Consider the following 72,089-nt stretch of genomic DNA (forward strand, 5'->3'; position numbering starts at 1 on the left):
AAGGAACAACTTATACAGGTACGATGAAAGTTGAGCGGGGCATACCTCGTAAAAATGGCAGAAATCCACCACCAGGAGAGGGAGAGGGAGCATGTATCCAACAAAAAAGGGTAGGCATAGAACATGCAGTACCCTGGGCGGTCAAAATGGACTATGTCGTCCCCTACTGCCGGCAGTATTTTGATGTAGTGAGTGTAAGCACGTGATTTTTGCCCTATATGAGAAATACTCCCAAAAAATGCAAAATAAAATGATTTTCCTTGGTGTGCAATTTTGAGTACTTTTGTGATATTTTTAGATAATTATTTGTATTTGTCTGTGTTTGCTTATTTGTTAAATTAATAAAAAATACAAAAATATGTCGCATTTTGCATGTAGGATTTAATTCTACAATTGTTAGTAATTAAATTAGTTTTACAAAAATTAAAAATTACAAAAATAGGCATCTTTTGCATTTTTAGCATTTAATGTCCAAATGAACAATTTTATGCTTAATTATTACTTAATTGCGCGTTAATTGTTATTGGGAGTTAATTTGCGATTTTATAACTTAATTTAGTTCTTAATAATAATTTAAGTATTTTTATAATTTAGTTTTAGAAAATAAAAGAAGAAAAGATAACAAAAATACAAATAAAAATCGGATTGGGCCACTTCTTCAATTTTCAACCCCAGGCCCAAACAATTGTCCACGACCAAGTCCACTTCACACAGGTCGACCCGGTCCGCCCCATTAACCCATTAACCCAACACCCCCCTTCATTCAAAAAACAAAACAAAAGAAAAAAACAAAAAGAACAAAAAACCCTAAAAACCAAACTACCATCAGCCTCCCCCCTCCATCTTCTTCTTCCCCAAAAACTCTAACACCCCAACGTCCATGGCTGCTACCATTCACCAGCCCCGTCAACCACCAACTCCCCCTTGCGTCGTCATTATCCCGTCGACCACTGCCCAAACCACCACAAAAACACCACCTCCTTCCTCCAGTACCACCCGCGAACCCTACTGCCCAAACTGCTAGCCCATCGACTTCTTCCTCCGTGAAACCCATCACTACTGTCGCAACCATTCCTCCATTGAAGTCGATGACCACAGCTGTTGCTGCTGCGTCGTCACTGCTCAAACGACCCTCCACAGCTGCTCAGTCCCGTCCAAATGACCACCGGAGCCCCGACGAGCAGCAGTTGTTGCTGCTGCGTCGTCACTGTTCCATCACCTTCTTCCACCGTTACACCCAGTCACTGCCATGGCCAAGCTCATCGTCGACCAGCTGCTCATGTTGCTGTGTCTTCTCCTTCAACGTCCTTAAGCCGAACAGATCCATCGAGCTGCTGCTACTGTTTCTCTTCCTCACGCGAGCACCAAACATGCTCCCCAGCTGCTTCTGCCTTCCACTTCATCGTCCAGTTTGCTATTGCGTCATCAACGTGTTCGTCGTCGTTTGGTTGAGCTTTGGTCGAGGGTCGCCGAAACAGTCCGTATGTATGATTGTTCGATTCCGGTTAGTAGATTTTCGAGTTTTATTCTGTCCGCATTTTGTTTTGATATTTTCGAATCTAAAATCGGCGAATGTTTGTTTTGTTCATGTTTATGTTTAGATATTTGGATTTTGGTTTTGTTCATGTTCATGTGTTGTTTGTTAAATTAATTTTTCAGATTTCAAATGAAAGATTAATTAGTTATTTTTCATGTTTATTTCATGTTTGTATTGTTGTTTAAGTGAATATTTGTTAGTTTAATGTTTGTTAGATCCAAATTGAAATTTAATTGGTTATTTCTTCAATTTGTTTCATGTTGTTATGTATTTTCCAGAAATTAGTAATGTTGTTTGAACCATGTGAATCCGTCATGTTTTGTTGCTTAAAAATAGATTTAATTCATGTTCATCTTTGTTTGAAGTTCATGTTTAAATCCAGTGATTTAATGTGAGTTTGTGTTTGTTTTTGATTTGTTAATTTAATTTGAATCATGCATATTGTTGTTTGTATTATTGTCTCTTTGTTCATCCATTAATGGTCTAAATTAACCAGGATTGGTTCCCGATATGGTTGATTTATTTCCATTAATTTGGAGTTTGTGTTGTTCATCATGTTCATGTAAATTGTTGTTGAAGATTGTTGAGAAATTGGTCATCTTGACTATATTTTGGTTGAGTTATGATTAATTGATTGTTTAGAGCAGAGGGGTAATTTGGTAAATTGCATTGCATTCGGGGGTAGATTTGTAATTGCAATAAGGTCGGAGGGGTAGTTTGGTAATTGAACATTATTTTGATTCTTTATGTTAAGCATGGGGGACAAATATAATGGGGTGGGGTTTTTGAGGTATTTGTTTAATATAATGGGGGACAAGACAAAACATAATGGGGAGGAATCTTGTACTTTTTTAATATAGGCATGGGGGACATATTGTAATGGGTTGGGAATGTGGTATTTATTTAATGTAGGCATGGGGGACAAAATTTAAAATAAAGAAGACATATAATAGTGGGCCAAAGCATGCCATTGGGGGAATAATTTTGGGGTTGGGAATGGAAGACTTGTCTTGCTATATATAGAGTCATTCTTGACTTGAAATGGGGAGGATTTTTTGAGAGAGAGTTTTTAGAACTTGAATATTATTGAGAGGATTTTTGGGGAGAGAGTTTTAATACGTGAGGTAGAACATAAAACATTTTTCTACATTTTGAGAGCGGACATACTTGAAATATTTTGAGAGTAAAAGAGAAATGCAATTTGAATTTTCACTCGAATAATTTCCGTTTGCTTTTCTCGAGTGTTATTCAAAATCCGAAACTACTGCCTCTTGCATCTGTTCTCTCTTCTGCTTCGATTGTGATTGTACTTTTGCACTGCTGAGTTTTCAATCTGTTACTGGGTCATTCTACTAGTTGTTACTGGTTTTGCGGTGTTGCTGAACCTGCTGTTGCCGCGTTATTACTGTTGCTGACTCCTACTTCTTTTGTTCTTGTACTGCTGTTTCCAGGTACACATTTGTACACTCTTGGCTTGAAGCGAAAAATGAAATATTAATCAGGCTCCTGTTCCTGTTGAATTCTTTTGTTTGGATCTGTGTTTGAATATTAATTTTCCTCTCTTTGTATAAAAATGTAGTCGATTAATTAATGAGTAATGAGGCTGCATATGTATGATTTCTTCATCTAATAATGCTAGTTTAAATTACTTGAAGAATAGTTAATCGGCTTTGATATTATTGTGTATCCCTCTCATGTTCCAGCATTAGTAAATAATAGAATATAAAAATGAAAGCAGTTTTTCTTTGTACAAACTCGATCGCAATTTTCCAATCGCATTAGCCGTAAACTAATAACTAATAAGTTACGTTTTCAGCATGTAAATAATTAAGAGATTTTCTTTTATTTTAGAGACGAACTTAATAGAAAATATAGTCACTATAGGTTTATCCTTTAAAATAAAAATGAGACGAGCCTCGCCAAATAAATCACAAACCGCCGGGGCCCTCAATAAAATACATAACCATTGACTAGACTTTGGATTTGGCCGTTTAATGAACCTTCACGGCCTCTTCCTAAAATAACAATACGTTAGACTCTTTAGGACGCGCCTTAATAAATCTTACCTTCTTAAACTCGGGTGCACATTTATGTGACCCAAATCCAATTCTCAACGGAGTCGAAATGTGTTTCTAATCACGGGTACATTGATTGTGACGTGGTTCGAGATGCGTGTCCATGACGTTGCAAATTCATTTTAAAAAAAATAAGAATGAGATGAGCCTCGCCAAATAAAAATACAAATTGCGGGGCCCTCAGTAAATATTTGCTTTAAAAATTGTTTAGACTTCGGGATGGACCGTTTAGTAAAATTCCACGGTCCTACCCAAAATAAATACGCTAGTCGCTTTAGGCGCGCCTTTAATAATTTAATTTCCTTAAACTCGGGTGCACATTGATGTGACCCAAATCCAAATCTCAACGGAGTCAAAGTGTGTCGACGACCACGGGTACATTGATTGTAACGCGGTTCGAGATACATTTTCACAACGTTGCAATTCTTGATAAAAACAGTAAATGATAAAAGCGGTAAAAAGATAAAATTTGCACATAAGTTCATATTTGTATAAAATCAGATAATCAAGCCGAATATAACAGTTGAGCGACCGTGCTAGAACCACAGAACTCGGGAATGCCTAACACCTTCTCCCGGGTTAACAGAATTCCTTATCCGGATTTCTGGTACGCAGACTGTAATATGGAGTCATTTTTTTCCTCGATTCGGGATTAAAATTGGTGACTTGGGACACACTAAATCTCCCAAGTGGCGACTCTGAAATAATTAAACCAATCCCGTTTCGATTGTCCTTTAATTGGAAAAAACTCCCTTGTCCCCTCGCGGGGCGGAAAAAGGAGGTGTGACAGCTCTGGCGACTCTGCTGGGGATGTAAAACCCAGAACCACTGGTTCAGGGTTAGAAATTCGAGCTTAAAATAACAGTTATAGTTGGCTTTATCTGATTTTTACATGTTTGAGCCTAAGGTGCTAAATGTTGCTTTTACCGCTTTGATATTGTTTGGACTGTATATATAAACTGTGCCGAAACCCTTCTCTTCTTACCTCCGGGGAGAAGCTCGCTGGTTGAGACTCCCTATTCTGTTAGTGTCAATACCTGAAAATAAGAAAGAGGCCGGACAAGTTACAAAGCCGGACGATCCCGCGGGTCCCCGGTACGTAGCCCCCTCCTCGACTCGAGTTGTCCGCTTGGGTACACAGTCTAAAACAAATACCCAGGTTATGAACCTAGAATAACTCAACTTCATGCCGGATCCCTAGTAGGAACGTTTGTTTGCATCACGTGCATTTGACTTTGGAGGCTCAACACATGGGTTGGGTCTGTCTAGGACAAGTGTACCAAAAATGGAAATGACCATCCTGATGCATCTTACTTGCTACTACTTGCGCATTTATTTGATTTAGACTTGTGTGTTGACTGTCTTGTGAATATCAGGAATAATATTTTGAAATGCGAAAAAAAGGAAATAGCGGTTAGAGAATTGATTGCTTATTTTTGAATAAAACCAAATGCCCGAATACTGTCAAAACTCTGCCGGAATTTTAAGAAAATGAGAAAAAAAAATATTTAGTTTGTTTTATTAAAAGGAAAAATATATAAAGAAAATATCATCATTGTTCTGTTTTGTTTTTCAAAAAAAAAAATGAAAAGAAAATGTTTTTTTATTTGTTTATGAAAATGCAAAAATAAAAATAATAAAAGAGTCTTTTTTTATTTGTCACAAATATATATGTATATATATAAATCCAAAAAGTTTTTTTTTAATTTCCAAAAAATATATATATGTCTTTATTTGTTGCAAAAATATTTGTCTTGCCAAAAAGTCTAGAAAAGTTTTTAGACCCCCAATTTTCAAAACAAAAAAAAATCCAAAAATATTTTCCCATTATGGACTTCTTTAGAAAGTCTTTCTAATTTTTTTTATTTTTTATTTTTAAAAAAATAATAATAAAAAAAATCCGAAAATATTTTGATTCTTCTTTCAAAATTGAAAAGAAAATTCAAAAAAAAAAACATTTTTAGAAGCATTTCTTTTATTAAAAAGTAAAATTCCAAAAATATTTTCTTTTTCTTTAGAATAAGAAAAAAAAACGAAAATTCAGAAAAATATATCTTCCTTTCACTTTTGAAATTCTCAAAGTTTAAATCAAAAGAAAAGGAATTTTTACATGTCTTTCTTTCAATAAGAAATCAATCAAAAAAAAATACTTCCTTTCTTCTTTTAAAGTAGTTCTTTCGCAAATTAAAAAAAAAAGGTTAGTTCATCTACTTATTCTTGACTGTCCGAACTACGCGGGTTTGATTCTCACCGGATGTGAGATACGTAGGCAACCCTTATCGGGTCCAACCCCACCTTTTGCTAAAAGCAAAAAAAAATAGTAATAATAAAAAAAAAGATATGTCAAAATTTCAATTTTGTCATAAAGAAGTTTTGTCAAAAACTTTGTCAAAAACGCCGGAAGGCTGACTTTGCGTAAACAGCCACCTTTGGGTCATTTTTAAGACTTGGTCCAGACGTCCAGTTGACCCCCACAGCCTAAAAATCTTTGTCCCCGAGACGTTGAAAGGCCGTGTTTGCAATATTGACTTTTCTAATTTGAAAAATGATAAAAAAGAGTTATAAATAAGTCAGGTGATGCTGTTTTGTCATAAATAGCCGAATGTTCCCGAAAGGGACGCCGGAAGGCTGACTTTTCATAAACATCCACCTTTCGGGTCATGTTTAGGATTTTTGGTTTAGTTGACCCACATCAGCCTTAAAAATCTTCGTCCCCGAGGCGCTGAAGGACCGTGTTTGCAACACCAGGTTTTTTGTAATTTTGAAAAAAAAAATAAAGAGTCAGCGGTCAGGTGAATACCGTTTGAATTTTGTCATAATAAGCCGAGCCAGCTTCGGCAGAGTCTTAAACCGTTCTTGCCGAAATAGCCTAAGAGTATCTTTCAGTTGTCGAAAGGTTGTTTTCGTAAAAGAACGGACAAGTTTGTAAAGTGTCATAAACTAATCCTCCCCGGCCTCAAAATTCATGTGAGAATTGGAAAGGGCCACATTTGCAAAAATAACCATTTGGTTAAAATTAGCAAACGGAGGAAGGAAGTTGGCCATTTGTTTTGAAGTTTATAAATCTTTTGACTAGAATATGCGGGTTGTTTGATTCTCAAGTTTGTGGGTCATCTTTAAATCCTTGAAACCCAGTTTGTTTTGAATTTTTAAAAAAAAATGTGTTTAGTATTGTTTATCTTTTATTGGTCCGAACTACGCAAGGTCTGATTCATGCGGGGACATGATACGTAGGCAATCTCCATAAGATTCGACCACCACTAAAAAAATAAAATAAATAATAATAATAATAATAAAAAGAATAAATAAATAAAGGAAAGTGTGGGAAATTTTCGGAGGGGCACAATTGTATCTCTGATATATGATTGTCTGTCAAATGCCCTAACACTAACGTTGATGGCTTCCCTTTGCTGTGTTCATATATAGAAAAGTGGTTGGTTGTGGTAGCTCTTCCCTGCAAAGCAAAATCAAAGGACAATGGCTCAGAACTGCAGAACCGAGTGGGTCGGTATCGATGACCGACAACAATTGGTCGAACGGAATAACGGGTTGGTAGAGGAAGTGAAAATGCTGAGACAACATGTGGCAGATATGTATCAGGCATGGATAACTGGAAAAGCACCACCCCCTCCACCGCCAAGCCTCTTGAACTCTGTCATTTCCCAAGCACCCAACACCATAACGGAAGATCCCCCATACTCTCCATCCCAACCCACTTATGGCAGCTTTCCCAGCTACCCGAGTAGCTCCATCACTCCTCAATGCTTCTCCGCTCCCCAACACCACTTCTTTCCCCGCCATACTTCACTTTCCAGGCACCCGGCTCCACAAAATGCCTACCCACCTACACAAGCCTACCAAAAGCCACCTGGATCAGGTTTCCGGCCCTGTCAACATGCAAGAATGAAGAGGCTGCTGAAACGAGGAAAGGCTCTCACCCCCATCGGGGTATCTTATGCCAGTCTGTTTGAAAGGCTAAGGCATGCTGGCTCGATTGAACCACTCCCCGCATGTACTCCAAATCCACTTGCAAGGAGCTTTGATCCGGCAGCGCGATGCGCCTACCACTCCAATGTCATAGGGCACAACATTGAGAGCTGTCATAGTTGGAGAAGGGAAGTAGAGAAAATGATCCGAGAAGGGCGGGTTGTGATTAATAACAGTGACATGGAGCACTCGAACCCCCTCGAGAACTTGCCGACGGAGGTTGATGAGATTGAAGCTGGTAATGGTCTCGGCAGTATTGATGCAAAGCTCAGTGGCTAAAATGCCAATTTTGATAAAGTGGGAGGACGTTTCGTTCCTTGGTCAGCAAGAGAGAAGCTTGTGGTGGCTCATTTTGTTGTCATTTCTGTTGTTCGGATTATTAGGGTTATAAGTCGGATGTTGTCTTGTCCAGTTTGTTTTAGGATTTTGTTCTGGATTGTTTTGTTTGTTTTGTTATTTAAACCATTTCACCGGTAGTCTAATACAAAATCCGGTCTTTTATTATTTCCAGTCATCTTTTTGTTTAGTCCTTTTATCATTTTTGTTCAATGCCGAATTCTAGGGACATGACATGCGCACCCAGTTTGGGCCTAGTCTTAAAAGTTAATCATAAAACCCTGGGAAGGTGATCAAAGCATTTAAAGGAAATAAGAACGGTTTGAGATTATTTGGAGCCCGAGTCATGTGGAACTGGGGCAAGTTAAACACAAAGAAAACCGTTAAAGAAAGATTCGCCTAAATTGGCATGAGGGTCGTTCATAATAATGAGAATGAGAGTGTCGCCCAACGGTGCTTTAGAAGTGACAAATGAACAAACATATGTTGAATATAATTGTCAAGTCCAGCACCATCGGAAGAGACTATAAATCTATTGTTTAATTGTGTTGTTTGCACTTGGCATGTTTTGAAGACTGGAATGACGAAGGCATTTTGTTCTGCTACCCAAACACTTTATCCTTCGTTAACCCCTTTTGAGCCTTATTTATTTTCCTTTCATACCCCTCGTTCGGAATTAGTAGTAACGAATAGAATACGCAAGCGCGACAGGTAAACAAAAGAAAAAAAAGAGAAAGAAAAGAAAACAACAAAACGAAAAAAAAAAGAAAATGGTAACAAAAAAAAGTCAAATGAAAAAGAGGAATTGGGAACTACGTTTGACATGATTCTTCAAAGAGGATACGTAGGCGCTTCACGGCTCGGTCATAGTTTTGAAAAATAAAAAAAAATTCAATTAAGATATCCCCAAGCAAGAAACTGGGGCAGAGGTTGCGTTCGTTGTAAATAAATCTGGTTCCGAAAGTTGTAATTAATAACCCAGAATCGATGCACTTTTGAGCCTTTAATACCCTTTCTTTCTAGCCCTATCCAAAACCCACATTACGGTCCAAAGAAAGACCTTCTGATCAGTCTTCAAAAGATGCCAAGTCAGACAAATGAAGAGTCTTACCGGCGAACATAACATTCTGTTCCACAGCAGAAAGGACTCTAATCTCCAACAGAAAGAGTCATACCAGAAACACTCCAAAATCCCCAGCTGGAGAGAGATATAAAACGAGAGAGTCTTATTGGTGAAAAACTTCATAGGCACCATAAGGCGATGAAAGATGAGAGAGGAACAAAAAATGAGAGAGACTTGATAGCGAAAACCCTTCGGGCACTACAAGTCGAATAAGATTAAGAATCCGATGGGGAATCGCCAATTGAAGATCTTGAAAGATGATTGACGGTAAAGGATAGGCCACATGCACATGTCATGGCCATTAGAGTCGGTATCTGCATTTGATAGGTATTATTTATAGTTTCTTTTGTTAAAGAGTCGTGTTTCCCTTGGTCTTTTTATTCTGTTCCTTTTTTATCTTTTTCCTTTCATAGAAAAATCCCCAATAGAGTCTGTCTGGTCAGAACAAGTGTGAATTGACTTCAAAATATGCCATCAGCTTTCTAATTATGCCAGATGAGATCTGACTAGTGCACCCAAATGGTATAGTCGTCAAGGAACAAGCGCGAGGCCAGTGTAAAAAAGATATCCCCAAAAGGGAGTTGACAAAAAGATTGACAAGTGTCAAGAGGGATACCATCGCCTTTACCAAAAGTTATAAACCTCAAGGCCAAGGCCCATAAACAAAGCAAGGAAAGTAGTGTGCATGATTTGGGGAAATTCATGCTAGACTAAAAGGTCGGGGAAATGCCAGTTTCCGAGCTATGCCACGAAAGAAGAGGGATATCCCCAGCAGGAAGGGATTATCCCCAGCACATAATATCATCCCCAACAAGTTGTGGAGCACAGAGCAAGGAAGAGAGAAAGGGAAAGCCATCCCAGTAGGAGTATCACAACCAACCACCGCGTTTTAAACTAACAAAATTTTGTTTGATTTGAAAGCAGGTAACGGAAATGGCATTGATGCCAGAACTGCATGCCACAAGGGATATTATCAAACTGGGGCAGAAAATTTTCCTTCCATTTAGAAAAATTTTCTGGAAGTCAGGTACCCCCAGCTGATAACATTTTATCCCCCAGCAGGTAAGTAAATAATCCCCAGCAAGTGTTGAGGTAAGACATTTTCAAGCCTTAAGGATATTTTGGGTTCATCCGCCCTCGAATAGGATATTTTGGGTTCGTCCGCCCTCGAACAGGATATTTTGGGTTCATCCGCCCTCGAACAGGATATTTTGGGTTCATCCGCCCTCGAACAGGATATTTTGGGTTCATCCGCCCTCGAACAGGATATTTTGGGTTCATCCGCCCTCGAATAGGATATTTTGGGTTCATCCGCCCTCGAATAGGATATTTTGGGTTCATCCGCCCTCGAATAGGATATTTTGGGTTCATCCGCACTCGAATAGGATATTTTGGGTTCATCCGCCCTCGAATAGGATATTTTGGGTTCATCCGCCCTCGAATAGGATATTTTGGGTTCATCCGCCCTCGAATAGGATATTTTGGGTTCATCCGCCCTCGAATAGGATATTTTGGGTTCATCCGCCCTCGAATAGGATATTTTGGGTTCATCCGCCCTCGAATAGGATTCTATTTTTAAAGTTATTGTCCATGCCAGGCGCCCACCTGTATAACGAGAGGAATACTTTCAGTCTTTAAATTTCTTACCAGGCGCTCACCTGTATAACGAGAGGAATACATTTCAGTCTTTAAATTTCTTGACAGGCGCCAACTGTATAACGAGAGGAATACTTTCAGTCTTTAAATTTCTTACCAGGCGCCCACCTGTATAACGAGAGGAATACATTTCAGTCTTTAAATTTCTTGACAGGCGCCCACCTGAATAACGAGAGGAATACTTTTGTCTGTGCATTTCATATTTTAGGCGCCCACCTGTATAACAAGGGAATACATTTTGTGTCTTTACCATTAGGCGCCCACCTGTATAACAAGGGAATACATTCCACGTCTTTACCCATAGGAGATGCATTTCCTCCTAAGTTTGTTTTAGTTTCATCCATAGGAGATGCATTTCCTCCTAAGTTTGTTTTAGTTGCACTCATAGGAGATGCATTTCCTCCTAAGTTTGTTTTAGTTTCACCCATAGGAGATGCATTTCCTCCTAAGTTGGTTTTAGTTTCACCCATAGGAGATGCATTTCCTCCTAAGTTTGTTTCAGTTCTACCGATAGGAGACGCACTTCCTAAGTTCAGTTCTACCCATAGGAGACGCACTTTCTAAGTTCAGTTTTTACCACAGGAGACGCACTTCCTAAAAAGTTTCACCAATAGGAGACGCACATCCTAAGTTTATTTCACCCAATAGGAGACTCACTTCCTAAAAAGTTTCACCAATAGGAGACGCACATCTTAAGTTAGTTTCACCAAGAGGAGACGCACTTCCTAAAAAAAAAGTTTCACCAATAGGAGACGCACTTCCTAAGGAGATGCACATCCTAAGATAAGTTATTTCACCAGTACGAGACGCACTTCCTAAGAATAGTTTCACCAATAGGAGACGCACTTCCTAAGTAAGTTTTACCCATAGGAGACGCACTTCCTAAGTTTATTGTACCCACAGGAGACGCACTTCCTAAGTTTATTGTACCCAATAGGAGACGTACTTCCTTAAAGTTTATTTTTATCCATAGGAGATGCATTTCCTCCTAAGTTTGGTTTAGTGTTACCAGTAGGAGATGCATTTCCTCCTAAGTTTAGTTTTACCCATAGGAGATGCATTTCCTCCTAAGTTTAGTTTTACCCATAGGAGAGGCATTTCCTCCTAAGTTAGTATTGAAGTTGGGAGCCCGCCCATATAACAGAGGCATATATTTCAGTTTTTACTTTCAAGTGTTGAAATTGGGAGCCCGCCCAGATAACAGAGGCATACATTCAGTCTTTATGTTTCAAGCGTTGAAGTTGGGAGCCCGCCCAGATAATAGAGGCATACATTTCAGTCTTTAATTTTCAAGTGTTGAAGTTTGGAGCCCGCCCATACAACAGAGGCATACATTTCAAGATCAAGTCAGAAGACAATAAAACAGAGGGTTACAACAAGAATCCCCAGCAGGAAACAATAAAATCCCCAGCACCGGGAAACAGAAGGTTGCAACAAGAGATCCCAGCACAAATTCAGGCGCCTGAGTCAAAAGGAAGAAAAGAGGCGTCTTGAAAGAAGCAGCTGGTGAACATTAAATCATGCCCAACATAACAAGTCTGATGAAGAAAGTCGTACCCACCAGAGGAACCGCCAAAAAGCTTAATGAAGAAAGCCATGTCCCCAGCGGACCGAGCAAAATGATATTCAGAAAAGCAAATGGCCAGTATCATTCCAAGTTCAAGGAAGAAAAGCACCGGAAGAAGCACAAGCCGACAAGAAAGCAAGGCAACAAGAACAAATTTCAATCTAGCCTAGCTTCTTGTTTTATTTTAAGCACGGTGTAATAAGGAGATCAGTAAGCAGTGATAACAGCATGCAACAACAGTAACATTGCAGTCCCACGGTAGTCCCAGCTACCAAAACTTCCCGAACTACATTAACCTGATTCCCCTTTAGCCAGGGATATGTAGGAAACCTTTGAAGCAAAGGTTCGGTTAAATCTTTTTCAAAAAATGCTTCACACGGAGTACTCGGATGGGCAAAAATCGCTCGCTTTATCTTTGCACGAAAACCCTTCGTGTCTCCGGGCAAAGAGGGCAGCTGTAAGCACGTGATTTTTGTCCTACATGAGAAATACTCCCAAAAAATGCAAAATAAAATGATTTTCCTTGGTGTGCAATTTTGAGTACTTTTGTGATATTTTTAGATAATTATTTGTATTTGTCTGTGTTTGCTTATTTGTTAAATTAATAAAAAATACAAAAATATGTCGCATTTTGCATGTAGGATTTAATTCTACAATTGTTAGTAATTAAATTAGTTTTACAAAAATTAAAAATTACAAAAATAGGCATCTTTTGCATTTTTAGCATTTAATGTCCAAATGAACAATTTTATGCTTAATTATTACTTAATTGCGCGTTAATTGTTATTGGGAGTTAATTTGCGATTTTATAACTTAATTTAGTTCTTAATAATAATTTAAGTATTTTTATAATTTAGTTTTAGAAAATAAAAGAAGAAAAGATAACAAAAATACAAATAAAAATCGGATTGGGCCACTTCTTCAATTTTCAACCCCAGGCCCAAACAATTGTCCACGACCCAGTCCACTTCACACGGGTCGACCCGGTCTGCCCCATTAACCCATTAACCCAACACTCCCCTTCATTAAAAAACAAAACAAAAGAAAAAACAAAAAGAACAAAAAACCCTAAAAACCAAACTACCATCCGCCTCCCCCCTCCATCTTCTTCTTCCCCAAAAACTCAAACACCCCAACGTCCATGGCTGCTGCCATTCACCAGCCCCGTCAACCACCAACTCCCCCTTGCGTCGTCACTATCCCGTCGACCACTGCCCAAACCACCACAAAAACACCACCTCCTTCCTCCAGTACCACCCGCGAACCCTACTGCCCAAACTGCTAGCCCATCGACTTCTTCCTCCGTGAAACCCATCACTACTGTCGCAACCATTCCTCCATTGAAGCCGACGACCACAGCTGTTGCTGCTGCGTCGTCACTGCTCAAACGACCCTCCACAGCTGCTCAGTCCCGTCCAAATGACCACCGGAGCCCCGACGAGCAGCAGTTGTTGCTGCTGCGTCGTCACTGTTCCATCACCTTCTTCCACCGTTACACCCAGTCACTGCCATGGCCAAGCTCATCGTCGACCAGCTGCTCATGTTGCTGTGTCTTCTCCTTCGACGTCCTTAAGCCGAACAGATCCATCGAGCCTGCTGCTACTGTTTCTCTTCCTCACGCGAGCACCAAACATGCCCCCCAGCTGCTTCTGCCTTCCACTTCATCGTCCAGTTTGCTATTGCGTCATCAACGTGTTCGTCGTCGTTTGGTTGAGCTTTGGTCGAGGGTCGCCGAAACAGTCCGTATGTATGATTGTTCGATTCGGTTAGTAGATTTTCGAGTTTTATTCTGTCCGCATTTTGTTTTGATATTTTCGAATCTAAAATCGGCGAATGTTTGTTTTGTTCATGTTTATGTTTAGATATTTGGATTTTGGTTTTGTTCATGTTCATGTGTTGTTTGTTAAATTAATTTTTCAGATTTCAAATGAAAGATTAATTAGTTATTTTTCATGTTTATTTCATGTTTGTATTGTTGTTTAAGTGAATATTTGTTAGTTTAATGTTTGTTAGATCCAAATTGAAATTTAATTGGTTATTTCTTCAATTTGTTTCATGTTGTTATGTATTTTCCAGAAATTAGTAATGTTGTTTGAACCATGTGAATCCGTCATGTTTTGTTGCTTAAAAATAGATTTAATTCATGTTCATCTTTGTTTGAAGTTCATGTTTAAATCCAGTGATTTAATGTGAGTTTGTGTTTGTTTTTGATTTGTTAATTTAATTTGAATCATGCATATTGTTGTTTGTATTATTGTCTCTTTGTTCATCCATTAATGGTCTAAATTAACCAGGATTGGTTCCCGATATGGTTGATTTATTTCCATTAATTTGGAGTTTGTGTTGTTCATCATGTTCATGTAAATTGTTGTTGAAGATTGTTGAGAAATTGGTCATCTTGACTATATTTTGGTTGAGTTATGATTAATTGATTGTTTAGAGCAGAGGGGTAATTTGGTAAATTGCATTGCATTCGGGGGTAGATTTGTAATTGCAATAAGGTCGGAGGGGTAGTTTGGTAATTGAACATTATTTTGATTCTTTATGTTAAGCATGGGGGACAAATATAATGGGGTGGGGTTTTTGATGTACTTGTTTAATATAATGGGGGACAAGACAAAACATAATGGGGAGGAATCTTGTACTTGTTTAATGTAGGCATGGGGGACATATTGTAATGGGTTGGTAATGTGGCATTTATTTAATGTAGGCATGGGGGACAAAATTTAAAATAAAGAAGACATATAATAGTGGGCCAAAGCATGCCATTGGGGGAATAATTTTGGGGTTGGGAATGGAAGACTTGTCTTGCTATATATAGAGTCATTCTTGACTTGAAATGGGGAGGATTTTTTGAGAGAGAGTTTTTAGAACTTGAATATTATTGAGAGGATTTTTTGGGAGAGAGTTTTAATACGTGAGGTAGAACATAAAACATTTTTCTACATTTTGAGAGCGAACATACTTGAAATATTTTGAGAGTAAAAGAGAAATGCAATTTGAATTTTCACTCGAATAATTTCCGTTTGCTTTTCTCGAGTGTTATTCAAAATCCGAAACTACTGCCTCTTGCATCTGTTCTCTCTTCTGCTTCGATTGTGATTGTACTTTTGCACTGCTGAGTTTTCAATCTGTTACTGGGTCATTCTACTAGTTGTTACTGGTTTTGCGGTGTTGCTGAACCTGCTGTTGCCGCGTTATTACTGTTGCTGACTCCTACTTCTTTTGTTCTTGTACTGCTGTTTCCAGGTACACATTTGTACACTCTTGGCTTGAAGCGAAAAATGAAATATTAATCAGGCTCTTGTTCCTGTTGAATTCTTTTGTTTGGATCTGTGTTTGAATATTAATTTTCCTCTCTTTGTATAAAAATATAGTCGATTAATTAATGAGTAATGAGGCTGCATATGTATGATTTCTTTCATCTAATAATGCTAGTTTAAATTACTTGAAGAATAGTTAATCGGCTTTGATATTATTGTGTATCCCTCTCATGTTCCAGCATTAGTAAATAATAGAATATAAAAATGAAAGCAGTTTTTCTTTGTACAAACTCGATCGCAATTTTCCAATCGCATTAGCCGTAAACTAATAACTAATAAGTTACGTTTTCAGCATGTAAATAATTAAGAGATTTTCTTTTATTTTAGAGACGAACTTAATAGAAAATATAGTCACTATAGGTTTATCCTTTAAAATAAAAATGAGACGAGCCTCGCCAAATAAATCACAAACCGCCGGGGCCCTCAATAAAATACATAACCATTGACTAGACTTTGGATTTGGCCGTTTAATGAACCTTCACGGCCTCTTCCTAAAATAACAATACGTTAGACTCTTTAGGACGCGCCTTAATAAATCTTACCTTCTTAAACTCGGGTGCACATTTATGTGACCCAAATCCAATTCTCAACGGAGTCGAAATGTGTTTCTAATCACGGGTACATTGATTGTGACGTGGTTCGAGATGCGTGTCCATGACGTTGCAAATTCATTTTAAAAAAAATAAGAATGAGATGAGCCTCGCCAAATAAAAATACAAATTGCGGGGCCCTCAGTAAATATTTGCTTTAAAAATTGTTTAGACTTCGGGATGGACCGTTTAGTAAAATTCCACGGTCCTACCCAAAATAAATACGCTAGTCGCTTTAGGCGCGCCTTTAATAATTTAATTTCCTTAAACTCGGGTGCACATTGATGTGACCCAAATCCAAATCTCAACGGAGTCAAAGTGTGTCGACGACCACGGGTACATTGATTGTAACGCGGTTCGAGATACATTTTCACAACGTTGCAATTCTTGATAAAAACAGTAAATGATAAAAGCGGTTAAAAGTTAAATTTTGCACATAAGTTCACACTTGTATAAAATCAGATAATTAAGCCGAATATAACAGTTGAGCGACCGTGCTAGAACCACGGAACTCGGGAATGCCTAACACCTTCTCCCGGGTTAACAGAATTCCTTATCCGGATTTCTGGTACGCAGACTGTAATATGGAGTCATTCTTTTCCTCGATTCGGGATTAAAATTGGTGACTTGGGACACCCTAAATCTCCCAAGTGGCGACTCTGAAATAATTAAACCAATCCCGTTTCGATTGTCCTTTAATTGGAAAAAACTCCCTTGTCCCCTCGCGGGGCGGAAAAAGGAGGTGTGACAGTGAGGAATTCCCCACCTAGCCTTCAATTCTGCGATTTCCTCCTCTCTTATAACAGAGTGAACAGGTTCTGGCTCCTCCCCGACGGGACTGCAGAAGTCGGTCCATGCTTTTCTGGGGCGAGGCAAGATATCGGCTACCTACGGGACCTCCTCATCCTCCACCATTTCTGCTCCTCCGGTGGCCAGAACATCACTTTCCAGTGCCGGAATTGCGATAGGGAGGTCAGCGCGAGAAGAATCACCAGCCATTGTGCCAATTTGGTGAAGCAAAAAGACAAAGAAAAGGGAGGATGAAAAGTTTTCGGTTAACTGGAGACAAATAAAAATTGAAAGTATCAGGAAGAAAGTATATTCGCGAAGTTCTTTCAGGTAAAGGACAAGGAAGTGTGTCAATCGAATGACGTGTTCTTTCTATTTATAGGAGACATAAATCCCCCAAGCACGAAACCCAAGAGTCGCCAATCGAATCTGATAGGGCACGAAACGTTTCAATTTCCTGGGAACGTGTATCATAATGGCGGCAACCACGAACAACGTTTCAATCCAAAAACAACGTTTCGGTTCCGAAACAGCCGCAACAGTTTAAAGATATCGAAAGGGTGCCAATATGCTGCTTGATTATGAAAATCATGCCCAAGGAGTAGACAGTCAAATTTCTCCTAGATAAACGGAAATCATCATCCGCCTACCGGGTCCGACAAGGGATGACCCCAGAAGACGAAGGGACTAACTGTATTGGTCAAAATCTGACCGATACGGTCGACCCAATTGGGGCCATGTCCAAACAATGGGATAAGGAAAGACGACATTAGTTACGTCAAACCACGTATTCACCGAACGACCAAAGCGGATGCAAAATGAGGGGGCTTATGGCCCAAATACATGGCGATGACTCCATAACTATATATAGGGATTAAACCTTTCAAGAAGGAGGGGGGGGGGGAGGAGGGCTTTTTCCTCTCCTTCTCCTCTAATCTCCTTAATAAAAACGAAGAAAAATGACCTTCCAATATTTTTTCTACAACAGTCATTTTCACCGATTGATGGGAGAAGAAATGAAAGGCTTCGATAATATACCGCTTCTACTCCATTTTGTGTATTATTTTCTGGTTTGTTTATAGATCTGGAATTTACTATGCTTGACTAAAATTTACCTCTTCAATTTTTTTTTAATTGATTTAATAAAAAAGGTTTCAATATTTTTTGGTCAAATATTTTTGTCATTTTATAATTTTTAATTAGAAAAATGCCAAAAAAAAAAGAAAAAAAAAAGAAGAAATAAACGGGGGAATGTAAGAAGTGACTTGGCATATCTCATAGACAAGAATTGCCATTTATCTTTTTCTCCTTTTTTGGCATCATTATATATATATATATATATATATTTATGCTCACGCTTTGCGCGGTTGTAAAATAAAACTAAATATTGCATATTAGTATTATAATTCTCATAAAAGTATGAAGTTTTACTAATCAAACATCTTTTTGCGACTCTTCTTGACATCCTATATAAAGTTCTTTAGTAGAAAGAACATGCGAAAAACATTCCAAGTTAAACATGAAATAGCCTACTTTAATCACATATAGTAGCTTTGCATAAGAAAAATAGAATCGAAAAAAAAAAGAATAAAAAAAGGAAATAAAAACTAATGAAAAAGAGAAAAAAACAAAAAAAGTTAATGTCAAAATCTGAGGGTGTAACCTGAGATATCACTTACATTTTTTCCTACCACCAAATCTTGAAAAACCCTATATTTTAAAAGGTTACATTTTTTCGTATATATCAAATGAAAAAATAGTTTTGGAAAGCAAATAAAAAAAGAAATACTATAAAAAGAAGTGGAGAAAAAGAAAAACATCAATTAATAAATGTATCCTATTCTTTAAAGGCCTTTTTTCGTCTACTCGATTTCATTCTTTTCTATCTTTATCTCCAATCCTGCAACCCAAAACTCCTACTCATATTTTTCAGTTAATTTTTTATAATATTTGGTGTGATTCTCCAGTAAAACATACTTTGTTTTTAGAAGCATAATAAATCAAAATAAATTAATGTCTTACTTATAATAAATATTAATAATAGAGTAATATCAGAAAGGTAATAAAATAATTTCATCTATGCATATTGGACATAATTTTCAAATAAGATGTACTAAAAGTTGTTTACGAAATATATCTATATACTAAAATAAGTTGTTTTCAAACCATAATCTTTTTACTACTAAACTTATGGAAGTGCACACCATACATTTTCTTTTATTGTTTTGATGGAATGTTGTTTTAACTTTTTTTTCTTTTCCATGGGACATAAATCATAAGGAAGAAATTTTTTTCTTTTCCACAACAAAGCCAATACAAGAATATTAGAGTTTATATGGATATTTGCAATTTATTATTGACTATGAAGTAGATAGACACCAAAGAATAACATATAAATGCATATTGGGTAGAAGGCAAACCCAGTACCCGGAGAAGAAAACAAAATACCGATATCATGTGAAAAGAAAATACTCACAAAATAATGAGACCCAAAAGGGAAAAGAGCTACTCGAAGATCAGTTAGAAGCAGCCAAGCATCCATTCTCTTCCATGGTTACAAAATTGGGTCTATATATTTTGTGTACCTACACGTTCTTAGAACCAAGGAAGCAAAAACTGAACCGTTTCTTGATAAAACGGTTGTTTATTAATGCCTCCTCTTTTAATGCATATAGACGGTTAATTTTCTTTTAAGAATTCCTAAAACTTAACCGTTTTAATATCTCCCCTTTAATGCATTTAGATCAATTTTTTAATCTTCTGTAATATAAATAAACACATAAGAGTAAAAAAAGATATAAAATTAAGAAAAAAGATAAATAGGATCCCTGCTCCATCACCTTCCTCAATGCCCTCCTTTATATTAATACTAGTAAATTTACTATAATACCAATGAATTTAAGTTTTAGCTAATTAAGAAACTTAACGAAATATCAATAAAAATTTAAAAGGCTCAAACTAAAATTAAATTTAGTAAATTTAGATAAATTTCATCTTAAGACTACTAATTATGAAAGTAAAAATATTTAAATTATAATTATTCATATATTAAAAGATGAAAATATATAAATGAAATACAAACTTTTATATTAGCAGAACCGTTGCCTCTTACCTTGTCAATAATTTAATACCTTCCTTGTTTTTGGAGAGTACATTCTACATACCTTGTATTTAAAATAAATAATAAATATCTAAAAGCAGATTGTATGAATTTAATTATTTCAAATTAATACTTACGATGTAACCTAGACGTAAATCTAGAACACAATTGAAGTTTATCTTGACGAAACAACCCTTTTGTTTCAAGGTTATCAGATAAAACAAATAACAATTTTCAGTAAAAGAAATATATATATATATATATATATATATATATATATATATATATATATATATATATAACATTTAAAGTATCAATAAACATTGGAAAGTACGCATATGAAATAACTACATAAATATATACAAGTTTCCTATGTAGAAATAATATACTCATACATACTTATAACTTCAAGTATAGACATTTTCAAACCAAAAATCAATGAAAATTGCACCTATATTTTTTATATACACAAATTAAAGGACTAAAATAAAAAGAGATAGTCCCAACAGCACAACAACAAAATGTAAAAAGTTATTCATATACTCGGAAAAAGAGTATTTAACTGGTGATGCTTTTTGGAGATACTTCCTGCTACCGATTTTTCATCAACTTTCTTCTTCTTTTTAATGTAAACTTATGTGTATGTCTTTTATCCGTATGTTTTATTCATCACATACATATAAAGAACTTAACCTAAGTTTGAATGATTTAATAGCATTAGAGTCTCTATTTACTTAACCATTCATGTAATTTTTAAAATTCAAGAAACATTACAAATGAGTTTATTATACTATTGCTCTCTGCACCACGTCAAATCCAGAAAATACAGTTTCTTCTTTTTATTACATAAAAACACGATCAATTTAAACCAATATGAGATGACCATACACAAAAAGGGAAAAGGAAAAGCAAATACACCGAGAGTCTTGTGTTAAGTTTATCCCTTCATGACTTGCCTCGTTACTATCAATCATTCTCATTGCGATACACCTTTTTATCTTGTGCTTCATCTGCATAAATAAATTTAAAAAAAAAGTCAACTTTCACTATTTTTAATTAGAAACTTATAGTAAGCAGAACGTATGGAAAAGAAAGAAAGCAAGAAAACCTTGAAGTTTAGAAACTGCCAATAAGAGCTTTGCCTTATTCATTTTGTACTTCCTCTGTATCCCACAAAACTAACTAGAGTAGTCAATTTTCACTATTCTAATTTAAAATTAAAAAATTAGTATAAAGCCGAATATATATATAAAAGAAAGCAGACCTTGAAGTTGCAAAAGTTTCAAAGAAACGCCTTCCATTGAGAGAAGAAAGCAATACAGTTCCGTTGAATGTTAGGTGTGTTAAAATAGGAACAAAGAATGGTTAGATATCAGAACTGATTGACTTTTGAAATCTAGTGTTAATGACCTTGTTAAATATGGGAAGGGAAAAAGGACTTTTCGAATATTTGAAGAGTAGCTTTTGGTGATGACTCTGTTCCAAAACGCATGGATAAAGTTGTAACCTAAAGAATATGTAAGGTCACATCTTTTACAACAACAACAATAACGGTCCAGTTAATCCCACAAGTGGGGTCTGGGGAGGGTAATATGTATGCAGACCTTACCTCTAACCCGAGGGGCAGAGAGGTTGTTTCCAGGAGACCCTCGGCTCAAGAAAGCATCAAGAGACTATATATTAGTACTATCAATAGACTCATACTAAAATAACATAACATTACATAAAATAACAAAATAACAACATCATAAGAAATATAAGAAATACGAAAAAGATGGAAGATATAATAATATCCAGTAGATAAAGCCCTGCATCAGTAGCTGACCAGTAACATCCTAAGACTAACTCCTAACTGGCTAGTCTCACTCTAGTGCGCTATAGAAATTTTCACAACTTCCCCTAACCTACAACCTTAATGCTCAACCTCCACAATTCCCTGTCAAGGGCCATGTCCTCAGTAATCCTAAGTCGCGCTATGTCCTTCCCGATCACCTCGCCCAAATACTTCTTAGGTCTCTCTCTACCTCTCATCGTGCCCACCACATCCAATCGTTCACACCTCCTCACTGGTGCATCAGTGCTCCTCCTCTGAATGTGCCCGAACCATCTGAGTCTTGCTTCCCGCATCTTGTCCTCCATGGAGGCCACGCCCACCTTATCTCGAATATCTTCATTCCTAATCTTATCTATCCTTGTATGCCCGCACATCTACCTTAACATCCTCATCTCTTATACTTTCATCATCTAGATGTGTGATTTCTTAACTGGCCAACACTCGATCCCATATAACATGGCAGGCCTAACCGCTGCTCTATAAAACTTACCTTTTAGTAATAGTGGAACTTTCTTATCACACAGGATTCCCAACGCTAACCTCCACTTCATCCAACCCACCCCTATACAGTGTGTGACATCCTTGTCGATCTCCTCGATCCCCTGAACAACTGACCCAAGGTACTTGAAACTACTCCTCTTAGGAATGACTTGAGAGTCAAGCCTCATTTCCCCTCCCGCTTCCGTCGGCTCGGCCCCAAATTTGCACTCGAGGTATTCCATCTTCTTCCTGCTCAACCTGAAGCCTTTAAACTCAAGTGCCTGTCTCCAAACCTCTAGCGTCTCGTTGACGCCGCCTCGTGTCTCGTCAATTAGAACTATGTCATCAGCAAATAGCATGCACCATGGCACCTCCCCTTGAATATGATGAGTTAGTGCATCCATCACCAGGGCAAATAGGAAAGGACAGAACGCAAACCCTTGGTGCAACCCCGTAACAACTGAAAAATGCTCAGAGTCGCCTCCTACTGTCCTAACCCGAGTCTTAGCTCCATCATACATGTCTTTAATCACCCTAATGTAGGCAACCGGGACCCCTTTAACCTCTAAGCAGCTCCATAAGACCTCTTAGGAACCCTGTCGTAGGCTTTCTCTAGATCAATAAACACCATGTGGAGATCCTTCTTCTTATCCCTGTATTGTTCCACCATCCTCCTAATAAGGTGGATAGCTTCTGTGGTAGATTGGCCCGGTATGAACCCGAACTGGTTGTCTGAAATAGACACCATCCTCCACACTCTCATTTCTACCACTCTCTCCCAGACTTTCATGGTATGACTCAGTAATTTAATACCCCTATAGTTGTTACAACTCTGGATATTGCCTTTGTTCTTATACAACGGAACCATTGTACTCCACCTCCACTCTTCAGGCATCCTATTAGTCTTGAATATAACATCAAACAACACAGTAAGTCATTCCAAGCCTGCTCTACCCACACACCTCCAAAGTTCAACTGGAATTTCGTCTAGCCCGGTAGCTCTGCCCCTTCTTATCTTACGGGTTGCCTCCATGACCTCATCGACCTCAATGTCCCTACAATAACTTAATTCATGGGGACTGTCGGCATTCCTCAATTCACCTAGTACAATATCTTGATCCCCTTCTTCATTTAGAAGTTTATGAAAGTAGGTATGCTATCTCTTCTTAATCTGGTCATCTCCCATCAAACCTTTGCCATCATCATCTTTTATGCATCTCACTTAGTCCAGATCCTGAGTCTTCCTCTTTCTCACCTTAGCGAGTCGGAATAACTTCTTCTCCCCGCCTATGTTACCTAGTTCCTCATACAGACGAGCAAAAGTTGTCGTCTTAGCCTCCGTTACTGCCATCTTCTCCTCCTTCCTAGCTACCTTATACCTTTCCTTGTTCGCTCTCTTCTCCTCCTCACTAATGCTCCCTATTAACCATAGGTAAGCCGTCTTCTTTGCTTTCACTTTACCTTGGACAACTGCATTCCACCACCAGTCTCCTTTGTGGCCACCGGTGCGGCCCGAAGATATCCCTAACACCTCTCTCGCCGCCTTCCTTATACAGTCCGCCGTCGTTGACCACATAGTGTTTGCGTCCCCACTACTTCTCCAAGCTCCCATTGCCGATAACCTTCCTTCCAGCTCCTGAGCTTTATCCTTAGTCAAGGCGCCCCACCTAATCCTCGGGCGGCCTCGTACTGACCTCTTCTTTCTCCTTATCATAATATCAATGTCCATCACCAAAAGCCTATGCTGCATTGCAAAGGTCTCACCTGGGATAACCTTGCAATCCCCGCACAATCTTCTGTCGCCTCTCCTGAGGAGGAGATAGTCAATCTGAGTTTTCGCCACCGAACTTTAGTAAGTAACCAAATGCTCCTCCCTCTTCGGAAAACTTGAGTTCGCAATCACTAGATCGAATGCCTTGGCAAAGTCCAACAACGAAGTGCCCTCTCCGTTCCGCTCCCCCAAAACCAAAGCCGCCATGCAGCTCAGTATAACCAGCTGCAGACGGCCCAATATGACCATTGAAATCTTCTCCTATGAATAACCTCTCGGAAGGCGGAATACTATGAACGATGTCATCCAACCCCTCCCAAAAGCGCCTTTTAATCTCCTCATCTAAGCCTGTTTGCGGCGCGTACGCGCTAACGACAGTTAAAGTACACTCACCCACCGCCAATTTAATAGTCATTAGTCTGTCATTCACCCGCCTGACCTCTACCACCGACTCTCTAAGATGGCTATCTACCAGGATACCCACTCCATTCTTACCCCTCCGGACTCCAGAGTACCACAACTTATACCCATCTGCGTTTTTCACCCTCGATCCAACCCATCTAGTCTCCTGGACACAAGCTATATTAATCCTCCTCTTCTGAAGGATGTTCACCAACTCTATAGACTTACTAGTTAGAGAAAAAGAAATTAATAACTAAGGGAAAAAATGAGAAAAAATGCCAAATAAATGAGAGAAAAGATAAATACTAATCCTAGCTTAAGAGAGGTGTCATGTCAGTTTTCTTTTTCCCACCTTTATATATATATATATATATATATATATATATATATATATATATATATATATATATTCTTTCTTTTCTCGCAGCATATTCTATAATTATGAGTCTGCAGAAGCATATTTACTCACAGCGCCGTCAAACTCGCAAAAGTTTTCTAGTCAGGGAAAGGTTACAACTTACAAAGTATGCCAAGTTTTACCGGGAGCAAATAAAGAATAGCTAAGAGTTCTTAGTATTTCTTTTATTTATTATAGGAAGTAATCATGTAAGGTAAAATATTACAAAAGCAAAATAAGGAACATATATCAAGAACAGATCACATCCACAAACACATAAAGCGAGTTGTTTAGGAGTAGAGCTGGCAATGATCTTGACGAGGGGACTTGGGGAGTGGTGGGTGAAAGATGGAGAAAGCTAATAGTTCAGTTAATAAGAGTGAGGAGATAGTACTATTAACACACAGCAGGTAATTAGAAATAATTCAACCTCAATATTCTGATTTGTTCAAGTTGGAAAAATCTAACTTATTTTGTGAAGTATTTTGGAATAAAGTAATGTGTACTTGGCTAATTAATTTGAAAAGCACTTTTAAGCAACAATTTATATTTAACCAAGCTTTTCAAAAAATGCTTTTAAGTATCAAATTACAAATAAAGACAGGAAGAGATTTACTTAATAGTTAATATTATATAAGTATATAAATAGTCACAAATATTTATTAAGTATTAAAGAAATACTTAAGTTTTTATTTTGTTAAGCAGTTAGCCATGTATAGTGTCCCACATCGGGAAGTAGATACCAATGATTATGTAATCACTGTATAAATAGGGCGTTGTACAACACTTTAATTAATTAATAATATTTTCTCTCGTGCTTTCTCACATGGTATCAGAGCTTCGAAGAGAAAAGATCGTTGTGCACCATTCCAACGATATTCGGGAAGAAAGAACTCAGTCATCGTGCAATTTTCCAATGACCAAAGTGACTCGTTGTGTCAAAGTTACTATTTATCAGTGTTGTGAACAAACCAACACCACCACAAGGTCTGTCGTAATCCTGCGACCAAACCCTAGAAAATCCCACCGGAAAACTCACAGCCACGCGCCCTCACATGCCGGGAGAACTCCAAAATGTTTAGTGAGATCTGTGCACGCGTTGGGCGCGTGAGACCACTTACAGCCAGATTCTGACGAACTTCCTTCAGGAAAGCTTACTAGCACAACAATTCCGAGTCGACCAGTTCTATTTCCGACAAATTTCGACAACTTTGGAATTTTCCGGCGATCTACAGTGTTTTCCGTCATGAATAGTATTTTCGGCGTGAAATAGTGTTCTATTTTTCTGCTGTGAATAGTATTTTCCCAGCTATTTTAGTTTTCCCACATGAGTTTCTGATTTCCACTATTTCAAGTTAACCCTACTTTTTTTAGTCAAGATTTTGAGAAATAAATTATAGCGAAATGAGATCCAATATTATGAATGGTTCGATGGTTTCTCTACCGGATTATATTGAGTTCCTTCAGTACAAAGCATGTAAACATACTTCTTCAGGGATAGCTTCCGTTGTTCAAATAGATAGTAGTGTGACTTGTGTCTCCCAATCTTCAACCTCTGAGTCTTGGGTCATTGATTCATGTGCATCTTATCATATTTCTGACAACAAATCTCTTTTCACTGTTATTTTATGTTCTCAATCTCTCCCAATAGTCACAATGGGCAATGGGTCTCAAACCACGACAAGCGAAATAGGTCAAGCAAGTCCACTTCCTTCCTTACCTTTAGATTCAGTTCTTTATGTTCCCGGTAGTATTTTTAATCTTATAGCCATTAGTCGCTTAGTTAAATCACTTAAATGCTCTGATTTATTTCTTGATGACATTGTTTTTATACAGGAACACAGTACAGGGTGGATCATTGGTACCAAGCGTGAATCAGATGGATTTTATTACCTTATCCTTGTAAAATCACATGGACTCACATTTTGTCTTCCTTTAACAACTTGTCTTGTTACTGATTCACCAGATTTATTACATAAATGGTTGGGACATCCCAGTTTATCAAAACTTCAGAAAATGGTACCTGGTTTATCTCACTTGTCCACTCTAGAGTGTGAGTCATGTTAGCTCGGTAAGCATACCCGCTCCCATTTCCCTCGGCGTCTTGATAATCGAGTAGAGTTACCTTTTACCTTAGTCCATTCAGATGTTTGGGGTCCTAGTCGAGTCAGTTCTACCTTGGGATTCCGCTACTTAGTTAGTTTTATTGATGATTATTCTAGGTGCACATGGATATTTTTGATGAAAAATCGATCTGAGTTGTTTCTATTTTCCAGAACTTCCACGTTGAAATTCAAAATCAATTTGGGGTTTCTATCCGCACATTTCATAGTGATAATGCCCTAGAGTATTTGTCTTCCCTATTTCAGCAGTTTATGAACTCTCATGGGATTATTTATCAAATATCTTTTCCGTACACATCTCAACAAAATGGGATAGCTGAAAGAAAGAATAGACTTATTGAAACTGCTCGTACCCTACTCATACAATCTCATATTTCGTTGTATTTTTTTGGCGGATGCAGTTCTTAAATCTTGCTATCTTATAATCGTATGGCATCTTCAGTTGTCTAGAATCAAGTTTCATTTTCTGTCTTGTTTTTCCACTTACCTTTGTTCTCTCTTCCACCCCGTGTCATTGGAAGCACGTGTTTTGTTCATAACCTTACTCCAGGAAAAGATAAGTTAGCTCCTTGTGCTCTTAAGTGCATATTTCTGGGTTACTCGAGAATGCAAAAGGGGTGTCGATGCTATTCTCCTGACCTCCAGCGGTACCTTATGTCTGCTGATGTTACCTTCTTTGAAACCCAACCATACTTCACAGGTCCAGGTAATCACTTAGATATTTCTGAGGTGCTACCAGTTTTATCTTGTGGAGATCCAGTCATGTAACGACCCGACCGGTCGTTTTGAGCTTTTGCATTTTGATCGCCAGTTCTCGGGCATGACTTTCCCTGTGTTATGTATTATTACTGATGTAGATCATTGGTTTTGGTTTTCAGGAAAAAAAATCGGAATGAATTTGAAAGAATAGTTTCAGTTGAAAGCTTTGAATTTGAAAGGTTTGACCAAGAGTTGACTTATATGTAAATGATCTCGGATCGGAATTTTTATGATTTGTCTAGCTCCATTAGGTGATTTATGACTTAGGAGCGCGATCGTAATTGGTTTTGGAGGTCCGATGTGGAATTTGGCTTGAATTGGTGAAAGTAGTATTTTAGCGATTTCCGGTTGATAGGTGAGATTTTGATCCAAGGGTCGGAATGGAATTCCGAGAGTTTGTAGATTCATTATGTGATTTGGGATGTGTTTGCAAAATTTCATGTCATTCAGAAGTGATTTGGTCGGGTTTTTGATCAAATGCGTGTTTCAGAAGTTTTTGGAAAACTTAGGCTTGAATACGATGTGAATTGATGGTTTTGATGTTGTTTGAGGTATTTTGTTGATTGGAAAAAGTTTGAATGATGTTATGGGGTGTGTTGGAATATTTGGTCGGGGTCACATGAGGCTCGGATAAGTTTTGGAAGAGTTTTTGGATGATTTTTGTCGTTTTGAGCATAAGCACGTAATGATCCAAATGTCCATTTTTAGTTCTAGAGATTGAAATTTGATTTCGAGACTTCCGGAATTTTGATAATGAATTATAGGACTGATCTGGAAAGTTTGGTCTAATTTCATCAAGTCCCGATTGGGTTTTTGACGCGAAAGATCTGTTAATTGTTTAACGAGCGAAATGGATATCGCACTAAGCAAACGAGCTCTGAATTGAGTTTCGATTGAAGAACTATGTTCGTATCATTATTTGTGACTCATAGGAACAAGAATCATCGAATTCAGAGTTCGTATGGTGGAGTTAGAGCCTTTTTAGTGAAAATAAATATTGCTGGTACAGAAGGTTTTGGTGTGCACCTTTAGCGACCAGATTTGGCACCTTTAGCGATCGGAAAGGTCTTTTAGCGACCAGAATGGGCTTTATTTATGTTGTTCTATTTTTTTTAGTTCATTTTCACGTTTTTCTTGTGAAAGAACACGGCTTGGGGCGATTTTTGAGCAAGAAATCATGGAAAATCTTGAGGTAAGTCACTTGTAATCATTTCTACTCCATAATATTGAATTATCATCGAATAATCCGACTAGATTACATGTTTTTGAGGATTAAATTGGGAATTTAGGCCTAGGGATATGAAAATAAGATTTGAAGATTTGAGGGTCGAGTTGATGTCCGATTTTGGTAAATTTTATATGTATAGACTCGTGGCGAGATAAGGAATCCGTTGTTGATAATTTTTCTGAATTTCAAGAAGTGGGCCCGGGGCTCGGGTTTTGCCAATTTTCGGGATTTTGATGTTTTTCAGTTATTTTCGATTGGGTATTCTTCCTACAACATAATGTGACATATTCGTTCTGATTTTGGATAGATTCGACGCACGAAGAGGCCAATTCGAGAGGCAAGGGCATAACGAGCTAGACCTTTGGCCATCTTGAGGTGAATAATTGATGTAAATGATGTCCTGAGGGTTTGAAATCCCGGAATTTCACATCGTAACGCTATATTGAGGTGACTTGCATGCCGGATAACGGGTGTGGGGTAGAGCACCATTGGGGATTGTGACTTGGTCCGTCCCGAGAGATGTTTTTACCGTGTTTTCTACTTGAACTAATTTGAGAATCATTCTTACTTAGATTTGATTGTTACATTTGGTCTTCTTGCCAATTATTTAAATCCTTAAGGGATTGATATCACTATTTTCGCATATTTTGCATACCATTTGATCTTAGTCCAAGGTTTTAAATACTGTTTTGCAAACTCAGCCATCTTTCTAAGATTTGAAAACTTAAATGATATTTCTAAATGATATTTCGGGCTGAAAACTATTGTTTTACGAATGCCCAAGGGGATTTTGATGATTTCTGGACTGAGCATGGATCGGGTTGTACGCCACAACAGTGTTACATTGATATTGAGGCGGAGAGCCTGGTTGATTACATTGATATTAAGGCCGAGAGCCTGGTTGATTACATTGATATTGAGGCCGAGAGACTGTGTGATTATACTGATATTGATATGAGGCCTAAGGCCTAGATTTGATGCCACGAGATGGCTTGATATTGCGCTTGGGCTGTAGGAGCCCCTCCGGAGTCTGTACACACCCCCAGTGAGCTCCATCGACGATAAAAAAATATGGATGGCTCGGGATGCACGCCGCAGTGGGTACCAGAGGGTACCGTCATATGCATTGCATTGCACTCATGCATTTATTCCTTATCTGCATTATCTGCCATAATAATTATGTGCTCTTATTTCATTGACTGGTTGCTTCATACTGTTCTGAGCCTCAGAGGCTGATACTATTCTGAGATACTGAGCCCGATGGGCAGATTTCTACTTATTATTTTGATATTGAGCCCGAGGGGCAGATTTCTAATTATTATTTTGATACTGAGCCCGAGGGGCAGATTTCTAATTATTATTTTGATACTTAGCCCGAGGGGTAGATTTCTACTTGTTATTTTGATACTGAGCCCGAGGGGCAGATTTCTACTTGTTGTTTTGATATTTAGCCTGAGGGGCAGATTTCTACTCGTCATTTTACTTCCAAATTACCTGTTTTACTAGTTTAAAAGAAATTTCACATGATGTTTCACTGAATTGTTATTTTAAATGATTTCACTGCTTCTGTATAGAATGTTGTGTGCCTTAACATATTTTCTTACCTTCAGTCATTATTTATATTTATTACTCACTAGGTTAGAGTACTCACATTACTCCCTGCACCATGTGTGAAGGTACAGGTATTCCTGAGGCATAGAGCGAGTTTTCTGCTGTTCAGTTTTCATCGGAGTTATCGAGGTAGCTACATGGCGTTCGCAGACCCGTTTTCTCCCTTATCTTCTGTTATTTATGATATCTTCAGACTTTGTTCCTAATTCCATACTTTGTAGAATTTTAGTAAACTCTGTAGTAGCTCATGACTTGTGACACCCCGGTTAGGGCTGAGTTGGGTTGGATTTTCGTATTTTATCTATACTTTCCGCTATTGGATATTATTAAACCATGTTTATACTATAATTGTGTTAATTAATTGTCTTAAAAGGATGAATTGGGTTGAATGGTTGGCCTTGTCTTCATGAGAGGCGCCATCACGACCAGGTTCGGGAATTGGGTCGTGACAAGTCATTATCTTCCTTTCATGTTCCTCTATAACTCCAACTCCACCACTTACAGCTCCAGTTGCAGCTCCACCTCCTATATCTCTAGTTCCACTACCTATAGCTCCAGTTCCACGACCTATAACTCAAGTTCCACCACCTAGTCCAGTTCAACCTTTTGCAGCTCCACAACTCTTGACTTATCATCGTTGTCCATGTCTAGCATCAAGCCCAAGTGATTCACGTCCTACATCAGATATTGCACCTACTGCGGACTTGTCTCCTCTTAGTCAACCAATCGCACTCTGCAAAGGTATATGATCCACTCTTAATCCTAATCCTCATTATGTCGGTTTAAGTTATCATCGTTTGTCATCACCTTATTATACTTTTATATCATCTTTGTCCACTGTTTCTATTCCTAAGTCTACAGGTGAGGCACTATCTCATCCAGGATGGCGACAAGCTATATTTGATGAGATGTCTGCTTTATATGAAAGTGGCACTTAGGAGCTTGTTCCTCTTCCTTCAGATAAGTCTACTATTGGTTGTCAATGGGTTTATGCAGTCAAAGTCGACCCGGATGGCCAGGTTGATCGGCTTAAGGCTCGTCTTATGGCAAAAGGATACACTCAGATTTTTGGGCTTGATTATAGTGAAACTTTCACTCCCGTGGCTAAAGTAGCATCTGTTCGTCTTTTTTTTTTTGTCCATGGCTACTGTGCATCATTGGCCTCTTTTTTAGTTGGACATTAAGAATATTTTTCTCTATGGTGATCTTGAGGAAGAAGTTTATATGGAGCAACCACCTGGTTTTATTGCATATGGGGAGTCTAGTGGTCTTGTATGCCAATTGCGCAGTTCATTATATGGTTTGAAACAATCTCCTCGAGCTTGGTTTGGTAAGTTCAACACAGTTATTTGAGAGTTCAGCATGATTCGTGGTGAAGCTGATCACTCTGTATTTTATCAGTATTTTGATCCTAATCTGTGTATTTATCTGGTGGTTTGTGTTGATGATATTGTAATTACTGGCAATGATCAGGATGGTATTACTAATCTGAAGCAACATCTCTTTCAACACTTCCAGAATAAGGATCTGGGCAGATTAAAGTATTTTCTAGGTATTGAGATCGTTCAGTCTAGCTCAGGTATTGTTATTTCACAGTGGAAGTATGCCTTAGACATTCTTGAGGAGACTTGAATGATGGAATGCAGATCTATTGACACTCCTATGGAACCGAATGCTAAGCTTATGCTTGGACAGGGGGAGCCTCTTAGAGATCCTACGAGATATATGAGGTTGGGTGGCAAATTGAACTACCTCACACTGATAGACCTGACATTTCTTTTCCGGTGAGTGTTGTAAGTCAGTTTATGGATTCTCCCTCCGATAGTTACTGAGATGCAGTTGTTCGCATTCTTCGTTATATAAAGTCAGCTCTAGCCAAAGGATTACTATTCGAGGATCAAGGCCATGAGCTGATTGTTGGTTACACAGATGCTGATTAGACAGGATCACCTTCTGATAGACGTTCTACATCTGGATATTGTGTTCTAGTTGGAGGTAATTTGGTATCTTGGAAGAGCAAAAAACAGAATATAGTTGCTCGATCTAATGCCCTAACCGAATATCGGGCCATGGCTATGGCAACTTGTGAGTTAGTTTGGGTCCAACAGTTGCTCAAGGAGTTGAAGTTCGGAGAAATCAGCAAGATGGAACTGATGTGTAATAATCAAGCTACTCTTCATATTGCGTCAAATCCGGTGTTCCATGAGAGGACTAAACACATTGAGATCGACTGTCACTTTGTCAGAGAAAAGATACTCTTAGGAGATATTGTTACAAAGTTTGCGAAGTCGAATGATCAGCTAACAGATATTTTCACTAAGTCTCTTATTGGTTCCCGTATTAGTTATATCTGTAACAAACTTGGTACATATGATTTATATGTACCAGCTTGAGGGGGAGTGTTGAGTAGTTAGTCATGTATAGTGTCCCACATCGGGAAGTAGATACCAATAATTATGTAATCATTGTATATAAATAGGGCATTGTACAACACTTTAATTAATTAATAATATTTTCTCCCGTGCTTTCTCACATATTTTATTTAATTAAAATGTAAAAAGTAAAATTGAAAAGTACTTTATTCTTTCAATATGATTTAAATATATCAAAATATATTCAATAAATATAACATTCACCCCAAAAGTTATTTTATAAATTACTTACTCCCTTCGTTCATTTTAGTTGTCCACTTTTAACTTTGCACTCCCTAGCTTAGAATTTTTCCTTGAGTAATGGGCATTCTTCTTCAAGCCTTTAACTTAACTGCTCCCGGTCATGGTTTTTCATCATTCGTTGCCTTGGCCTGAGCTCCATCTGCAACTTTTGGCGCATTTCCTGCGACAACAATAAGATGTAAGAGATCAAAATAACGTGTTTTATCCTTCAGAGCATGATCAATCGCTGCTAAAAACAGGGCAAAAATCGACCATTAAAACTGACCAATATTGGTCGATAATTGACAAAAACTGACCGACCGATTTCAGTCGGTCAATTAAATTCCACGACTGACCACAAAAAAAACCTATCAAAATCGGTCGGTTTTTTAAATTATGTAATTAAAAATGCACAATTTGGGAATCAAATCGGTGCCTGTATTATGGCTACTATTCTACCACTAGTATCCTTTTTGGTTTAATACTTTTTTTATTTTATTTATACTCTTTACTTGCATTTTCGCGCGAAAATAACCAATCGATTTTGTTCGGTTTTGTTAAAAAAATAAAATTACCAACCGAAATCGATCGATTTTTAAAAATGATCGACCAAAATAACCGACCGATTTCAGTATCGGTCGGTTTTCTAATAAACGTTAAGGTAAAGCGTGGTTCAAAACCGCATTTCACATATTTTGGTCACTATATTTTTTTTCACCTAAAAAAGTATTTTGAGTCCAAAAAGATAACATTTCGGTTCCAGACTCGCTAAATATACCAAGAAGTATCATCCATCCTCTCTTTTTCCCTAGCTTAGAATTTTTCCTTGAGTAATGGGCATTCTTCTTCAAGCCTTTAACTTAACTGCCCCCGGTCATGGTTTTTCATCATTCGTTGCCTTGGCCTGAGCTACATCTACAACTTTTGGCGCATTTCGTGCGACAACTATAAGATGTAAGAGATCAAAATAACGTGTTTTATCCTTCAGAGCATGATCAATCGCTGCTAAAAATAGGGCAAAAATCGACCATTAAAACTGACCAATATTGGTCGATAATTGACAAAAACCAACCGACCGATTTCAGTCGGTCAATTAATTCCACGACTGACCACAAAAAAAAAACTATCGAAATCGGTCGGTTTTTAAAATTATGTAATTAAAAATGCACAATTTGGGAATCAAATCGGTGCCTGTATTATGGCTACTATTATACTACTAGTATCCTTTTTGGTTTAATACTTTCTTTTATTTTATTTATACTCTTTACTTGCATTTTCGCGCGAAAATAGCCGATCAATTTGGGTCGATTTTGTTAAAAAAATAAAATTACCAACCGAAATCAATCGAATTTTAAAAATGATCGACCAAAATAACTGACCGATTTCAGTATCGGTCGGTTTTCTAATAATATATTTTATTATTTTATATAAAAACGCAGTTTTGAAACACGTTTTTACCTTAACACGTTTGGCACGTTAAGGTAAAACATGGTTCAAAACCGCATTTTACATATTTTGGTCAATATATTTTTTTCCACCTAAAAAAGTATTTTGAGTCCAAAAAGATAACATTTCGGTTCCGGACTCGCTAAATATACCAAGAAGTATCATCCATCCTCTCTTTTTCCCTAGCTTAGAATTTTTCCTTGAGTGATGGGCATTCTTCTTCAAGCCTTTAACTTAACTACCCCCGGTCATGGTTTTTCATCATTCGTTGCCTTGGCCTAAGCTCCATCTGCAACTTTTGGCGCATTTCCTGCGACAACTATAAGATGTAAGAGATCAAAATAACGTGTTTTATCCTTCAGAGCATGATCAATCGCTGCTAAAAACAGGGCAAAAATCGACCATTAAAACTGACCAATATTGGTCGATAATTGACAAAAACCGCCCGACCGATTTCAGTCGGTCAATTAAATTCCACGACTGACCACAAAAAAAAAACTTATCGAAATCGGTCGGTTTTTTAAATTATGTAATTAAAAATGCACAATTTAGGAATCAAATCGGTGCCTGTATTATGGCTACTATTCTACCACTAGTATCCTTTTTGGTTTAATACTTTCTTTTATTTTATTTATACTCTTTACTTGCATTTTCGCGCGAAAATAACCGAACGATTTTTGTCGGTTTTGTTAAAAAAATAAAATTACCAACCGAAATCGATCGATTTTTAAAAATGATCGACCAAAATAACCAACCGATTTCAGTATCGGTCGGTTTTCTAATAATAATTTTAATTATTTTATATAAAACGCAGTTTTGAAACACGTTTTTAACTTAACGCTTTTGGCACGTTAAGGTAAAACGTGGTTCAAAACCGTATTTTACATATTTTGGTCACTATATATTTTTCCACCTAAAAAAGTATTTTGAGTCCAAAAAGATAACATTTCGATTCCGGACTCGCTAAATATACCAAGAAGTATTATCCATCCTCTCTTTTTCCCTAGCTTAGAATTTTTCCTTGAGTAATGGGCATTCTTCTTCAAGCCTTTAACTTAACTACCCCCGGTCATGGTTTTTCATCATTCGTTGCCTTGGCCTGAGCTCCATCTGCAACTTTTGGCGCATTTCCTGCGACAACTATAAGATGTAAGAGATCAAAATAACGTGTTTTCTCCTTCAGAGCATGATCAATCGCTGCTAAAAACAGGGCAAAAATCGACCATTAAAACTGACCAATATTGGTCGATAATTGACAAAAACCGCCCGACCGATTTCAGTCGGTCAATTAAATTCCACGACTGACCACAAAAAAAAAACTTATCGAAATCGGTCGGTTTTTTAAATTATGTAATTAAAAATGCACAATTTAGGAATCAAATCGGTGCCTGTATTATGGCTACTATTCTACCACTAGTATCCTTTTTGGTTTAATACTTTCTTTTATTTTATTTATACTCTTTACTTGCATTTTCGCGCGAAAATAACCGAACGATTTTTGTCGGTTTTGTTAAAAAAATAAAATTACCAACCGAAATCGATCGATTTTTAAAAATGATCGACCAAAATAACCGACCGATTTCAGTATCGGTCGGTTTTCTAATAATAATTTTAATTATTTTATATAAAACGCAGTTTTGAAACACGTTTTTAACTTAACGCTTTTGGCACGTTAAGGTAAAACGTGGTTCAAAACCGTATTTTACATATTTTGGTCACTATATATTTTTCCACCTAAAAAAGTATTTTGAGTCCAAAAAGATAACATTTCGATTCCGGACTCGCTAAATATACCAAGAAGTATTATCCATCCTCTCTTTTTCCCTAGCTTAGAATTTTTCCTTGAGTAATGGGCATTCTTCTTCAAGCCTTTAACTTAACTACCCCCGGTCATGGTTTTTCATCATTCGTTGCCTTGGCCTGAGCTCCATCTGCAACTTTTGGCGCATTTCCTGCGACAACTATAAGATGTAAGAGATCAAAATAACGTGTTTTATCCTTCAGAGCATGATCAATCGCTGCTAAAAACAGGGCAAAAATCGACCATTAAAACTGACCAATATTGGTCGATAATTGACAAAAACCGCCCGACCGATTTCAGTCGGTCAATTAAATTCCACGACTGACCACAAAAAAAACCTATCGAAATCGGTCGATTTTTTAAATTCTGTAATTAAAAATGCACAATTTGGGAATCAAATCGGTGTCTGTATTATGGTTACTATTCTACCACTAGTATCCGTTTTGGTTTAATACTTTCTTTTATTTTATTTATACTCTTTACTTGCATTTTTGCGCGAAAATAACCGATCGATTTTGGTCGGTTTTGTTAAAAAAATAAAATTACCAACCAAAATCGATCGATTTTTAAAAATGATCGACCAAAATAATTGACCGATTTCAGTATCGGTCGGTTTTCTAATATTAATTTTAATTATTTTAAATAAAAAACCGACCAAAGTTGGCCAGTCCTGCATTTTGGCGCAAAAAAGAAAAACCAACCAAATTCTGCCGGTTTTATAATATTATTTGAATTATATATATATTTTAAATAATCAGCCTACTTTGGTAGGTTTTTTGGTCAATTTTTTAATCGATCGACGGTCGACTGCAGTCGATTTTTGCCGAATTTTTTGTAGTGAATGCAACAAGATGGAGTTAACATCATGGTCTATGCTAACAGTTAATAATATAGGTGTCCTCGACTGTTTTCTTCATTGTTTTGAACGGTGGGCTAGATACACAAAGGGTACAATTCCTGCTTTACCTCCCTTGGTACTTCGCTTGGAAATTTGATATTGTTGCATGATTTGCTCCAATTCTTGTTCGGCTTCTTGGAGGGATCTTACCTTGAGTCGCTCCATCTCCAACTTCCTTTGTTTCAGCCAGTCGAAATGACTTTTTATAAGATAGATGTAAGTGACACCTGCAGAACCTATCAACTAAAAACAAACAAAAAATTACGTAATAAATACGTATCATAGTTGTTTGATTCAAAAGATATCAAAACCTTATTGAATAAATCAATCATCGATGAAGGGGGTAAATCTTAGTCAGACATAATTAATTCCATATCGAGAAGCTAAGAGTAAGGATAGCATATGGGATGAGAGGAATATGAATGATCTTATTAAGATTCAATGTGGTATTTCTCATCAATCGATGAGAAAGTAGGTTTACATATTGTTCTAGAAGCCATCTTCTATCTCTAGAACACACGAAGAGAGCTTTTCATTTTTTAGAGAGAGGTAGGAGGAGCAGCCCCCTCTATTGAAAGTTTTCCTTGGCTATATATAATCAAGACACCTTTGCCCTTTGCTTGACTCGACGTCCTCTTGCCACCAATGTGTCTTGGTCATGATTTTAGGCGCCACTCTTTCCGACTCGTCGGATGTCGGAGAGGAGAAATGTAGTGGGCTCTATTAACTTTGATTGCCCGGTTAATTAGGCAGGGCGTCGGTCGAATTGGTCGTGACGGTAAGATTTTGACCAATACAATAGTCCCTTTGAAAATAAGCATGCATCCAGTAAATGTCGTTGTTTGCTAGACTTTGAAAGTAAATTAATATCAACGATAAGCGAATGAGCTCTATTTCCGACAAATTTCGACAACTTTGGAATTTTCCGGCGATCTACAGTGTTTTCCGGCATGAATAATATTTTCGGCGTGAAATAGTGTTCTATTTTTCTGCTGTGAATAGTATTTTCCCAGCTATTTTAGTTTTCCCACATGAGTTTCTGATTTCCACTATTTCAAGTTAACCATACTTTTTTTAGTCAAGATTTTGAGAAATAAATTATAGCGAAATGGGATCCAATAGTATGAATGGTTCGATGGTTTCTCTACCGGATTATATTGAGTTCCTTCAGTACAAAGCATGTAAACATACATCTTCAGGGATAGCTTCCGTTGTTCAAATATATAGTAGTGTGACTTGTGTCTCCCAATCTTCAACCTCTGAGTCTTGGGTCATTGATTCATGTGCATCTTATCATATTTCTGACAACAAATCTCTTTTCACTGCTATTTTATGTTCTCAATCTCTCCCAACAATCACAATGGGCAACGGGTCTCAAACCACGACAACCGAAATAGGTCAAGCAAGTCCACTTCCTTCCTTACCATTAGATTCAGTTCTTTATGTTCCCGGTAGTATTTTTAATCTTATAACCATTAGTCGCTTAGTTAAATCACTTAAATGCTCTGATTTATTTCTTGATGACATTGTTTTTATACAGGAACACAGTACAGGGTGGATCATTGGTACCAAGCGTGAATCAGATGGATTTTATTACCTTATCCTTGCAAAATCAGATGGACCCATATTTTGTCTTCCTTTAACAACTTGTCTTGTTACCGATTCACCAGATTTATTACATAAACGGTTGGGACATCCCAGTTTATCAAAACTTCAGAAAATAGTACCTGGTTTATCTCACTTGTCCACTCTAGAGTGTGAGTCATGTTAGCTCAGTAAGCATACCCGCTCCCATTTCCCTCGGCGTCTTGATAATCGAGTAGAGTTACCTTTTACCTTAGTCCATTCAGATGTTTGGGGTCCTAGTTGGGTCAGTTCTACCTTGGGATTCCTCTACTTAGTCAGTTTTATTGATGATTATTCTAGGTGCACATGGATATTTTTGATGAAAAATCGATCTGAGTTGTTTCTATTTTCCAGAACTTCCACGTTGAAATTCAAAATCAATTTGGGGTTTCTATCCGCACATTTCATAGTGATAATGCCCTAGAGTATTTGTCTTCCCTATTTCAGCAGTTTATGAACTCTCATGGGATTATTTATCAAATATCTTTTCCGTATACATCTCAACAAAATGGAATAGCTGAAAGAAAGAATAGACTTATTGAAACTGCTCGTACCCTACTCATACAATCTCATATTTCGTTGTATTTTTTTGGCGGATGCAGTTCTTAAATCTTGCTATCTTATTAATCGTATGTCATCTTCAGTTGTCTAGAATCAAGTTTCATTTTCTGTCTTGTTTTTCCACTTACCTTTGTTCTCTCTTCCACCCCGTGTCTTTGGAAGCACGTGTTTTGTTCATAACCTTACTCTAGGAAAAGATAAGTTAGCTCCTTGTGCTCTTAAGTGCATATTTCTGGGTTACTCGAGAATGCAAAAGGGGTGTCGATGCTATTCTCCTGACCTCCAGCGGTACCTTATGTCTGCTGATGTTACATTCTTTGAAACCCAACCATACTTCACAGGTCCAGGTAATCACATAGATATTTCTGAGGTGCTACCAGTTTTATCTTGTGGAGATCCAGTCATGTAACGACCCGACCGGTCGTTTTGAGCTTTTGCATTTTGATCGCCAGTTCTCGGGCATGACTTTCCCTGTGTTATGTATTATTACTGATGTAGATCATTGGTTTTGGTTTTCAGGAAAAAAAATCGGAATGAATTTGAAAGAATAGTCTCAGTTGAAAGCTTTGAATTTGAAAGGTTTGACCAAGAGTTGACTTATGTGTAAATGATCTCAGATTGGAATTTTTATGATTTGTCTAGCTCCATTAGGTGATTTATGACTTAGGAGCGCGATCGTAATTGGTTTTGGAGGTCCGATGTGGAATTTGGCTTGAATTGGTGAAAGTAGTATTTTAGCGATTTCCGGTTGATAGGTGAGATTTTGATCCAAGGGTCGGAATGAAATTCCGAGAATTTGTAGCTTCATTATGTGATTTGGGATGTGTTTGCAAAATTTCATGTCATTCAGAAGTGATTTGGTCGGGTTTTTGATCAAATGCGTGTTTCGGAAGTTTTTGGAAAACTTAGGCTTGAATACGATGTGAATTGATGGTTTTGATGTTGTTTGAGGTATTTTGTTGATTGGAAAAAGTTTGAATGATGTTATGGGGTGTGTTGGCATGTTTGGTCGGGGTCACATGAGGCTCGGATAAGTTATGGAAGAGTTTTTGGATGATTTTTGCCGTTTTGAGCATAAGCACGTAATGATCCAAATGTCCATTTTTAGTTCTAGAGATTGAAATTTGATTTCGAGACTTCCGAAATTTTGATAATGAATTATAGGACTGATCTGGAAAGTTTGGTCTAATTTCATCAAGTCGCGATTGGGTTTTTGACGCGAAAGATCTGTTAATTGTTTAACGAGTGAAATGGATATCGCACTAAGCAAACGAGCTCTGAATTGAGTTTCGATTGAAGGACTATGTTCGTATCATTATTTGTAACTCATAGGAACAAGAATCATCGAATTCAGAGTTCGTATGGTGGAGTTAGAGCCTTTTTAGTGAAAATAAATATTGCTGGTGCAGAAGGTTTTGGTGTGCAGCTTTAGCGACCAGATTTGGCACCTTTAGCGATCGGAAAGGTCTTTTAGCGACCAGAATGGGCTTTATTTGAATTGTTATATTTTTTTTAGCTCATTTTCACGTTTTTCTTGTGAAAGAACACGGCTTGGGGCGATTTTTGAGCAAGAAATCATAGAAAATCTTGAGGTAAGTCACTTGTGATCATTTCTACTCCATAATATTGAATTATCATCGAATAATCCGACTAGATTACATGTTTTTGAGGAGTAAATTGGGGATTTAGGCCTAGGGATTTGAAAATAAGATTTGAAGATTTGAGGGTCGAGTTGATGTCCGATTTTGGTAAATTTTATATGTATAGACTCGTGGCGAGATAAGGAATCCGTTGTTGATAATTTTTCTGAATTTCAAGAAGTGGGCCCGGGGCTCGGGTTTTGCCAATTTTCGGGATTTTGATGTTTTTCAGTTATTTTAGATTGGGTATTCTTCCTACAACATAATGTGACATATTCGTTCTGATTTTGGATAGATTCGACGCACGAAGAGGCCAATTCGAGAGGCAAGGGCATAACGAGCTAGACTTTTGGCCATCTTGAGGTGAATAATTGATGTAAATGATGTCCTGAGGGTTTGAAATCCTGGAATTTCACATCGTAACGCTATATTGAGGTGACTTGCACGCCGGATAACGGGCGTGGGGTAGAGTACCATCGGGGATTGTGACTTGGTCCGTCCCGAGAGATGTTTTTACCGTGTTTTCTACTTGAACTAAATTGAGAATCATCCTTACTTAGATTTGATTGTTACATTTGGGCTTCTTGCCAATTATTTGAATCCTTCAGGGATTGATATCACTGTTTTCGCATATTTTGCATATCATTTGATCTCAGTCCAAGGTTTTAAATACTGTTTTGCAAACTCAGCCATCTTTCTAAGATTTGAAAACTTAAATGATATTTCTGGCTGAGAACTATTGTTTTACGAATGCCCAAGGGGATTATGATGATTTTCTGGACTGAGCATGGATCGGGCTGTACGCCGCAACAGTGTTATATTGATATTGAGGCGGAGAGCCTGGTTGATTACATTGATATTGAGGCCGAGAGCCTGGTTGATTACATTGATATTGAGGCCGAGAGCCTGGGTGATTATACTGATATTGATATGAGGCCGAGGGCCTAGATTTGATGCCACGAGATGGCTTGATATTGCGCTTGGGCTGTAGGAGCCCCTCCGGAGTCTGTACACACCCCCAGTGAGCGCCGTCGACGATAAATAAATATGGATGGCTCGGGCTGCACGCCGCAGTGGGTACCAGAGGGTACCGTCATATGCATTGCATTGCACTCATGCATTTATTCCTTATCTGCATTATCTGCCATAATAATTATGTGCTCTTATTTCATTGACTGGTTGCTTCATACTGTTCTGAGCCTGAGAGGCTGATACTATTCTGAGATACTGAGCCCGATGGGCAGATTTCTACTTATTATTTTGATACTGATCCCGAGGGGCAGATTTCTAATTATTATTTTGATATTGAGCCCGAGGGGTAGATTTCTACTTGTTATTTTGATACTGAGCCCGAGGGGCAGATTTCTACTTGTTGTTTTGATATTTAGCCCGAGGGGCAGATTTCTACTCGTCATTTTACTTCCAAATGACCTGTTTTACTGGTTTAAAAGAAATTTCACATGATGTTTCACTAAATTGTTATTTTAAATGATTTCACTGCTTCTGTATAGAATGTTGTGTGCCTTAACGTGTTTTTTTACCTTCAGTCATTATTTATATTTATTACTCACTGGGTCAGAGTACTCACATTACTCCCTGCACCATGTGTGAAGGTACAGGTATTCCTGAGGCATAGAGCGAGTTTTCTGCTGTTCAGTTTTCATCGGTGTTATCGAGGTAGCTACATGGCGTTCGCAGACCCGTTTTCTCCCTTATCTTCTGTTATTTATGATATCTTCAGACTTTGTTCCTAATTCCATACTTTGTAGAATTTTAGTAAACTCTGTAGTAGCTCATGACTTGTGACACCCCGATTAGGGCTGAGTTGGGTTGGATTTCCGTATTTTATCTATACTTTCCGCTGTTGGATATTATTAAACCATGTTTATACTATAATTGTGTTAATTAATTGTCTTAAAAGGATGGATTGGGTTGAATGGTTGGCCTTGTCTTCATGAGAGGCGCCATCACGACCAGGTTCGGGAATTGGGTCATGACAAGTCATTATCTTCCTTTCATGTTCCTCTATAACTCCAACTCCACCACTTACAGCTCCAGTTGCAGCTCCACCTCCTATATCTATAGTTCCACTACCTATAGCTCCAGTTCCACGACCTATAACTCAAGTTCCACCACCTAGTCCAGTTCAACCTTTTGCAGCTCCACAACTCTTGACTTATCATCGTTGTCCATGTCTAGCATCAAGCCCAAGTGATTCACGTCCTACATCAGATACTGCACCTACTTCGGACTTGTCTCCTCTTAGTCAACCAATCGCACTCCACAAAGGTATATGATCCACTCTTAATCCTAATCCTCATTATGTCGGTTTAAGTTATCATCGTTTGTCATCACCTTATTATACTTTTATATCATCTTTGTCCACTGTTTCTATTCCTAAGTCTACAGGTGAGGCACTATCTCATCCAGGATGGCGACAAGCTATATTTGATGAGCTGTCTGCTTTATATGCAAGTGGCACTTAGGAGCTTGTTCCTCTTCCTTCAGATAAGTCTACTGTTGGTTGTCAATGGGTTTATGCAGTCAAAGTCGACCCGGATGGCCAGGTTGATCGGCTTAAGGCTCGTCTTATGGCAAAAGGATACACTCAAATTTTTGGGCTTGATTATAGTGAAACTTTCACTCCCGTGGCTAAAGTAGCATCTGTTCGTCTTTTTTTTGTCCATGGCTACTGTGCATCATTGGCCTCTTTATTAGTTGGACATTAAGAATATTTTTAAATATGGTGATCTTGAGGAAGACATTTATATCGAGCAACCACCTGGTTTTATTGCATATGGGGAGTCTAGTGGTCATGTATGCCAATTGCGCAGTTTATTATATGGTTTGAAACAATCTCCTCGAGCTTGGTTTGGTAAGTTCAACACAGTTATTTGAGAGTTCAGCATGATTCGTGGTGAAGTTGATCACTCTGTATTTTATCAGTATTTTGCTCCTAATCTGTGTATTTATCTGGTGGTTTGTGTTGATGATATTGTAATTACTGGCAATGATCAGGATGGTATTACTAATCTTAAGTAACATCTCTTTCAACACTTCCAGAATAAGGATCTGGGCAGATTAAAGTATTTTCTAGGTATTGAGATCGTTCAGTCTAGCTCAGGTATTGTTATTTCACAGTGGAAGTATGCCTTAGACATTCTTGAGGAGACTGGAATGATGGAATGCAGATCTATTGACACTCCTATGGAACCGAATGCTAAGCTTATGCTTGGACAGGGGGAGCCTCTTAGAGATCCTACGAGATATATGAGGTTGGGTGGCAAATTGAACTACCTCACACTGATAGACCTGACATTTCTTTTCCGGTGAGTGTTGTAAGTCAGTTTATGGATTCTCCCTCCGATAGTTACTGAGATGCAGTTGTTCGCATTCTTCGTTATATAAAGTCAGCTCCAGGCAAAGGATTACTATTCGAGGATCGAGGCCATGAGCTGATTGTTGGGTACACAGATGCTGATTGGACAGGATCACCATCTGATAGACGTTCTACATCTGGATATTGTATTCTAGTTGGAGGTAATTTGGTCTCTTGGAAGAGCAAAAAACAGAATATAGTTGCTCGATCTAACGCCCTAACCGAATATCGGGCCATGGCTATGGCAACTTGTGAGTTAGTTTGGGTCCAACAGTTGCTCAAGGAGTTGAAGTTCGGAGAAATCAGCAAGATGGAACTGATGTGTAATAATCAAGCTACTCTTCATATTGCGTCAAATCCGGTGTTCCATGAGAGGACTAAACACATTGAGTTCATCTGTCACTTTGTTAGAGAAAAGATACTCTTAGGAGATATTGTTACAAAGTTTGCGAAGTCGAATGATCAGCTAGCAGATATTTTCACTAAGTCTCTTATTGGTTCCCGTATTAGTTATATCTGTAACAAACTTGGTACATATGATTTATATGTACCAGCTTGAGGGGGAGTGTTGAGTAGTTAGTCATGTATAGTGTCCCACATCGGGAAGTAGATACCAATAATTATGTAATCATTGTATATAAATAGGGCATTGTACAACACTTTAATTAATTAATAATATTTTCTCCCGTGCTTTCTCACATATTTTATTTAATTAAATTGTAAAAAGTAAAATTGAAAAGTACTTTATTCTTTCAATATGATTTAAATATATCAAAATATATTCAATAAATATAACATTCACCCTAAAAGTTATTTTATATATTACTTACTTCCTTCGTTCATTTTAGTTGTCCACTTTTAACTTTGCACTCCCTAGCTTAGAATTTTTCCTTGAGTAATGGGCATTCTTCTTCAAGCCTTTAACTTAACTGCTCCCGGTCATGGTTTTTCATCATTCGTTGCCTTGGCCTAAGCTCCATCTGCAACTTTTGGCGCATTTCCTGCGACAACAATAAGATGTAAGAGATCAAAATAACGTGTTTTATCCTTCAGAACATGATCAATCGCTGCTAAAAACAGGGTAAAAATCGACCATTAAAACTGACCAATATTGGTCGATAATTGACAAAAACCGACCGACCGATTTCAGTCGGTCAATTAAATTCCACGACTGACCACAAAAAAAACCTATCGAAATCGGTCGGTTTTTTAAATTATGTAATTAAAAATGCACAATTTGGGAATCAAATCGGTGCCTGTATTATGGCTACTATTCTACCACTAGTATCCTTTTTGGTTTAGTACTTTCTTTTATTTTATTTATACTCTTTACTTGCATTTTCGCGCGAAAATAACCGATCGATTTTGGTCGGTTTTGTTAAAAAAATAAAATTACCAACCGAAATCGATCGATTTTTAAAAATGATCGACCAAAATAACCGACCGATTTCAGTATCGGTCGGTTTTCTAATAAACGTTAAGGTAAAGCGTGGTTCAAAACCGCATTTTACATATATTTTGGTCACTATATTTTTTTTCCACCTAAAAAAGTATTTTGAGTCCAAAAAGATAACATTTTGGTTCCGGACTCGCTAAATATACCAAGAAGTATCATCCATCCTCTCTTTTTCCCTAACTTAGAATTTTTCCTTGAGTAATGGGCATTCTTCTTCAAGCCTTTAACTTAATTGCCCCCGGTCATGGTTTTTCATCATTCGTTGCCTTGGCCTGAGCTACATCTACAACTTTTGGCGCATTTCGTGCGACAACTATAAGATGTAAGAGATCAAAATAACGTGTTTTATCCTTCAGAGCATGATCAATCGCTGCTAAAAATAGGGCAAAAATCGACCATTAAAACTGACCAATATTGGTCGATAATTGACAAAAACCAACCGACCGATTTCAGTCGGTCAATTAATTCCACGACTGACCACAAAAAAAAATTATCGAAATCGGTCGGTTTTTAAAATTATGTAATTAAAAATGCACAATTTGGGAATCAAATCGGTGCCTGTATTATGGCTACTATTCTACCATTAGTATCCTTTTTGGTTTAATACTTTCTTTTTTTATTTATACTCTTTACTTGCATTTTCGCACGAAAATAGCCGATCAATTTTGGTCGATTTTGTTAAAAAAATAAAATTACCAACCGAAATCGATCGAATTTTAAAAATGATCGACCAAAATAACCGACCGATTTCAGTATCGGTCGGTTTTCTAATAATATATTTTATTATTTTATATAAAAACGCAGTTTTGAAACACGTTTTTACCTTAACACGTTTGGCACGTTAAGGTAAAACGTGGTTCAAAACCGCATTTTACATATTTTGGTCAATATATTTTTTTCCACCTAAAAAAGTATTTTGAGTCCAAAAAGATAACATTTCGGTTCCGGACTCGCTAAATATACCAAGAAGTATCATCCATCCTCTCTTTTTCCCTAGCTTAGAATTTTTCCTTGAGTGATGGGCATTCTTCTTCAAGCCTTTTAACTTAACTACCCCCGGTCATGGTTTTTCATTATTCGTTGCCTTGGCCTGAGCTCCATCTGCAACTTTTGGCGCATTTCCTGCGACAACTATAAGATGTAAGAGATTAAAATAACGTGTTTTATCCTTCAGAGCATGATCAATCGCTGCTAAAAACAGGGCAAAAATCGACCATTCAAACTGACCAATATTGGTCGATAATTGACAAAAACCGCCCGACCAATTTCAGTCGGTCAATTAAATTCCACGACCGACCACAAAAAAAAACCTATCGAAATCGGTCGGTTTTTTAAATTATGTAATTAAAAATGCACAATTTAGGAATTAAATCGGTGCCTGTATTATGGCTACTATTCTACCACTAGTATCCTTTTTGGTTTAATACTTTCTTTTATTTTATTTATACTCTTTACTTGCATTTTCGCGCGAAAATAACCGAACGATTTTTGTCGGTTTTGTTAAAAAAATAAAATTACCAACCGAAATCGATCGATTTTTAAAAATGATCGACCAAAATAACCGACCAATTTCAGTATCGGTCGGTTTTCTAATAATAATTTTAATTATTTTATATAAAACGCAGTTTTGAAACACGTTTTTAACTTAACGCTTTTGGCACGCTAAGGTAAAACGTGGTTCAAAACCGTATTTTACATATTTTGGTCACTATATTTTTTTCCACCTAAAAAAGTATTTTGAGTCCAAAAAGATAACATTTCGATTCCGGACTCGCTAAATATACCAAAAAGTATTATCCATCCTCTCTTTTTCCCTAGCTTAGAATTTTTCCTTGAGTAATGGGCATTCTTCTTCAAGCCTTTAACTTAACTACCCCCGGTCATGGTTTTTCATCATTCGTTGCCTTGGCCTAAGCTCCATCTGCAACTTTTGGCGCATTTCCTGCGACAACTATAAGATGTAAGAGATCAAAATAACGTGTTTTATCCTTCAGAGCATGATCAATCGCTGCTAAAAACAGGGCAAAAATCGACCATTAAAACTGACCAATATTGGTCGATAATTGACAAAAACCGACTGACCGATTTCAGTCGGTCAATTAAATTCCACGACTGACCACAAAAAAAACCTATCGAAATCGGTCGATTTTTTAAATTATGTAATTAAAAATGCACAATTTGGGAATCAAATCGGTGTCTGTATTATGGTTACTATTCTACCACTAGTATCCATTTTAGTTTAATACTTTCTTTTATTTTATTTATACTCTTTACTTGCATTTTTGAGCGAAAATAACCGATCGATTTTGGTCGGTTTTGTTAAAAAAATAAAATTACCAACCAAAATCGATCGATTTTTAAAAATGATCGACCAAAATAATTGACCGATTTCAGTATCGGTCGGTTTTCTAATATTAATTTTAATTATTTTAAATAAAAAACCGACCAAAGTTGGCCAGTCCTGCATTTTGGCGCAAAAAAGAAAAACCAACCAAATTCTGCCGGTTTTATAATATTATTTGAATTATATATATATTTTAAATAATCAGCCTACTTTGGTAGGTTTTTTGGTCAATTTTTTAATCGATCGACGGTCGACCGCAGTCGATTTTGCCGAATTTTTTGTAGTGAATGCAACAAGATGGAGTTAACATCATGGTCTATGCTAACAGTTAATAATATAGGTGTCCTCGACTGTTTTCTTCATTGTTTTGAACGGTGGGCTAGATACACAAAGGGTACAATTCCTGCTTTACCTCACTTGATACTTCGCTTGGAAATTTGATATTGTTGCATGATTTGCTCCAATTCTTGTTCGGCTTCTTGGAAGGATCTTACCCTGAGTCGCTCCATCTCCAACTTCCTTTGTTTCAGCCAGTCGAAATGACTTTTTATAAGATAGATGTAAGTGACACCTGCAGAACCTATCAACTAAAAACAAACAAAAAAGTACGTAATAAATACGTATCATAGTTGTTTGATTCAAAAGATATCAAAACCTTATTGAATAAATCAATCAACGATGAAGGGGGTAAATCTTAGTCAGACATAATTAATTCCATATCGAGAAGCTAAGAGTAAGGATAGCATATGGGATGAGAGGAATATGAATGATCTTATTAAGATTCAATGTGGTATTTCTCATCAATCGATGAGAAAGTAGGTTTACATATTGTTCTAGAAGCCATCTTCTATCTCTAGAACACACGAAGAGAGCTTTTCATTTTTTAGAGAGAGGTAGGAGGAGCAGCCCCCTATATTGAAAGTTTTTCTTGGCTATATATAATCAAGACACCTTTGCCCTTTGCTTGACTCGACGTCCTCTTGCCACCAATGTGTTTTGGTCATGATTTTAGGCGCCACTCTTTCCGACTCGTCGGATGTCGGAGAGGAGAAATGTAGTGGGCTCTATTAACTTTGATTGCCCGGTTAATTAGGCAGGGCGTCGGTCGAATTGATCGTGACGGTAAGATTTTGACCAATACAATAGTCCCTTTGAAAATAAGCATGCATCCAGTAAATGTCGTTGTTTGCTAGACTTTGAAAGTAAATTAATATCAACGATAAATTAATTCTGAATACCGTATAACGGACGAGAACATCAACACCTATCAGCATTGCATCTTCCTCGTTAACACGCTTACGGGTGAATGTCTGAATTCCATTAAAATGAGATAGCCAGTGTTAGCATGCAGTTGGTTTGTCAAAGGTAAGCTTTGATATATTTGAAATTATTTTAAAACTTTTGAAAGTTCTCTTTTCTTTTAGAAATTTGCTTTCGAGTTCCACCATAAGTAAAAATATATTCATTTACCTGACCATATTCGGCGATGGCTTGATTGAACTCGGGGTGGTGCAAGATGCCATCTTTTCTTCTCAGGCTAGAAGTTATACACCTTGATATAGTACCAATCCCAGCGTCAATAAGACGATCAAGTACTGACATGATGACGAAAACTTGAGTGCAAACAGGAATTGTTGTGAAACAGAATATGCGAGACTACTTACCAGCCAAAATACATATGATGTTACCTGCCAATTTACGCAGGCTCCAATTATGTTTGGCCTCCAAGCTGGCGCTCAAGCCTACTCTGGATTTCTTTCTTCGTTGGAAAGACCAAAGCCGAAAGCTTACTATTACCATTTACTAACTAGATTGGAGATGCAACTGGACCAACATATCTTGCATCTCTAAGATATTCTAAATTGACAAACCAACACTTATTCAATCTCTCAACTCCAAGTTGAAAGACCAACCAGTACTTCAAAGGCCAAGACTTTCTTTAGACCAGAAAAAAAGCCTAAAGTGAAAAGGCTTTGAACACTATTTTCGTTCTCTCCCATTCTTAAGGTGACCAAGGAAAAGCTAGTTCTGTTATTGGGATGTAAAATTTTTGGTCAAAGCCCTTCTGACCAGGACAAAACCTGTAAAATCCTAGGCCTATATATGACTCAATAACTTTAGAAGATAAAGCAGCATTTACCGTTTGCTTGACCTAAAATCGTACAGTATTTGATTTCTATAGATCTCAATAGGAGCCCGAATTCACACATACGATTAATGGCATTGGCGCTTCAACTGTATATGTCAAATATTTAGTTGTTTGTTTGTATCATTGGTATATGCATAGAATGATGGGCACTTTTTAATACGGATTAGCTCTGTACACCAAACAGCATAACGTCATAAACTTTTAAGAATATAATAACACAAACATCACATCACATCTGGCCACGCCGATGCAAGATTTTGCAGCGATTACATAAAGTCATAAACTTTAAGAATAATAAACGATAGATCAATTAGAACTCCAAAAAGGCTTACTTGGTTTTCTCATGATGTTGATTGTCAAGACACTTGTTCCGGAGCAATATTGAATAATTTTCAACCCTTGATCATGTGAAAAGGCTAGAGCTTTTAATTCTCAAATCACAAACTATGGAAAGACCTAGACAAACCAGAACAGGCTTTAGGAGAACAGAAAGGGACGCCGGTTTGAGCTTGATGCAGGCTTCGGCTACGTCCTACTCGTTGGAGAGTTTGATGTCGTTCTAGCTTCTAGGTCGTATAGCTGAAACTGAGAATTTTAAGGACTTTATGCTGGACTGAGTTAATGGCCCAACACTCGTGATAAAATTATCGGTCAATTAGTTTGGTCAGGCCTCCTATAAATACAAAATCCAGGAGATTCACAAATGATCATGATTTTTTATTATACTTCAGCAATTGAAAGTTACTGCTTCAGGTCATTCGAAACTCCAAAAATAATTTCTGAATTTTGAATTTATTGTATACAGTCAAAATCGAGCTTGTCCTGGAACGAGGAAGGCCAAGGTTCGACCCTATATTATATCGGACCGCGGTGTAAAGTTAGATTGCCGAACTCGAGACCCAAAGATCGATCAAGATCGAGGTCGGCCAAGATTGGAGCCAGGCAGGATAGAGATCGAGCAAGATCGAGGAAAGCTTACCGAGCCAAATAACGGAAAACCAAAATATCCGCAATCGGGCGAGGATTATCGCGGAAATCTCGGCACGTATCGAGAAGAGGCCGATTAATTAGACAATCATGAGATTTCTTACTGTATTTAGAATTGTACCAAGAGTATGATTCCCCCACTATATAAAGGGGGTTTGATCATTTGTTAAAGATATGATATTCATGTCATACAAAGCAATATACTATTCTCCAAGCTTTCTAAGCTCTCGATTTCTCTGTTATTATTTCATATATCACTTTGCTCGTTCCTTTGGTTCGAGGGTAACCTATCTTGAGGCCAAAGCCGCATATTATATTGGTCAAAATCTAACCACTTCGACCAGGACGACCACGACCGCATTTTTGCCACTGGGTAGAAAGTCAATGGAGTTAATCTAATCCCTCCTTTAAGGCATTCGACATAACAACAATAGCAACGCTTTTCCACAACCAGGAAACCCCACTGCCCCAAGCACGTCAAAGTCGTGGCAGGGGTAAGGGAATTGTTTCGACTATATATATCCGAGGAAAGAAAAAGAAGGGGGTCATTTTCCCTCTTCGGAGTCGGAGTTTTGGGGCTCCATTCTTGTATCCAAAAAGGGCAGGGCAATTGTAATCTCTCTTCTCTCTCAACGGAGAGGGAAAAACAGTATTCAATATTAATAAGATCTTTGATACTTTATTCGTCCGAAATATAATTGTTGTTATCCAGTCTCTCGATCCGGTATTGATTAGGATTGACTATGATTTACCCCTTCATCTTTGATTGATTTGCTTAAAAAGAGTTTAAAATCTTTTGAGCCAAAAAATTTGGCGTCGTCTGTGGGGATTTCCTAGTGAAAATTCCTAGTTTTTCCCGGATCGAAGCTAAGAAATAAGAGAAGAGAACCCAACTCGCACCAGATATGGAGATAGAGCGTTGAGGGAAGAGAAACCAAACAGATTCACGAGGTCTGGAACTCCCTGCTCTATCGGATTCGAATATCCCGGACAAGGTGAAAGGTGCTGCAATCCGGTATCTCCCCTTAAGGCCAAGGGCCTTCGCCATCAAAGTAAAAGCAGGATTTGACCCCGCTCGAATCACGACGGGCTGTTATTTCGATAAGTTCGAAATAACACCCTATAGGCCAGGGGCATCGCCATCAAAGTAAGCAGGATTCGACTTCGCTCGAATCACGACGGGCTGTTATTTCGATAAGTTCGAAATAACACCCTTAAGGCCAAGGGCCTTCGCCATCAAAGTAAGCAGGATTCGACCCCGCTCGAATCACGACGGGCTGTTATTTCGATAAGTTCGAAATAACACCCTTAAGGCCAATGGCCTTCGCCATCAAAGTAAGCAAGATTCGACCTCACTCGAATCACAACGGGTTGTCATTTCGATAAGTTCGAAATAACACCCTTAAGGCCAAAGGCCTTCGCCATCAAAGTAAAAGTAGTATTCGACCTCGCTCGAATCACGACGGGCTATTATTTCGATAAGTTCGAAATAACACTAATAATAGGCTAAATTGTTTAATATAGCCTATGTTTTAGCTCAACTTAAGGATGGTTTGCTATTGTAAATGTTCAAATAATGCAAAATTGGCTCTAATCATGACTTTAATGTCTCACAGGAGTTCAATAAACAAATGAGGATTTATGATGGTAATCAAGTGAAAAATGGAGTCAAATGACGAAAAGTTGAGCAGCAACATCTTAACAAGAGAAAACCCCACATGCGCTGGTCATGCGCTCCCGCGCTAGTTTAGTGATTTGGACAGAAAGAAACTCGATATGCACTGGTCATGCGCTCCCGCGCTAGTCCAGTCCGGGAAATCAATTATTTGTGGGCAAAATGGGAAATATGAGAGGATCCACTCAACTTACATAAAGTAAAGCTCCATTATTGAGATGAGAGATCAGATTTTGAGGGAGAAAAAGCCATAGAAGAAGGAGGAGCTTCATCTTGGAGCTAAGAAAGGAGAAGAAGAACAACATCTTGGAGCAAGGATTCAAAGTGTTCTTCTAAACTTTCTTCTATTTGTTTGTTTATATTATGTTTAAATCTTTTATTGTTGATTTTTGTATGATTATAAGTAGCTAAAAACTCTAGTATTCTTGGGTCATGGGTGTTAGATGATCTTGTTGTTTGAAGCTTAGATTGAAGATCTTGAATCTATAGTTATGGGTTGTTTATTTGATTCTGCTTTTAATTATTTTACTGCGTAGCTAACAGTGAAATATTATTTATGAATCTTGAATTAAACTTGACAAAGAAAATTCTTGGTTGCATATAGAATCAAATAGAACAAGTTCTGAATCTCGGGCATTGGGTGAAGAATTTGCAATTAAGGTAGACATATACTTAATTGCCTTGTTTGGTTGAAAAATATGAGTTGTAAATGCATTCTTGCTAATATTAATACCATAGACATATAGGTATTAGTTTAACTTGAATAGATGCATAAGAACTCGAAAGATTCTTATGAATATTATTAACCCTATAATCAATAACCCGGATAATTCAATAAATCAATCTTAAGCTAAAATAGTAGCATGATCTCTAGCAAGTCCATGACCCTGGAATATCTTTACCCAAATTGTTATCAAAATATTGTGTAATTGGTGTAGTAATTTTGTATTGAATTATTGTTTAATTACTAAGTAAATTGTAAATTGGTTCTTTATATATTTTGTGATAATTTAGCTTGAATTGATAATTGTTTGAGTCTACATCAGTCGATAAGTTGATCACAATTCCTCGTGGGAACGATACTTTACTTACTACTATATTACTTGTCGATCGCGTACACTTGCGTGAGTGTTTTGGTCGCAACAAGTTTTTGGCGCCGTTGCCGGGGAATTAGACATTAACTATTCTTCTGGGTTAGACTTTTATTATTATCTTTACAAGTTTATTTTCTTTTCTTTTTGTAAATATGTTATTTTTATAACTATTTGATTTTTCTCTTAGTATATTTCTAGTTCTCTCAGGATGACATCTGAGGATGAAATATACAGAGGTAAGGTTAATGATGAAGACGCTTGGTTAATCAAAGATTTTTATGGCCCATATTTTTTTGCTGGTCATGACCTCACCTCTTGGACATCTGAATTTGAATATGAGAGTAAGGGTTGGTATTGGGACGGATATTCTCGATTAGTGGATTCTGCGAAACGACGTTGTTTACTAACAACGGTGATGAAAGATTGGTCTAAGGAGAGAGATGAGCTTGCACAAAAAAGTGATAATTTTGTCTTGGTTGTGCATAACTTGGATTCAGATTTGAGTGCAAAGGTTGATGCGTGTAACGCCCAATAATTTAATGATGAGTTGTATGAAGCTGAAAAAAATCTTCTAGACCAAATAGAGGAGCTAAAACAAGAATACCAATCATTAGATCATATTTTTCTTGAGGATGTCCATGTTATGAAGAGTGCTCTAGAGCCATGTGAAGAAGTATATAATGTTATATTTGAAGACTCTAGTGTGTGTACATATAAGGATGTAACTAGTGATACAATTCTAGAGTTGGGGCGTACTGCTCCTCATTCCATACATTTTTCAACATTGTGTTTGGATGATGACATGGAAATCGAGTCATCTGAGCCTTTGGGGGAACCAATGTACGAGGACCTGGGTGCTTATATTCTGGAATTTATCATGCCAGAGAGACATAATTACATACCCCATTTGAAAGCCAAAAAGTGTAGAATACGATATTGGTTGCTCGACCATGTTAAATTTGTCTCACCACCCCTAGAGCATAGCAAAAAGCTTGAAGCCAAATTGGGGGCTCAATTTATAAGTTCAAGGTGGAGGCAAAAAGTGGTTCACGTCATGCCGCGATGTTAAATTAGGCGCTTGTTGGGAGGCAACCCAGCTTTACTGCTTTCTTTTATTTTTGTTTATTTTTGTTTTCTACCTTTGTAGCATTTGTTGTAGGATTATGAGCATAGAAGAAAAGCCACTAAAAGTGTGCAAATGCGAGCCAGCTGGTTGGAACTAGTGTGAGGTACCCACACAAAGGACCATCCTTGGGAGAACTCTGAGTACCCCATGAGCTGCCAGTGCTTCGGTCTTTGGCCTTTCAGGGAGTTTCTTGTCACCCTTGTTATTTTTTGCTTTTATTTGTGCATTGGGGACATTGCACTCTTTTAAGTGTGGGGTGGGAGAATTCCTTTGGATAATTAACTTTTTAATATTTTAGCTTCGTATTTCTTTTCTTCGTAGTTGTGTAGTATTTTAGAAGATTAAATTTTTTTATGTGAAATAAAAAAAAATGGTAGAAAAATTAGACTTTTCCCTACGACGGATTTTTTAGACGAATTTTCTTGAGGGAAGTGAGTCTAGAGAAAACAACAAAAAGATTTTTTTTATATATTTTTTCTTAGGTAGTGTAGAAATTCCCCCTTGGTTTTTCTTTAAGCCGCGGTTCTTTTCCAAGGGTTTATCTTGAACCGGGCATAGGTAGTTTTTAATTTTTGTTTTTATATTTTTTTTATTTTGTAGACTAAAATAAGGAGTTATAAGCTATAGAAAAGTGAATCCATAGCGTTGACACACCTGAACACAATAGACCCTAGAGTGTAATGCTTAGTCTTAATTGTTGAATCTCATGGAAAATGCCTTAAATTGTATTTTTTTACTGAATTGACTGCTCATAATGGAGTGTCTTGATGAGCTGATCTGGAATGAGTCATATGCCATGTGTGGTGAGTATTTGTGTAGTCCATGTATTGTACTTGTGTCTAGAACTTGCCCGGTATGTGAGTTGAAGCGAAATTTGAGGTGATGCTCGGTTTGAAAAATGATGTTAGGCTTTCATTGACCTTTTTGAGCTTAATTGCTTATTAAAAATAAAATTTGTCCCTAGTTAACCCTTTTGAGCCTTCAGACTTTTTGTTTGGCACCCGCATTACAAGCCTATACCCTTTTGTTCTTAATTGACAGTGTTTTGATCCTTTTACCTCTTAAAGCACTTTAATTGTGAGAAGAGCGCTAAAAGAAGTAAGAAGAAAATAAGTGTGGGGTGGCTTTTGAGTGGAACCAATAAAATGATGAAAGGTGCACTTATGTTGTAAACGAATACACCACTAGCAAAAAATTGAGTGACAAGAGAAAAAAATAAAATAAAATAAAATAAAATAAAATAAAAAAGAGAGATGATTACATTGTGTTTTGCTCTAGCTAGTGGGAATGAATTAATAGAGTGCTTAAAGAAGAAGGTTGTATTTGTGGAATGATATTGTGTATAAATGAGAAGTGGGTTGAAGAATTTATGCTGAAAATTGCTCGTGTGATGTGTTAAAGTGCTTAGGGGTTGAGTCACTATTCCTAAATACATCCTACCCCTCCCTTAGCCCACATTACAACCATGAAAAAGTCCTAATTGATTTTGAATCGAGCTAGCCTAAATTAGTAGAGATTTTTATTACGGGCAAGCTTATGGTACCTATTGCATGCATGTGACTTCTATTGTGAGAGTGAGTGATTTAATTGATTATTATAAGTATATGACTTGAATGTGCGGAGTAATTACCAAATATTTCTTGTTGGCATGATGGTGAGGGCATATGACTTGTGGCAGAAAAGCAAATCTTGACTTCTGTGAAGAGTAAGTTTGAATATTGCATAGCACTTGAGAGACAACTTTAAGGCTAGGATTGTTCACTGCTAGGTGTTAAGTATGTACAATGTTCTAGGTGTAATGCGTGAGGGGAAATGGTTGAGTGAAGAATTCTCTAAAAATAATATAGTGGATTGCTCGAGGACTAGCAATAAGCTAAGTGTGGGGTGTTGATAATAGACTAAATTGTTTAATATAGCCTATGTTTTAGCTCAACTTAGGGATGGTTTACAATTGTAAATGTTCAAATAATACAAAAATTGGATCTAATCATGACTTTAATGTCTCACAGGAGTTCAATAAACAAATGAGGATTGATGATGGTAATCAAGTGAAAAATGGAGTCAAATGACGAAAAGTTGAGCAACAACATCTTAACAAGAGAAAACCCCACATGCGCTGGTCATGCGCTCCCGCGCTAGTTCAATGATTTGGATAGAAAGAAACTCGATATACGCAGGATGTGCGCTGGTCATGCGCTCCCGCGCTAGTCCAGTCCGGGAAATCAATTATTTGGGGGCAAAATGGAAAATTTGAGAGGATCCACTCAACTTACATAAAGTAAATCTCCATTATTGAGATGAGAGATCAGATTTTGAGGGAGAAAAAGCCATAGAAGAAGGAGGAGCTTCATCTTGGAGCTAAGAAAGGAGAAGAAGAACAACATCTTGGAGCAAGGATTCAAAGAGTTCTTCTAAACTTTCTTCTATTTGTTTGTTTATATTATGTTTAAAACTTTTATTGTTGATTTTTGTATGATTATGAGTAGCTAAAAACTCTAGTATTCTTGGGTCATGGGTGTTAGATGATCTTGTTGTTTGAAGCTTAGATTGAAGATCTTGAATCTATCGTTATGGGTTGTTTATTTGATTCTGCTTTTAATTATTTTACTGCGTAGCTAACAGTGAAATATTATTTACGAATCTTGAATTAAACTTGACAAAGAAAATTTCTTGTTGCATATAGAATCAAATAGAACAAGTTTTGAATCTCGGGCATCGGGTGAAGAATTTGCAATTAAGATAGACATATACTTAATTGCCTTGTTTGGTTGAAAAATAGGAGTTGTAAATGCATTCTTGCTAATATTAATACCATAGACATATAGGTATTAGTTTAACTTGAATAGATGCATAAGAACTCGAAAGATTCTTATGAATATTATTAACCCTATAATCAATAACACGGATAATTCAATAAATCAATCTTAAGCTAAAATAGTAGCATGATCTCTAGCAAGTCCATGACCCTGGAATATCTTTACCCAAATTGTTATCAAAATATTGTGTTATTGGTGTAGTAATTTTGTATTGAAATATTGTTTAATTACTAAGTAAATTGTAAATTGGTTCTTTATATATTTTGTGATAATTTAGCTTGAATTGATAATTGTTTGAGTCTACATCAGTCGATAAGTTGATCACAAATCCTCGTGGGAACGATACTTTACTTACTACTATATTACTTGTCGATCGCGTACACTTGCGTGAGTGTTTTGGTCGCAACAAACACCCTTAAGGCCAAGGGCCTTCGCCATCAAAGAAAGATTCAACCTCGCTTGAATCACGACGGGCTGTTATTTTGATAAGTTCAAAATAACACCGTTCAAGGCCAAGAGACCTCGCCACTAAAGCAAAAGAAGGATTCAACCTCGCTCGAATCACGACGGGCTGTTATTTCGATAAGTTTGCAATAACACCCTTAAGGCCAATGGCCTTCGCTATCAAAGTAAGCAGGATTCGACCTCGCTCGAATCACGACGGGCTGTTATTTCGATAAGTTCGAAATAACACCCTTAAGGCCAATGGCCTTTGCCATCAAAGTAAGCAGGATTCGACCTCGCTCGAATCACGACGGGCTGTCATTTCAATAAGTTCGAAATAACACACTTAAGGCCAAGGGTCTTTGCCAACAAAATAAAAGCAGGATTCGACCCTGCTCGAATCACGAGGGCTATTATTTCGATAAGTTCGAAATAACACCCTTAAGGCCAAGGGCCTTCGCCATCAAAATAAGTAGGATTCGACCCCGTTCGAATCATGACGGGATATTATTTTGATAAGTTCGAAATAACACCGTTCAAGTCCAAGGGCCCTCGCCACTAAAGCAAAAGAAGGATTCGACCTCGCTCAAATCATGACGGGCTGTCATTTCGATAAGTTCAAAATAACACCCTTAAGGCTAAAGGCCTTTGCCATCAAAGTAAAAGCAGGATTCGACCTTGCTCGAATCACGACGGGCTGTTATTTCGATAAGTTTGAAATAACACCCTTAAGGCCAAGTGCCTTCGCCGTCAAAGAAAGATTCGACCTCGCTCGAATCACGACGGGCTGTTATTTCGATAAATTTTAAATCACACCGTTCAAGGCCAATGGCCCTCGCCTCTAAAGCAAAAGAAGGATTCGACCTTGCTCGAATCGCGACGGGCTGTCATTTCAGTAAATTCGAAACAACCCCATTTAGAGCCAAGAGCTTTCACCATCAAAGGAGAAGAAAAGACCGGGACTCGTCAGACGAGCTCCCATCTCGAGCCAAGGCCACAAATAATTAATAACGAAAGTTGAGGAACAAGGCAAATGACAGAAAACTCTTTATTATTGGAAAATCATGAGTGCAGACCATCGCCGCTTACAACAGACCCAGGCTAACAAAAAAACGGAACAAACGGATACCAAGCTACAAACGAAATGAAAATAAAAACAAAGTACAAATATTTTTCATTTGGCGTCACTGCCTCCATCATCATCACCATCCCTACGAGGGTCATCATCATTACCATCCATGCCCCAGTAGCCTCGGGCGTCACCGCGTCATACCCACAGTTGAGGCGAGCCTCATGAGCTTTCGCTCGTGCTTCCTCATACGCAGCCTCAGTGACGGTGCTCGCTTCCAACAAACTCTTGTATATGTCACGTTGGGCTTCAGCATAGACCTAGAGCTCATGAATCTGGCAAGGAACAACAGCGTGAAACGATTCAACTTGAACCTTCAGCCGCTCATTCTCCGCCTCCAAGACTGCGACTCGATCTGCCAGAATCGAAGCCTCCTGATCAATCGTGTCAATCCACTCCTCGAGCCTCACCTCCATGAGGGTTGCTGTTGCCCTATCCGATTCTTGCTTAGACTGGAGCACACGAATGGTTTCTTCTAGAGCTGCCTCTCTTGCCAAAGACTCAGACCAGGCCCTCTAAATATGCTCCAAGCCAGTGACCTTACTCTCCAACGCGGTCAGCTTCCCTATCCATTCCACGCTCATCGCCTCAACCCGGACCAAGTTCTGGTCCATCTCCGACTGCATGGACCTCAGCTTGCCCTGCAAATACTCACACTCTGCGGCAATGCCCTTGCCAAATTCGAGCTCATCGTCCTTGAGGCAGAGTTGCTCCTCGAGCTCGCTATTACTACGGATTGTTTGCAGCAGCTCTTGATCCCTCTTCTCCAACTCCTCACCTAGAGCCCGGTTTTGGGGGTCCATCCTCAGTCGTTCATGCAACTCATGACACTTGTCGTGGTAGCGTCGGTATTTCTCCAACATCTGCAAGAAGATCCTCGATCGGGTGTTGGCCCTACGGATGCTTTCCACCTCTACCATATACGTCTGAAAAACAGAAAGGCGATTAAACTAATGCTTTCAAACAAAGGGAAAGTCTAAGACAAGAGCCAAAAATATCGTACCCTCAGGCCCATAACGGCCACCTCATCCCTCAGATCGGCATCAGGGATACTCTGCAGGGACTTAATTTTAGCTTCTGAGCATAGCACGCTAAATTGCGACACCAAGTTATCCTCCTACGGTAAAAGATTCACGTCGGAAAGAATCCGGAGAGCTCGAGCCTATCCCCCAGCGTGAACCACCGAATAAGTAAGGCCCTCCTCGAACATTCTGACGTTGTCAGGATCCAGGTCTGACTCGGATTCGTACTCATCAATCACCATGCTTTTCCCCCTCTCTGCTGCGAAAGGAGGAATGTGACCCGCCGTAGATGAAGAGGGCACATCTGAGGTCACTATAGCAGCACTGGAGGTCCGGTTCTCTGCTCTAGCAGGGTGCTGATCATCAGTAACAGTGGGAACTTCTGGCTGAGCCGCTACAACGACCAGAGTTTCCCGGCACTGACCACCGATGCCAGCCTCAACAACTCGCTCCTCCTCTATGGAAGATGCCGCAGCAGTGCCTTCCCCTGAACCTGTTGGGGGAGATTCGTCCAGATTAATCACTGTCAGAGGCGCCATCTCAAAGTCTACCCTCCATCTCTTCGACGACCCTTCCTCCTCCCTGGTTGATGGTGATTCATTCGTAGGACGGACAACACTGGATGGGACCTCATCCTGGGAAGCAGGCCTTGCTGAAGTAACCAAGGTCGCGGATTCGACCGAAGCCGCCCTCGACGAAGGATGAGTAGTAGGTACCGCGATAAGACAAGAGGACGCAACTGGCTGGCGGAAGGCTAATTGAGGGGCCCTGGTTCTCCACACTCTCCCTGACAGCGACAAACGAGGTATAAGAGGCAAGACAAAAAACGAGTAGTGTGAGAACAATAAATAAGGACGACATCTCACCTGTAAGGGGCCTACGTCCAAACCTCTCGTGAAAGGTTGACCAGGTGCGAACCCCTACTGTGTGGGGAAGAAGGGCCTCCACCCATACAGAATAACAAGGCAATTTAGTACCTGCAACATAAAAAAAGAGAAAAACAGAAATCGAACATTCCGTTAATCAAAGACGCTGACTTACGGGCAAAATTCCATCTCTCAGGGAACCCCTTCAGGTCCGCCACAATATGCTTGTCCGCACGTAGAAAAAATTCTTGTAAAAGTGACGTTTGGTTCTATCATCCATCTTCACCACTAGACCCTTCGACCCCCGAGGACGCGTAAGAATCATCATGCACCGAATCAACTAGGGAGCAAAAAGGCTAAGCACATGGCCCAGAGTGACCTCACGACCGACAAGCTCCACATATTTGAGTAGCATGAGAAACAACTTGTATAAATAAGGAGAAAGTTGAGCAGGGCACACCTTATAGTAGCGGCAGAAATCCACCACTAACATAGGAAGCGGGAGCGTGTACCTTACAATGAAGGTGTAGGCGTAGAACATACAAAATCTAGGGCGGTCGAATTGAACCCGGTCATTCCTCCCTGCCGGCTGTATCTCGACTAAGCTAGGGATTCCCCATCGTTCCCTCAACTCCACGATCCCTCTCTATCTTATAATGGGAGCAGTGTTCTCTGGCTTTGTTCCACCGCCGATACTGAAGTCAATCGCGTCCCTCCTAGGGTGGGGTAGGATCTCATCTACCGAGGGAACCTCCTCATCCTCCACCACATCCACTTCTCCGGTGGCTTGAACTGGGTTCTCAGTTACCGTAGGGGCGACAAGAAGATTGTCACAGGAAGAAGCACCAGCCATTTTTAGCCAAAAAGGAAAAACTTTCCAAAAGAAGTAAGAAGATTAGGGATGCCAATAAGCAAGAAAGTAAGCAAGAACTCGAGATATCAGAAAAGGAGATATCTGGGGAATTCCCTTAAAATGAACACTGAAGTATGAGGAGCAAATAACAAGATTCCCCTATTTATAAGAGTCGCAAATTCCCCGAGCTCGAAACCTAAGAGTCGCTATCGAATCCGACGAGATACGAAACATTTCAGTTCATCAGAAACATGTTTCATAATGATGGAGCGCATGAAGCAACGTTTTGTTTACCAACCGGCATTTTGATTCTGAAACCATCGTAACGGTACACGAGTACCGAGAAAATCTTCCCACACCATCCAAAGTATGATAGGCTGTTATTTCGATAAGTTCGAAATAACACCCTTAAGGCCAAGGGCCTTCGCCATCTGAGAAACAGAAAAGTTCGACCTCGCTCGAACTCAGATAGGCTGTTATTTAGATAAATTCGAAATAACACCCTTAAGGCCAAGGGCCTTCGCTATCCGAGAAATAGAAAAGTTTGACCTCGCTTGAACTCAAATAGGCTGTTATTAAGGCCAAGGGCCTTCGCCATCCGAGAAATAGAAAAGTTCGACCTCGCTTGAACTCAAACGTTATTATTTCGATAAGTTCGCAGAGCGCGACTAAAGAACAGAATGAGGGGTCAGATTTCTCTCGACTACGTCGTATATGTGTTCCGTCCATTGGGCCAGAGAGGCACGACTCCGACGAACGGAGGGACTAACTATATTGGTCAAAATCTGACCACTTCGACCAAGATGACCACGATCGCATTTTTTCCACTGGGTAGAAAGTCAATGGAGTTAATCTAATCCATCCTTTAAGGCATTCAACACAACAACAATAGCAAATCCTTTCCACGAGCAGGAAACCCCACTGCCCCAGGCACGTCAAAGTCGATGCAGGGGTAAGGGAATTGTTTCGACTATATATATCTGAGGAAAGGAAAAAAAAGGGGGTCTTTTTCCCTCTTCGGAGCCAGGATTTTCGGGCTCCGATCTTGTATCCCAAAAGGGCAGGGCAATTGTAATCTCTCTTCTCTCTTCACGGAGAGGGAAAAACAATATTCAATATTAATAAGATCTTTGATACTTTATTCGTCCAAAATATAATTGTTGTTATCCAGTCTCTCGATCCGGTATTTATTAGGATTGACTATGATTTACCCCTTCATCTTTGATTGATTTGCTTAAAAAGAGTTTAAAATCTTTCGAGTCAAACACATATCTCATTGGGTTTGTTTTATTCCTATTTTCAATTAATTTCAATATCGATATTGCGTCTTTCTCAGTTTGTATCTAATAAAATCACGTGTCTCAAAAACCATAGTACAAATTCAATTGTTATCCGTTTTTAGGTTAAACAGTTTGGCGCCCACAATGGGGCTAAGGATAATAATGATTGCCTCATACTAACTTTCGTAACATACACTATTGTATACTTGTTCTTGTGATTATCTTTGATTCCAGGATCAACATGTCAAATTCTCAAAAACCACCCACACACATAGAGACAATGGCCTTGGTCTCCATGGCGAGAATGACAACATAGCCGCACCGGGAAATGGAGCACCTCTAGTTGACCTCGATGGAGCCCCAGTCATGGACCCAATCGACGTCAGTTTCCATATTTCCATTAATGGGAATTTGGCCGTCAATCCTAAAAGTAGCATCAGCAGAGACGTTCGACCAGCCGATCAGAATGCATATGGTGGTGAAGAAGGCGGGATCAGCCTTCGAGTGATATTCAAAATATTGCAGACTCAACAAGTTGCATTAGCACAACTCCAAAACCAGAACCGTGCACCAAGCAGGATCGAGCTCGGACCACCACAGGAAGTTGTTCATAGGGCCGAATCGGTGCCAAAGAGATCGAATAGAGGTGAATCGGAGACCAATCCTGCTATCATAAAGATGCTCGAAGACCTGACAAAGAGAATCGAGACAGGAAAAAAGAAGATCGAGGAAAACGATAAGAAGGTGGAAACCTATAACTCCCGGGTCGACCAAATTCCGGGGGCACCACCGATATTGAAAGGACTAAATTCCAAAATGTTTGTGCAAAACCTTTCCCCCTAAGTGCGGCTCCGAAGACAATCCCCAAGAAGTTCCGTATGCCCGAGATTTTAAAGTATAATGGGACGACCAATCCAAACGAACACGTCACCTCATACACGCGTGCCATCAAAGGAAATGTCTTGGAAGATAAAGAGAATGAATCCATCTTGCTGAAGAAATCGGGGAGACTCTATTGAAGGGTGATATGATATGGTATCATAATTTACCGCCTAATTCTATTGACTTGTTTGCTATGCTTGCAGATTCTTTTCTAAAGGCACAAGCCGGAGCCATTAAGGCCGAAATAAGAAAGTCGGACCTTCTCAAGGAAAGGCAAAAAGACAACGAGATACTCAGGGAATTTGTATCTCGATTCCAAATAGAACGAATGGATTTTCCACCGGTCACTAACGATTGGGCTGTTCAAGCTTTCACTCAAGGTATCAATGTTCGGAGTTCCAAAGTTTCACAACAGTTGAAGCAAAATTTATTCGAATATCTAGATGTAACTTGGGCTGATGTGCATAATCGATACCAATAAAAAATTAGGGTCGAAGACAATCAGTTGGGGACCCCTTTCGGGTCCATTTATCCTATCAAGTCCGTCAACATAATAAAAAGGGACATTGACCGAGAGCCATGATCGATTAGGGATCGCTACCAGCCATACAATGTAGATCGGAGAAACAATGGGCCTGGGCGCAACCCTAGTCGGGGGGGAAAGGAGAAACGATCGCGGTCAGATCTCTCAGGGGCTCATGAGAAAGAATGGTTTTGACAGGGACGTCGGGCCCAAAGAAGCACCACTACTATCATAATATAACTTCAATGTTGATACATCCAACATTGTATCAACCATCGGACGTATCAAAGTTACTAGATGGCCTTGACCTCTATAGACTGATCCAGCCTAGAGAAATCCCAATCAGATGTGAAAGTATTGTCACACCTCCTTTTTCCGTCCCCGCGAGGGGTGAAGGAGTTTTTCCAATTAAAGGACAATCGGAACGAGATTTATTTGTTTATTTCAGAGTCGCCATTTGGGAGATTTAGGGTGTCCCAAGTCACCAATTTAATCCCGAATTGAGGAAAAGAATGACTCTGTATTACAGTCCGCGAACCAGAAATCTGGATAAGGAATTCTATTAACCCGGGAGAAGGTATTAGGCATTCCCGAGTTCCGTGGTTCTAGCATGGTCGCTCAATTGTCATATTCGGCCTGTTTATATGATTTTGTACAATTATGAGCTCATGTGCAAGTTTTAACTTTTAACCGCTTTTGTCATTATTATTATATTTTTTTTATCAAGAATTGCAACATCATGGAAATACATCTCCAACCACGTCACATCAATGCACCCGTGCTTGTTGGCACATTTCAACTCTGTTGAGATTTGGATTTGGGTCACATAAATGTGCACCCGAGTTTTAAGAAAATTAATTTAATTAAATCGCGTCCAAAGAGTCTAACGCGTTATTATCTTTGGGGAAGGCAGTGCAATTCACTAAACTGTCCATCCCAAATTCTAAGTATTTATTATGACCAATTATTGAGGGCCCCGCAATTTGCATTTTTATTTGGCGAGACTCGTCTCATTTTTTTAAAAAAAGGATAATCTTAGAATGACTAAATTTTCTATTTTTCATTTTTTTCTAAAATAAATGAGGAAAAGGTCCTACTTTATTTACATACTTTCGAGTTATTATAGTTAAGTTTTGAAAGTGAGTCGTTTAAAGAGTTTACATGGGCAGCGCATAGAATGTTCTACATACAGATAGTAAAAGAAAGAAAAAACTACATTAAACTACAACTTCAAATCTTTCTCATTTTTGCATTCATGCTTCGAGTAGCTTTACAAAATGAACCAGTGTATCAATTTGTGTACGTGGTATTTGGAAAACAAGGAAAGAAGATGAAGATCAGTAGAAGCAGCAGTAGTGTAAATACACAGGAACAATAGGTTCAGCAACACAGAAAAATCAGTAACGACCAGTAGAATAACCCAGTAATAGATTGAAAAACCAGCAGTACCGGAATGCAATCGCAGTCAAAGCAGAAGAGAGACGGATACAAGATGCAGTAATTTACTGATTTTAAATAACACTCAAGGAAAGGTAAACGGAAATTATTCAAGTAAAAGTTCAACTTATTTTTCTCTTTTGCTCTCAAATTCTGATTTCGCAAAATTCAGTCAACTCTCTCAACTTTCTTTTCTTCTTCCAAGTCTCTCCCTTTTTTTCTCTAAGTCCAAGTCGCCTTCAAAGTTAAAGAATGACTCTATTTATAACAAGACTCTTGTCTTGAACCATTCCCGAAATATTCTTTTAATTGCATGCCTTGCCCTCACTAATTAATGTTTTTCTTATTTAATTCCTTTGTCCCTCATTCCTACATGTTTTGTTCCCCACTACATTAAACAAATATATCAACCCCACTCCATTATATCTTGTCCCCCATGCTTAACTTAAATAAATATATCACCTCCCCACTAACTTATGTCTTGTCCCCCACTATATTAAACAATTATATCACATCCCCACTAACTTGTGTATTGTCCCCCACAATGTACTATTTTAATATTGTTAATTCCTAATGGACAGAGCACTTAGATTAAATAATTTTTCAAATGTTCAATTCCAAAAATACCCCTCCGGCCTTACTGAAATTACCATTTTACCCCTGAACGTACTGCAATTTACCAATCTACCCCCATCAGCTATAACCAATTCACCTAATCAATTCCAACCAAAATACAGCAAATATAACCAATTTCTAAACAAATTCAAACAACAAATCCCATGAACACAGATTGAACAACATCAAATTAATGGGAATAAGTTAACCATATTGGGAACCAATCCTGGTTAACTTAGACAAAAATGAATGAGCAAGGAGACAATAATATTAACAACAAAGATACATGATTCAAACTAAATCAAAAAATTTAAAAAACCAAAACATAAACTCGCATTAAATCACTGGATTAAAAACGAACTTCAAACAAAAATGAACATGAATTAAATCTATATTAAACAACAAACATGACGGATTCAAATGATTTAAACTAACACTCTTCTATACTAAATCCTTTTAAAATTAATAAAACAAACTAAAGACATAATTAATTGAACTTCAACTTAAATCTAAAAAATTATAATTACTAACAATTTCTACCTAAAAATAAACAAGAAAAATGAAACAAACTGAAGAAAAATAAGAAAACGATAAACACGAATTGGTTAAAACAACTAACCGGATTGGAACCACGAACAACGACTGACCAACGATGAACTTGAACGAACCTCGCCCCGGACAGAACTTCTGGGAGATTTTTGAACGTTTTCAGTTGGGTTTCAGCGTGTGTGTGTTTTTGGTCAGTTATGGTGATGAGGGAGGGTCGTTCATGGTTGGACGTTGCAGGCAGTCATTTGGACGTAAGGGTGGCGACTGGGTGGTCGCCTGGTATGGTGTTGTTGGTTCGTTGTTGGGCGTGAGGAGACGGAAGTAAAGCAACAACAACTACTACTGCTGGATATGGGGGCTCGACAAGGCAGCTGGAGGTAAAGCAGAAGACGCAGCAACCAGTAGCCATGGTCGTTCGACGGATGTAGCAGGAGTAACAGTGGTGAAGCAGCCATGGACGTTGGTTGTTTTGGACGTGAGGTCATCGATGGCTGTTGTGGTTGGTCGACGAGCGACGGGGAGCAGCAGACGCAGCAGCCATGGGAGCTTGACGAGCTCGTCAATGGCGGATGTTGTTCGTCGATGAAGACGAAGCTTGGGCAGCAGCTGGTCGAAGAAGAAGAAGATGCATAGTAATGGGGGTCGTTTGGTCTTCAATGGAGGATGCGGGAGGGGCTGTTTGGAGTGAGCTTGAGGGGCAGCCATGGATGGGCTTGGAGAGTTTTGGAGAAGAAGAGGGAAAAAGAGAGGGGGGCGGATGAGTTTGGTTTAGGTTTAGGAAATGAAAAATGAAGATTAGGAGGGGTTAGGTCATTTGGGATTATGGGGCAGACCGGGTCGACCCGTGTTGAGATGGACCGGGTCATAGGGAAGGTTGGGTATTTTTTGGGCCTGTGGTTTGAATTTGAAGAAGAGCCCAATTCCGATTTTCTTTATATTTTTGCTCTCTTTTCTTCTTTTATTTTTCTTAAACTGAAACTAAATTCTAGAAATCCTTCAATTATCATATAGAACTAAATTAATTTATAAAAGCGCAAATTAACTCTCAATAACAATTAACACACAATTAAGTAATAATTAAGCATAAAATTGTACAATTGGACATTAAATGCTAAAAATGCAAAAATACATATTTTTGTGATTTTTTTTTGTAAAACAAACTTAACTACCCTAACTGTAGAATTAAATATTAAATGCAAATGCGACATATTTTTATATTTTTATCATTTTAACAAATAAACATGCACAGAAAAATACAAATAATTATCCAAAAATGTCACAAAAATTCTCAAAATTGCACACCAAGGAAAATCGTTTTATTTTGAATTTTTGGGAGTAATTCTTTCATAGGGCAAAAATCACGTGCTTACAGCTGCCCCACTTTGCCCGAAAACACGAAGGGTTTTCGTGCAAAGATAAAGTGAGCGATTTTTGCCCATCCGAGTACTCCGTGTGAAGCATTTTTTGAAAAAGATTTAACCGAACCTTTGCTTCAAAGGTTTCCTACATATCCCTGGCTAGAAGGAAATCAGGTTAATGTAGTTCGGGAAGTTTTGGTAGTTGGGACTACCATGGGACTGCGATTTGCTGTTACTACTGCTTACCAATCTCCTCATTACACCGTGCTTAAAAGAAAAATCAAGAAGCTAGGCTAGATAACGGTTTACAAGATCCCATCTATCTTCCATTTGTTCTTGACGCCTTGCTTTCTTGTCGGCTTGCGTCTATTCCAGTGCTTCTTTCTTCCGAGAACTGACGGGAATGATACCGGCCTTTTGCTTCTCTGAATACCAATTCTCACTATCTGGTTCTGTCTGCTGGGGATATGGCTTCCTTCATTAATCTTTTGCTATGCTGGGAATAATTTGATGTTCAAAAGCCGCTCTTCTCGAGATTTGTCTTATCTCCCTTTTGGCTCATGCGCTTGAATTTGTGCTGGGATCTCTTATCGCAACCTTCTGTTTTCTGGTGAGTTGCTGGTTTCAAGACCTGAAAATGCGAAGACTGAAAAATATTCCTCTTGTTATACAGGTGGGCGCCTATTTATCTAAGACATGAAAATATTCCTCTCGTTATACAGGTGGGCGCCTATTTATCTAAGACATAAAAGTATTCCTCTCATTATACAGGTGGGCGCCTATCTATCTAAAGCATAAAAGTATTCCTCTCATTATACAGGTGGGCGCCTATCTATCTAAAGCATAAAAGTATTCCTCTCGTTATACAGGTGGGCGCCTATCTATCTAAGACATAAAAATATTCCTCTCATTATACAGGTGGGCGCCTATTTATCTAAGATATAAAAATATTCCTCTCATTATACAGGTGGGCGCCTATTTAACTAAGACTATGAAAAGTATTCCTCTCATTATACAGGTGGGCGCCTATTTATCTAAGACGTGAAAATATTCCTCTCATTATACAGGTGGGCGCCTATTTAACTAAGACATAAAAATATTCCTCTCATTATACATGTGGGCGCCTATTTAACTAAGACATAAAAATATTCCTCTCATTATACAGGTGAACGCTTATTTATCTAAGACATAAAAATATTCCTCTCATTATACAGGTGGGCGCCTATCTATCTAAAGCATAAAAGTATTCCTCTCGTTATACATGTGGGCGCCTATCTATCTAAGACATAAAAATATTCCTCTCATTATACAGGTGGACGCCTATTTATCTAAGATATAAAAATATTCCTCTCATTATACAGGTGGGCGCCTATTTAACTAAGACTATGAAAAGTATTCCTCTCATTATACAGGTGGACGCCTATTTATCTAAGACGTGAAAATATTCCTCTCATTATACAGGTGGGCGCCTATTTAACTAAGACATAAAAATATTCTTCTTATTATACAGGTGGGCGCCTATTTAACTAAGACATAAAAATATTTCTCTCATTATACAGGTGGGCGCCTATTTATCTAAGACATAAAAATATTCCTCTCATTATACAGGTGGACGCCTATCTATCTAAAGCATAAAAGTATTTCTCTCGTTATACAGGTGGGCGCCTATCTATCTTAGACATAAAAATATTCCTCTCATTATATAGGTGGGCGCCTATTTATCTAAGACATAAAAATATTTCTCTCATTATACAGGTGGACGCCTATTTAACTAAGACATGAAAATATTCCTCTCATTATACAGGTGGGCGCCTATTTAACTAAGACATAAAAATATTTGAATTTGTTTCCTTGTTCCTCCGAGTTCCGACAATGGCAGAAAATTTTCTGCCCCGGTTTTGGTGACCTTCCTTGTGGCGTGTCTTTCTGCCATCATCAACCTTTATTTTCCTGTAGAAATCAAAGAAATTTTGTTAGTTTTAACATGGGGAGTGATCGTGTCACTCCTGCTGGGGGATGATTTTTCCTTTCCCTTTCCCTTGCTCTGTGCTCCCAAAACTGGTTGGGGATAAAGTTGCTTGCTGGGGATGATATTTCTGCTGGGGATGGTTTTTCCATTTATCCCTTCCTTGCTTTTATTTCAAAAACATGCTGGGGGAGTCTTCTTCAACTCCAAAACTACTCCCTTCAAAATTATTTTCCCTCAGTACTGCAGGGGATAAAAGTGTTATCATCTGGGGATAACGTTATTGAGGATAGGACTGTTGGGGTTATTTTGCTGTGGATTAATTCTCTCTTCCTCCTTCCCCCTTTCTGTGTTGTCTGACTACCTTGGACCTTGGTCAGTGATCTATTGAAGTTTTGCTAGGGATCTTCTTGGAACTTGGTCCATAAGTCCCTCAACCGTCGTTTTCTGCTTTTCTTCATGTTCCCCTTAACTTTCTAGGCCAGTTTGTCATTTGGTCTTGCAACAAATGCCTTTTGTCTTATTGCCTTGACTTTGGCCTGTCCTCTTCGCATTTTGCTTTGTAACATTTTGGCCCCTGGGAGTAAACTTTGAAAAATCCTTCTCAAAACAAATTTCTGGAAAAAGTCTTTTTAGACAAAGGAAATGAAAAAGTAGAAAAAGAGAAAAATCTTTTTGAACAAATGCTGGGGGAGAAGAAAAGGAAAGAACTTATCTGGACGGTATGACTGGTCCCAACGATCATGTCGTGCGTTACGGATTAATCGACCCAGCCTATTTGTATCAATCAATTTTCCTGATGGCCTCACTTGCTGGGGATAAATA

The 72,089-nt window shown here is 38.3% G+C and overlaps 3 protein-coding genes across 4 annotated transcripts; 1 reads left to right on the top strand and 2 right to left on the bottom strand.

Moving 5' to 3' along the window:
- Positions 1-17,082: 17,082 nt before the first annotated feature.
- LOC138873239 (uncharacterized) lies at positions 17,083-22,801 on the bottom strand. Its single transcript, XM_070151686.1, has 4 exons — positions 22,408-22,801; positions 21,995-22,269; positions 21,040-21,093; positions 17,083-17,253 (listed from the first exon to the last, which is right to left on the bottom strand). The coding sequence occupies exons 1-4, from the start codon at positions 22,799-22,801 to the stop codon at positions 17,083-17,085; spliced, it is 894 nt and encodes a 297-aa protein (XP_070007787.1).
- Positions 22,802-26,371: 3,570 nt separating this feature from the next.
- Positions 26,372-45,252, top strand: LOC138873240 (uncharacterized). The gene is made up of 14 exons (XM_070151687.1): positions 26,372-27,020; positions 31,193-31,429; positions 31,550-31,618; positions 31,685-31,806; positions 31,862-31,960; positions 32,090-32,267; positions 32,633-32,928; positions 39,028-39,244; positions 43,367-43,603; positions 43,724-43,792; positions 43,859-43,980; positions 44,033-44,131; positions 44,378-44,597; positions 44,699-45,252. Exons 1-14 carry the CDS (start codon positions 26,372-26,374, stop codon positions 45,250-45,252), a joined length of 3,168 nt encoding a protein of 1,055 aa, XP_070007788.1.
- A 2,629-nt stretch (positions 45,253-47,881) lies between these two features.
- On the bottom strand, positions 47,882-51,199 carry LOC104248492 (uncharacterized). 2 transcript variants are annotated; one of them, XM_009804755.2, is made up of 5 exons: positions 50,975-51,199; positions 49,964-50,088; positions 49,732-49,803; positions 48,906-49,080; positions 47,882-48,091 (listed from the first exon to the last, which is right to left on the bottom strand). In XM_009804755.2, the coding sequence occupies exons 1-4, from the start codon at positions 50,985-50,987 to the stop codon at positions 48,907-48,909; spliced, it is 384 nt and encodes a 127-aa protein (XP_009803057.1). In that variant the 5' UTR covers positions 50,988-51,199; the 3' UTR covers positions 47,882-48,091; position 48,906. The 2 variants fall into 2 exon arrangements, 1 of the variants encoding a protein (XP_009803057.1); XR_011401213.1 differs by lacking the exon at positions 47,882-48,091 and having other exon boundaries at positions 48,804-49,080; positions 49,964-50,045.
- Between the last annotated feature and the right edge of the window lie 20,890 nt (positions 51,200-72,089).

This window comes from Nicotiana sylvestris, chromosome 7, assembly GCF_000393655.2.
Source record: "Nicotiana sylvestris chromosome 7, ASM39365v2, whole genome shotgun sequence".
In the NCBI taxonomy this organism is placed as follows: Eukaryota; Viridiplantae; Streptophyta; class Magnoliopsida; order Solanales; family Solanaceae; genus Nicotiana; species Nicotiana sylvestris.

Bases quoted from the DNA above. Each gene is read 5' to 3' on its own strand.
- LOC138873240 (XM_070151687.1), top strand. From the start codon at position 26,372: ATGAGATCCAATATTATGAATGGTTCGATGGTTTCTCTACCGGATTAT. The intron at 27,021-31,192 runs GTGAGTCATGTT...CACCACTTACAG, and splicing joins TCACTTGTCCACTCTAGAGT to CTCCAGTTGCAGCTCCACCT. The intron at 44,598-44,698 runs GCAAATTGAACT...ACTGAGATGCAG, and splicing joins GAGATATATGAGGTTGGGTG to TTGTTCGCATTCTTCGTTAT.
- LOC104248492 (XM_009804755.2), bottom strand. The intron at 49,804-49,963 runs GTAAATGAATAT...AATGGAATTCAG, and splicing joins CCATCGCCGAATATGGTCAG to ACATTCACCCGTAAGCGTGT. The intron at 49,081-49,731 runs GTATTCAGAATT...GTTTGTTTTTAG, and splicing joins ATGTTCTCGTCCGTTATACG to TTGATAGGTTCTGCAGGTGT.
- LOC138873239 (XM_070151686.1), bottom strand. From the start codon at position 22,801: ATGGATGCACTAACTCATCATATTCAAGGGGAGGTGCCATGGTGCATG. The intron at 22,270-22,407 runs GTAAGTTTTATA...ATACAAGGATAG, and splicing joins AGTTCCACTATTACTAAAAG to ATAAGATTAGGAATGAAGAT. The intron at 17,254-21,039 runs GCAAGTCATGAA...ATTTGTCTCCAG, and splicing joins GAATGATTGATAGTAACGAG to TTAACCGAAAACTTTTCATC.